At 41.0% G+C, this 72,089-nt stretch overlaps 1 protein-coding gene across 1 annotated transcript; it reads right to left on the bottom strand.

Moving 5' to 3' along the window:
* Nucleotides 1-45,063: 45,063 nt before the first annotated feature.
* Nucleotides 45,064-50,836, bottom strand: LOC132655964 (uncharacterized). The gene is given in 5 exon segments (XM_060390511.1): nucleotides 45,064-48,225; nucleotides 48,228-49,077; nucleotides 49,079-49,933; nucleotides 50,007-50,306; nucleotides 50,726-50,836. Coding segments are annotated over 5 exon segments (5,070 nt in total). The 3' UTR covers nucleotides 45,064-45,271.
* Between the last annotated feature and the right edge of the window lie 21,253 nt (nucleotides 50,837-72,089).

Below are 72,089 nucleotides of genomic sequence, written 5' to 3'. Positions count from 1 at the left end.
AACCCTCCTCCATTGCTGGTGGGAATGTAAACTTGCACAACCACTGTTGGTATAATTTTTTTTTTAATGTATACACCTTACCCTTGTTCATTCAAATACTGATTTCTCCCTCACCCCACCCCCAACTCTCTTGTTTCAATCCGGATATTGCATTGTGATACTCATTCTAAGCATCCTGTCTCAACTCTTGTGTAAACAGGACAAAATAAAGCAACTGGACACAATGTTGAGCAGGGAGGAGCCAAAGGACAGGAAAGAGGGGAGGAGAGAGAGGAGTGGGGGGAGAAGGAGGAGAAGGGGTGAGAGGGGAGCTAGGAGAGGAGAGCTGGAGGAGAGATCTTGGAGGACGTGGAGCATGAACCAGACCTAAGATTTCACAAAAAGCAAGTATTAAAAGATATAGTACCCAGTAGTTTTAACTAACTAATGTTCAATAGTGAACCTAACTGTCTGCTCTTTAGCTGCCAAATTACTGTTAACTAAGCCTAGCCTTTCAGCCTAGCTGTCAATGTGATCAGAGACCTGAGAAGGATAAATTATGAGCTAAGTAAATGTACCAATCAAAATGACAGAGATGACTAGTTAGTCCATCACCTAGGCAGTGTCCCTGGCTCCTGTGGTCTCCTGGCTTTCTGAGCAGAGGCAGTCCAGCCATCAGGCATAGAGGATGAGAAACTGCTGCTGTGGAAAGAGGAACAGGAGAGATTGACCTCACCTTGCCTCTCACAATGTGAGACAATGGCTCTTCAGGTATCCCCGGCTTTGTCCACAGTTTAGGCTGGGCCCTAGCAGTGGGCCAGTTGGGGCAGTATTGCCCAGTGGTTAGCATACCACAAACCAGAGTTGCAGTCATCTGTCGTTGTCCAAATCTTCTCGGAGACCTTGGGGAGCTACTGCCAGGATTTTGGGACTTTCTGCCACAATAAACTTACATATGTTAAAATGCCATATTCATCAGATCTCTGATAAGCTTGAGAGCCAGCATATCTGAGTTACTCTTTGTTTTTATCATCTTTTTAAACTGTGTCCTATAAAACAGAATACTATTTAATCTAGTTCCAGCATATTTTTGACAAGTATGTTTTAGAACTATATATTTTAAGACAAATAGGCAAACTTTATAGTTACCCATCCTAGGCTTAACCTTAAAAAAAAAAAACCTATACAAAGACACCAGGTAAAGCCCAACACCTTAACGAACTGCAGTCGTTAGCGTAGCTTTAAGTCTGCTCTTTCTGAACTAAAATCAAAGCAAATATTTTAATCAGATACAGTTTATAGAGGGGCTAGCAAATCTTGCTGATCCTACCACTTTGTATTAAAATTGAACAGTAAAAAGCTTTGCACTTAACACTAATCAGAGGACTGAACATAACTGAGAGACCTAAACGAAATGGTGGTAAACTCATGTCTCCACCCTCTTTATCTCCGAACCAGCGTGGCAGCTGGCCACGTGTAACTGAACTCAGCTGGAAGTCCTAAACAAATATGGCAGCAAAACTACAGCTTCATGTGCTCTCTATCCCTGAACCATCATGGCAGCTAGCCATATGTTAGCACAGGCTGTGACTGACAATACCAAACATAGCCATTAGGTGCTGTTGATGACACAGCAAACACTGTGGAGCATCCATAATCCCCCACAAACAAAAGTTTTAACATAGTGATCAAATAAGTTTTAGAACCAACTGCATAACAGAACAGTACAGAACACTTTTAAACTGTATGAATTATTTTAGCCATACCAAACCTATCAGCCAGAATTTTTTCCCCTTAAAAGAGCATAAAAAAACATTTTGCAATGAAGAATCACCAGCCTTTTAAATGAATTATAACATATTTAAATACAGTTTTTTTTTAATCATATTAACTCTCTGGCTTTTTATAATACATCCACTAACCTTCTGCAACATCCTATATACCTTCAGGTTTTTAGCTTTCTTTTTTTGGCTTAACCGACATTTTTACTTTAGACAAGCTATTTTTTTTTTAATATCTCTTGCTCACTCTGTCTTTTTTTTCAGACAACAGGAAAACTCTCATTAATTTTTTTTTCCCAAGGGTTGGGAAACTGTTTTAAGTTCGTTGTTAGACTGCCCAAGAGTTATTGCTTAAAAAATCTGATAAACTGTAAATGTTTTATCCTCTTAAACATCTAAACAATTTTTAAAACTCATCCCTGCAATATCAAAGCAAAGTATCTTCTTTAGGAGTGAATTTATAAAGCATAACCATAATTTTAAAAGTCGAAACCAGATTTTAAGACCAAAATTTATCAGTGAAAACAACCCAATCTTCAGAACCAATATCAACTTAGAATAAGACTTTCTTCTTATCCTAAAAGGAAATAAAATCATTTTGACTCAGAGATTTTGCAACCTTTGTTCTTTTCCTGAGCCACACCATGTGGCAATCTACATTGTTGTTATTTAAACATATGCATTTATAGACCCTACAAACACATAGTCACATATACGTGTTTTAAACAAGAATTTGAATTTAACCTTAAAACATACCCAATTATTTTTTATCATATCAACCATTTAAGACCAGTTGAAAACAATTGTATAATGGCCATATATTTAAACAGACAGACTCAGCTGCAATTCTAAACATTACAGCAAGTGCAGTTTTTTTTCCTAAATTACTGTTTGATCTGTAAGTTGCAAGCCCCCTAGGTGGGAGGAGGGAAGAGAGGAGCAAGAGGGCGTGGTGAGCTCCTGCTGCTCACTTCCCTGCTGAGCTGGCATGAAGACAAGGGAGAGGAGTTTTTCCTCACTCTCGGCAGCCAGAGCAGCTCCTGTCGTGGAGCAGCTACGGTGCCAATCCCCACCTAGCCATGTCTAAGGATTTCCACCCAGCAAGCCCATGAGCCTTGCCTGCTCCCTTGGCTCCCTTGTGAGCTTTACTCTAGCTTACCTCCCCCGCAGGTCCTGAACCTGCTTCCTGGCTGGGTCTCTCCCCTCCCCCGTGCTCTTTGGCTGTCCATTGCAACAAGGGGATGGCGCATCAAGCCCATGCCCTGCTGGGTGTGCATTGTTATTCCACAGACGCTCAAGTGCCTGAGCACCTCCTGCCCAAGCTCCAGCCCCAGCTCCACAAGTCTCCCCAGCCACCTGAAAGCATTCACTCCTTGGCTCCCTCGGGAGGGAGAGCACACTGCTTGGTGTCCTGCCATGCAGCCATGTACACTCCCGGGCCGAGAACTAATTCTAATTTTAACTATCCTCTGTCCAAATTTTCATCAGTCCAAGTCTACAAAGAAACAGACACAGAAAAATACATACATACATGAGAAACACAGGATTTAAATTGCTGGGGGAGCAGAATCTCTCTGCTCCTCCCTGTTCACAGAAAGGGGCAAGCTGAGTGACCTACAGGATGTCCCATGGACTTGGCATTAATGACATGTCTGCCTGCCTTAATGAAACCATTCCAGGCGAGTGGCCTCGAACCACTCAGGGGATTTGAACCCCTTCTACAGATGCTCTCGAGCTAGACCATCTCTCTGTCAAAAGAGTCAGAGAGGCAACAACAATAGAAACACAAAGAATCAGGCAAGTAATCAAACAAGGACGCCCTTGTGAGTGGTACCACAGTGCTCTGATAGAATGGCTGCCTGGTGGCGGTCGTTCTCTACGAAAATCAGACGGGAGGAGGACCGTCTCAGATCCAACCTCCCAAACGGAAACTTGGGGCATCCCCCAGTTCCCAGTCAAGCAATATTCTGACACGTCTGTCAATCTCAATGACTGATCAGATGACCAAAAAGGTCCAGATAGGCACCTAAACTGAAACAGATTGGTACCACAGAAATCTAATTGAGAGGCTGCCTCATGGCAGCCATCTCTGACAAGAAACAGATTGGTAAAACAGAAACAGACTAACCTGTTCCGAGCTCGACCTCCGAGTTCAGTCTGATGAGGGTTGGGGAAGGGGCATGCCCTTTCCCGGCCAAACGCACCAAAAATGTAAGACCTGGGGTCTCACAGCTCAGGAGTTCAATCGCGCCCTTCCCAGAAACTCCCCCAGACCAAGACTCGTTGCAAAAGCAAGAGGTTTATTAACCATTGTACAACGGGGTCACCCCTGCTGGTCAGCAAAGAGTGGCACCGGGAGACAAAGGCCTTTAGGTTTTTAAAAGAAAAATTGTGGGAGATTTGAAGTTCTAGTTTTGGCAATTTAGGATTGGATGAGGAAGCTATAAAGTAAGATAATTGGTTAGTCTTAGGTGCTCAAGCTTGGCCAGTCCTGCCAAGTGTGGATGCAGCTGCAATTTAAGTGGGGGTGGTTAGCTCATCCTTGAAGATTAGGGGCTACAGACTTTTGGCTGGAGGTCAAAAGCTACTCAGAAGAAGTCTAGGTTTGTTGCTAAGAAACGCTATCTCAAGGACAAGGGTCTGGTCCTTCTTTTGCTGAGTGAAGGTCATTGCTTGCTTGCCCTTTTTTTATATCTGTCCTCACAGATAGGGTCACATTCCTCTGTTCTCTGGAAAGGTACTAAGAGGCTTTAGCTTAACCTGGACCTAAAACTCAAAACTATAGGCTTTAGAAGACATATAGGTTACAAAGTTAGTCTAACCCTTTCAGTATAATGTGGGAAATCTAAATGTTAGGAAACTGAGGGCTTGGAGGTATAAGAGGGAGTAAATATTGCCCAGCATTGTGTTCTAGGTTAACTAAAAACCCAGTCTCTGTGTGGTGATTTGGTTATACATCTGCTGAGGATTAACTGCAGCATTACCAGAAGATAAACCCATAGTAAATATTAAAAACTCCTACAACAAACCACTTTGGAAATCAATCTGACACTTTCTCCAGCATTTAGGAATAGCGCTTCCTGAAGATCCAGCTGTACCACTCCTAAGCATATATTCAAAAATATACTCAGGTATACAACAAGGATATTTGTTCATAGCAGCTTTATTTGTAATAGCCAGAATCTGTTAACAGCTCAGATGTTCCTCAAATGAGAAATAGATACAGAAATTGTGGTACATTTACACAGTGGAATACTACTCAGCAATTAAAAACAAGGAAATCATGAAATTTGCAGGCAAATTGTGAGAACTGGAAAGGATCATCCTGAGTGAGGTATCCCAGAAACAGAAAGACACACATGGTATATACTCACTTAAAAGTAGATATTAGACATATAATATAGAATAATCATACTAAAATCTGTACACCTAAAGAAACTAAGCAAGAAGGAGGACCCTGGGCAGGATGATCAATCCTCATTCAGAAATGCAAATGGGATAGACATCAGAAGAGGAGAAAAAAGGGGACAGGACAGGAGCCTACCAGAGAGGGCCCCTGAAAGACTCCACCCAGCAGGGTATTGAGGCAGATGCTGAGACACATAGCCAAACTTTGGGCAGAGTACAGGGAATTTTTTGAAAGAAGGGGGAGATAGAAAGACCTGGAGGGGACAGGAGTTCCACAAAGTAGAGCAACAGAACCAAAAAATCTGGGTCCAGGGGTATTTTCTGAGACTTAATACTCCAACCAAAGACCATTCATGGATATAAACTAAAACCCTTGCACAATTGTGGCCCACGACAGCTCAGTATCCAAGTGGGTTTTCTAGTAAGAGGAACAGAAGCTGTTTCTGACATGAACTCAGTAGCTGGCTCTTTGATCACCTCCTCCTGAGTGGGGGCAGCTTTTACCAGGCCATAGAGGAAGACAGTGTAGCCAGTCCTGATGAGACCTGATAGGCTAGGGTCAGAGGGAAATGAAGGAAGAACTCCCTTATCAGTGGACTTGGGGAAGGACATGGGAGAAGAGGGATGGAGGTCAGGATTGGTGGGGAGTGAGGGAGGGGTCTACAGCTGGGATAAAAAATCAATAAATTTGAGTTTTTTATCTTGGCCATTCTCATGGGTGTAAGGTGAAATCTCAGGGTTGTTTTGATTTGCATTTCCCTAATGACTAATGAGGTTGAGCATTTCTTTAAGTGCTTCTCTGCCATTCGATGTTCCTCTACAGAGAATTCTCTGTTCCCCATTTTTTAAGTGAATTACTTGGTTTGCTGCTTTTGAGCTTCTTTAGTTCTTTATATATACTGGATATGAGTCCTCTAACAGATAAAGGGTTGGTGAAGATTCTTTCCCAATCTGTAGGCAGTCACTTTCTTTTGATGACGCTGTCCTTTGCTTTTCAGAAGCTTTTCAGTTTCATGAGGTCCCATTTATTGATTGTTGCTCCTAGAGCCTGTGCTGTTGGTGTTCTGTTCAGGAAGTTTTCTTCTGTACCAATGCTGGAGAGGTTGTGGAGAAAGGGAAACCCTTCTCCACTGCTGGTGGGAATGTAAATTTGTACAACCACTCTGAAAATCAATCTGGCGCTTTCTCAGATAACTAGAAATAGCACTTCCCCAAGATCCAGCCATACCACTCCTGGGCATATATCCAAAAGAGGCTCAAGTACACAAAAAGGACATTTGCTCAACCATGTTTGCAGCAGTTTTATTTGTAATAGCCAGAAGCTGGAAACAGCCCAGATCCCCCTCAACTGAAGAATGGATGCAGAAATTGTGGTACATCTATACAATGGAGTATTACTCAGCAATGAAAAATAAGGAAATCATGAAATTTTCAGGTAAATGGTAGGACCTGGAAAGGATCATCCTGAGTGAGTTGTCCCAGAAGCAAAAAGACACACATGGTATATACTCACTCATATAGACATACAACACAGGACAAACCCACTAAAATCGGTACATCTAAAGAAACTAAGCAAGAGAGAGGACCCTAACTAAAATGGTCAATCCCCATCCAGAAAGGCAAAGAGGATGGACATCAAAAGAAGAAGAAAACAGGAAACAACCTAGGAACCTACCACAGAGGGCCTCTGAAACCCTCTGCCCTACAGACTATCAAAGCAGATGCTGAGCCTGATGGGCAACTGTTGGGCAGAGTGAATGGAATTTTACGTAAGAACTGGGAAATAGTAAGAGCTGGAGAGGACAGGGTCTCCACAAAGAGAGCAACAGAACAAGAAAATTTGAACACAGGGAGCTTCCCAGAGACTCATACTCCAACCAACGACTATTCATGGAGATAACCTAGAACCCCTGCACAGATGTAGCCCATGGCAGTTCAGTGTCTAAGTGGGTTCCATAGTAATGTGAAGAGGGACTGCCTCTGACATAATCTGATTGGCCTGCTCTTTGATCACCTCCCCCTGAGGGGGGAGCAGTCTTACCAGGCCACAGTAGAGGACAATGCAGCCGCTTTTGATGTGAACTGATAGACTAAGATCAGAAAGGAGAGGAGAACCTCCCCTATTAGTGGACTTGGGGAGTGGCATGCATGCAGAAAGGGGAGGGAGGGTGGGATTGGGAGGGGAGGAGGGAGGGGCTTATGGGGGGATACAAAATGAATAAAGTGTAATTAATAAAATAAAAAAATCAATAAATTGTAATAAATTTTTACAAAATGAAAAAAAAATACTTCAAAACACAAGGTCAAAGGGCCAATTGCAGAATTTTCTAATATTGAGCAATACATAATTACTGGAATCAGTTGTGTTTTCCCTAAAGAACTGCCATGTAAGCCAATGCTTATTGAGCCAAAGTGAGTATGGTATGGAAACATCACTATTAAAAATAATTTTAACACTTATTTTCTGCTTAGTATAATTTTATAAATAAAATAGACTGCCTATAATTGGAGTGAATGACTTAAAACCATAACTTTATCACTATTTTCTTTTGAAAGTTTTTCCTCACACACTGATAATATTTGTGTGCCATTATAATAAACTAAAGAATGTGAACTCTTAGATTGAAAAGCTTAAGTTAGCATAGTAATCTAAAGTTTACTCTCCCTGTCATCTGAAGCAAGGTTCTTGGCTGTTTTAATAATTTGCACCATTACTAAATTGAAATATAAATGCCACCTAACACAAAATATTAAACGGTGATGAAATTATTTTTGAGATTTTTAAACTTACCCGTATAAGGATCCATCTTCTTATAGACTTGTTGTCCATGGTATCTTCCATTCAGAGAGTCATTGGTATGTGTCTTTAACTTTTGCCTTGTTTCTTCTTTACCTCAGGATTCTCAGTTCTTCCATGAATTTTATTCTCTTATAAGTTACTTGATAATTATGAAGATTTAAATGAAAGTTCTGTCATTTTCTGAAATTTGTTCTTAAATAAATATGTAAAGTATAACCTTTCATTTCCCTTTAGAAATAAACCAACATAAATAGAACATTCTAGCATCTAGCATTTAAGTTAGCTTGAGATCATTAAACTCATTTTCGTGGATGACCTCTACTTGAACTCATTTCTCTGGAAATAAAAGTTTAGTGAATTACTAATTCAACTTAGAAAGTAATTGGAAGACTTCACCAAATAAGGAAAAATTCTCATTTTATAGAAACTTGGGACTAATTCAAATGAAAAAAAAAAAAGCTTCATTGAGGACATGAGTTAATTGTGCAGTTAACATGAAATAACCTTACCTAGAATTGCAAAGACTCTTAAGCACCCTTTTTCAGATATTGATGATTAAAAGACTCTTTAACAGCAAGTCATCAGTTGCTTGTAGTTCTAGGTCTAAAGTCCATGACAATGTCTCTATTCCCAACAAGTATATCTGTTGATATTGTTATTGCTCAGATCTTGTTTATGCAACCATTTCTATGAAAGATTATTTCATGGCTGACTTCCTAGTATTCTGGCTTTTACAGTCTTCTCACCCACCCACACACACATCTTGATACAATGTTCCCTGAGAAATAAGTGCTAGAGACATTGCACATACATCCACGGGAGCTGGGCTCCCCATTATCAGTTAATTTCTACATTGTATCCAATTATAGTTTCCTGTGATGGTCTCCATTGGCTGTAAAGTGGAGCTTCTTTAATAAGCAGTGATGGCTATACTTACTTATGTGTATAAAAATAATATTTAAAATATAGTTAAGGGGTTATTTAGGTCTACTAAAGTAGCACTAGTATATTTTATTTTGATATCCATGAATTTACTAGCCCTGACTAGGTTTCTAGAACTAGGGGTATGATTTTCTCCTGTTGAATGGTTCTTGAGTACAATTAGGCAGCTGTCGGTTACCAGCTACATGTGAGCGCCAGTACTGCAAAGCTATGGCTAGCTTGCCATGCTGGTCATTGTGGTTCATGGGTGTAACAGATAGGTAGCACGATCTGTAGCTTCACTTTTTTGGTAGCTTGAAAATTATTTTCTGGTACTATAGAAGCTAGATGGTAAGAAAGAGGCTTTTAGGTTAGAACCAGCCGGAAAAAATTCTAGTCCAGTGTCCTTAAATAGATATATGTTTATAAATTATGTATTTATAATTTATATTTACATTGTAATAAATTTGTAATTTCTTATATGTGTACAATATATTTTATATATGCTTTATAAAGAGAGATAATAGGTGTGGGGGAGTTGGCTCAGTGTTGTAGAGCACTTATGACCTTGATTCCTGGAAAAATGAAGTTCTATTCAAAAAGACATGTCCAAAGCTTAAATCTCCATGATATGCTGGCATTAAAAAAGTTTTCCTTTAGGTTATCTCCATGCCTGATACTTGGTTGGAATATGAGTCTCTAGGAAGACCCTTGTGTTCAAATTTTCTGGTTCTGTTGCTCTCCTTGTGGGGTCCCTGTCCTCTCCAGATTTTACTATTTCCCACTTCTTACATAAGATTCCATGTACTCTGCCAAACAGTTGGCCATAAGTCTCAGCATCTGCTTTGATAGTCTGCAGGGCAGAACCTTTCAGAGGCCCTCTGTGGCAGGTTCCTAGGTTGTTTCCTGTTTTCTTCTTCTTTTGATGTCCATCCTCTTTGCCTTTCAGGATGGGGATTGAGCATTTTAATCAGAGTCCTTCCTCTTGATTAGTTTCTTTAGATGTACAGATCTTAGTAGGTTTATCCTATGTTATATGTCTATATGAGTGAGTATATACCGTGTGTGTCTTTCTGATTCTGGGACAACTCACTCAGGATGATCCTTTTCAGGTCCCACCATTTATCTGCAAATTTCATGATTTCCTTATTTTTCATTGCAGAGTAATGCTCCAACCAAGTACCAGGCATGGATATAACCTAGAACCCCTGCACAGATGTAGCCCATGGCAGTTTAAGGTCCAAGTGGGTTACATAGTAATGGGAAGAGGGACTGCCTCTGACATAATCTGATTGGCCTGCTCTTTGATCACCTCCCCCTGAGGGGGGAGCAGCCTTACCAGGCCACAGAAGATGACAATGCAGCCACTCCTGATGTGATCTGATAGACTAAGATCAGAAGGAAGGAGAGGAGGACCTTCCCTATCAGTGGACTTGGGGAGGGGCATTCGTGAAGAAGGGGGAAGGAGGGTGGGATCAGACAGGAGGAGGGAGGAGTTTGTGGGGGGATACAAACTGAATAAAGTGTAATTAATAAAATTAAAATTATAAAAAGCAGGAAAGGTCATTTTTATTGGTAGATTTATTTTTATAATAAATTAATTAAATAGATGTATCTTACCAAAAAATATTTAAAAATTTTAAAAAAAGAGTTTTCCTTTAATAGTTTTAGCATTTCATGTTTCAATCTGGGGTCTTTGATCAGCTTGGAGCTATTTCTGTTCAGGGTCAGAGATACAAGTTGAATTCATTCTTCTGCAGAGTGGTATCTTCTAGCTTTTCCAGCACCGTTTAGGACATTGATCTCAGTTTCACTTCAGCACTCTGGATGAATAAAAAACTTTAGAAACTCATTTTAGTTTTCCAGCTTAATCAAGTACAGGTTTTGAACAGTGGTACATTTACACAATAGAATACTACTCAGCAACTAAAAACAAGGAAATCATGAAATTTGCAGGCAAATGGTGAGATCTAGAAAAGATCATCCTGAGTGATGTATCCCAGAAGCAGAAACACACACATAGTATACACTCACTTATAAGTGGATACTAGACCTATAAGATAGGATAAACATATGAAAATCTGTACACCTAAAGAAGCTAAACAAGAAGGAGAATCTGGGATAAGATGCTCGATCCTCACTTAGAAAGATAAATGGGATGGACATTGGAAGTAGGAGAAAACAAGAAACAAGACAGGAGCCTACCATAGAGGGCCTCTGAAAGACTCTACCTAGCAGTGTATCAAAGCAGATGCTGAGACTCATAATAAAACCTTGGGCAGAGTGCAGGGAATCATATGAAAGAAGGGGGAGATAGTAAGACTTGGAAAGGACAGGAGCTCCATAAGGACCAAATATATTTGGGCACAGGGGTCTTCTCTGAGACTGATTCTCCAACCAAGGACCATGCATGGATATAACCTAGGACCCTGGTTCAGATGTAGGCCATGGCAGCTCAGTATCCAAGTGGGTACCCTAGTAAGGGGAACAGGGACTGACATGAATTCAGTGGCTGGATCTTTGACCTCCCTTCCTCCCCACCACCCGAGGGAGGAGCAGCCTTTCTAGGCCATAGAGGAAGACAATGCAGCCAGCCCTGATGAGACCTAATAAACTAGGGTCAGATGGAAGGGGAGGAAGTCCTCCGCTATCAGTGGGCTGAGAGAGGGGCAGGAAGGAGATGAGGGAGGGTAGGTGGGGATTGGGAGGAAATGAGGGAGGGGGCTACAGCTGGGATACAAAGTGTATATACTGTTATTCATATGAAAAATAAAAATTTGGAAAAGTACAGGTATTGAAAGTAAGTCTTGTAATACTTTGAATTTCTTTGGTGTTTGCTATAACATTCCCCTATTTGTTTCTGATTCTCTGTTTCTGATGTCTCTGTTTCTTTGGTTAGCTAGGCCAAAGGTCTGTCAATCTTGTCTTCTCTTAGAATCACTGTAATGTTCTCTTTGTTTCTATATCATTAATTTCTGTCTTAATATTTATTATTTCTTAAGTTTGGGTTTGGTTTGTTCTTGTTTTTCCGATTTCTTGAGTTGCATTACTAACTCATTAATTTGTGCTCTCTCTGTTCTTTTAATGTAGGCACTTATGGCTATAAATGTTCCTTTTCAAACTGCTTTTAAAATACCCCAAATGTGTGTGTGTGTGTGTGTGTGTGTGTGGTGTTGTGTTGGTATGTAGGGTACAGGTTCCCTTTTCTGAGGCGAAGGAGAGGGAGGAAAGGGGGAAATAAATGGGAGGGTGGCACCAGGAGGGGAGAAAAGAGGATGTTGTGATGAGGACATAAAGTCATTCTGTTAGGCCCAGCATGAGCCTAATTTCCAGAAGGGGTAAAAAGAACTCAGGAGACCAGATCTCATCGATGCAAAATCGCAAGAGGTTTATTTTAACCATTGTGCAATGGGGTCACCCCTGCTGGTCAGCAAAGAGTGGCCCTGGGAGACAAAGGCCTTGGATTTTTAAATGACAAGGCATGGGAATTTTTAGGGGTTGCAGTCTTGGCAATTCAGGATTGGGTGAGGAAGCTATAAAGTAAGATAATTGGTTAGTCTTAGGTGCTCAAGCTTGGCCAGTCCTGCTAAGTGTGGATAAGGATGCAATTAAATGTGGGGGTGGGGTGATTAGCTCATCTTTGAAGATCAGGGCTGCAGGCTTTTGGCCAGAGGTCAGGGGCTACTCAGAGGAAGGACTGAGGCCATCTGGGTTGGTTGCTAAGAAACATGATCTTGAAGACAAGGGTCTGGTCATTCTTTTTGCTGAGTGAAGGTCATTGCTTGCTCGCTTTTTTATATCTGTCCTCACAGATGGCCAGGGTCACATTCCTCTCTTCTCTGGAAAGGTACTACGAGGCTTTAACTTAACCTGGACCTAAAACTCAAAACTATAGGCTTTAGAAGACATATAGTTTACAAAGTTAGTCTGATCCTTTCAATTCCTTAGCATGAGGAGGTTTGCTTCTAAGATCCTATTAGTGACTTAGGATTTTTCTCCCCCTTCTACACTTATTACTTGAATACTTGGTCTTTTATCTTTTAATGTTATTGCATATTTCCATGGTTTTTGTTGCCTGTGCTTTTAATTTTTTTGTGTTTCATCCAGATCCTTTACTTTCCTTTCAAATTCCAACATACTAACTTCTGATTGATTCATTCTACTTTTTTGTTTTGTTCCAGTTTTCCTTTATTTTAATTTTATATTAGTTTATTTACTTTATATACTGAGAATTCCCCCCTCCTTTTCCTCCTCACAGTACCTCCACCTCCACTCCTTCTCCTTTCTTCCCTCCCTCCCCCCTAGAAAAGAAGAGCCCCTTCCCAGCATCAACCTTTCCCAGCACATCAAGTCACATCATTACTGAGCATATCTTCATCCCCTCAGGTCAGGCAAGGTATCCCTGCCAGGGCGAAGAGACACAAAAGCAGGCAATAGAGTCCATGTTAGAAACCCCCCCCCCAGCTCATTAGGTGCTCCATAGGAAGAACAGGCTACATGTGTGCAGGTTCAGATCACACATGTTTCTTATTTGATATCTCAATCTCTGAAAGCCCCCAATGGGACTAGTTTAGTTATCTCTGTTGATCTTCTTCTGGACTTCCTGTCCCCTCCAGGTCCTTCCATCTTTCTCCCAACACTTTCACAAGACCCCAGAGTTACACTCCATGCTTGGCTGCAAGTCCCAGCATCTGTCTCAATCAGCTGCTGACTGCAGCCTCTCAGATGAGAGTCAAATTAGGCTCCTGTCTGTAAGCGTAGCAGAGTATCATTATTAGTGTCAGGGGCTGGCTCTCTACCATGGGGTAGGTCTCATGTTAGACCAATTATTGTTTGAACTTTCCCTCAAACTTTTTTCCCTCGATATTCCTGCACTTCTTGAAGGCAGGGTAATTTTTGGACCACAGGTTTTGTCGGTGGGTTGTTGTTCCCCTCCTTCCACTAGTCCTGCCTGGCTAGGAGGTGGTCACTTCAGTCTTCATGTCCCTTTGTTAGGAGTCTCAGCTAGAGTCACACCCATATCCTCCAAGAAGCCTATCCTATTTCAGGCCTCCAACTTTACAAAGAGATACCCCTCCCATTCCCTTTTTGTTCCCAGCACTCTCACCTTCCACCCCTCTCACCTCACATACCTGTTCTCCCCACATCTGCTCTCCACTCTTGTTTCATTCCTCATTCCACCTTCTGCCCAGTTCCCTTTCTTCATCCACATCTGCTGTCTATTCTATTTCCCCGTCTGAGTGACATTTCTGCACCCTCCCTTTTGGCCCTCCATGTTACTTAGATTTTTGAGTCTGTGGATTGTAGCATAATTATCCTGTGCTATAGGTCTAATATACAGTGAGTATTGTGAGTACTATAAGTAAGTATATTTCATGTACATCTTTCTGGGTTTGGGTTATGTTACTTAGAATGATCTTCTCTAGTTCCATCCATTTACCTGCAAATTTCATGATGTGTTTTTAATATCTGAGTAGTATTCCATTGTGTAAATGTATCACAATTTCAGTATCCATTCTTCAGTTGAGGGATATCTAGGTTGTTCCCAGTTTCTGACTATTATGAATAAAGCCATTATGAACATAACGGAGCAATGTCCTTGTTGTATGTTGGAGCATCTTTTGGGCATATGCCCAGAAGTGGTATAACTGGGTCTTGAGAAGGAACTATTCCCAATTTTCTGAGAAAGAGGCAAATTGATTTCCAGAGAGGCTATACAAGTTTGCACTCCCACCTGCAATGGGAAAGTGTCCCCCTTTCTCCACATCCTTACCAGCATGTGTTATCACTTGAGTTTTTTTAGCCATTCTGATTAGTGTAAGATGAATCTTAATGTTGTTTTGATTAGCATTTCTGCTTTGACACACTGCTAGGTAGAGTCAGGGGCCCTCTGCGGTAGGCTCCTGCCCTGTTAACTTGTTGTCTTTCTTTTTTTTTTTTTTTTTTTTTTCAATGCAGTTTATTCAGGAACATTGAACAATCCTCGGACCCCGGGGAAAGCCAGCCCACAGCTTAAATAGCCTCTGGGTAGCCAACCCAGGCGTGCCACGGGGGCAATGCAGATAGGTCCACATACATGGAAGCAAGCCAGATCCTCGGCCTTAGCCAAATGTGGAGTTGTTTGTGACAGAGAGCACTCACCATCGGGAAGGTGGAAGGCAGAAACCAGCTCCATCTTTAAGGCATAGCATTCCGCAGCTCTCTACAGTTCCCCCTTTTTGTTTTAGACGCATCAGGCAAGAGTAGAGGTCTGATCTCTGATATTAGAAATAAATTGGGACTTTGTACAGATGTTCATTTAGGTGTCATCCACCCAAAGATCATCAGACCCGTCCAATACCTTTTTCTCAGAGGCGGGACCTGGGGCATCAACCCGCATGCAATCAGACATGCTCTTCTCTGGGCCCAAAGCGGCTGACCCTGAGTGCAGTGCTTAGCCTCGCATCCTGAGCGTATCATTTTAGCTTTTTATGGTATCCAACCATGCTTGGGGAGAATGTCCTGCTTCAATGGCTGTAAAGGCCTGAATGATCATGGCTGCATCACACTGTTGTGAGACTCTAATCTTGCATATATACCACAGGCAAACCAAGGAGACCAACACCAGAAGGCCTGCTAACACTCCCATGCCCGCCCATTCCTTCAGATGATTCATGGCTGCAGCAATCCATGTTGATAATCCTGTGGCTAGTCCTGCGTCCACTCCGGTAGAATTTACTGTGACAATGGCCACTCTCAGCTGCTCCATCGTAGTATCGAATTCTCCAGTCCAATTACCTAAAATATAGCTCGACAATTGTTTAGACAGATTTGCAGCACAGGAAAAATTCTCATGTTGTATGCTAGTGACACAAAGTCCAGCATACTTTCATTGACAGCCAGGTTGAGCGATTTGCCATAGGGTATCAATTTGCTCCTGCAAGAGGTCAATCCTCTGATTGAACACCATCAAGCTTCCTTTTAGTTGAGCATTAATTCCTTTATGTACAACTAAGGCATGAGCTACATTGGCTAAATGATTATTCAGGGTCTGAGCAGTCTGCCCAGTATGACTCATGGCTAATGCCGTGGTGGTAGCTCCAACAGCCGTCAATGAGATGGTAGTAACAATGGTGGCTGTAGTTCCAAGATCCCTTTTCTGTCTGAAGAGAGTCATAGCGTGAGGGGCATCAATGGGCATAGGCACCCAGTGAGGCATGCGAGTAACCAGGGCATACCTAACTTTACTAGCATTCCAGCATTGGGCAAAAAAGCAAGTATCATTACCACAATTACTTGGCTCTATCTGGCTAATAATGAATAAAAATGGGGGATATAGACAAACAGGTGTGGGCTTATAGGAAATATTATGAGAAGCCTTAACCCCTCGTTGGAACATCCTGCGTCGGTTCTAGAACTAGCAGTGGTGGTGTCCGAGGTCTGAGTAGCTTCAGGAGACCATTGCCCCCAGGGGCGAGACGTGCTCCATGCCAATTGACTAACTCCATGTTTTCCTCCAATTTTGAAAGTCATTTAAGGTTCTTAAATTATTTTTTTCCCTTTTTTCTTAAATTTTTCATCAATTACACTTTATTCATTCTGCATCCCCCCATAAGCCCCTCCCTCCTCCCATCCCAATCCCATCCTCCCTCCTCCCTCTGCTTGCATGCCACTCCCCAAGTCCACTAATAGGGGAGGTTCTCCTCTCCTTTCTGATCTTAGTCTGTCAGTTCACATCAAAAGTGGCTGTATTGTCCTCTACTGTGGCCTGGTAAGGCTGCTCCCCCCCCCCCCCCCCAGAGGGAGGTGATCAAAGAGCAGGCCAATCAGAGTATGTCAGAGGCAGTCCCTCTTCACATTACTATGTAACCCAATTGGACTCTGAACTGCCCTGGGCTACATCTGTGCAGGGGTTCTAGGTTATCTCCATGAATAGTCCTTGGTTGGAGTATGAGTCTCTGGGAAGTTCCCTATGTTCAAATTTTCTTGTTCTGTTGCTCTCCTTGTGGAGAACCTGTCCTCTCCAGCTCTTACTATTTCCCAGTTCTTACGTAAAATTCCGTTCACTCTGCCCAACAGTTGCCCATCAGGCTCAGCATCTGCTTTGATAGTCTGAAGGGCAGAGGCTTTCAGAGGCCCTCTGTGGTAGGTTCCTAGGTTGTTTCCTGTTTTCTTCTTCTTCTGATGTCCATCCTCTTTGCCTTTCTGGATGGGGATTGGACGTTTTAGTTAGGGTCCTCTCTCTTGCTTAGTTTCTTTAGATGCACAGGTTTTAGTGGGTTTGTCCTATGTTGTATGTCTATATGAGTGAGTATATACCATGTGTGTCTTTTTGCTTCTGAGACAACTCACTCAGGATGATCCTTTCCAGATCCCACCATTTACCTGCAAATTTCATGATTTCCTTATTTTTCATTGCTGAGTAATATTCCATTGTGTAGATGTACCACAATTTCTGCATCCATTCTTCAATTGAGGGGCATCTGGGTTGTTTCCAGCTTCTGGCTATTACAAATAAAGCTGCTACAAACATGGTTGAGCAAATGTCCTTGTTGTGTACTTGAGCCTCTTTTGGATATATGCCCAGTAGTGGTATGGCTGGATCTTGAGGAAGCGCTATTCCTAGTTGTCTGAGAAAGCGCCAGATTGATTTCCAGAGTGGTTGTACAAGTTTACATTCCCACCAGCAGTGGAGAAGGGTTCCCCTTTCTCCCCAACCTCTCCAGCATGTGTTGTCACTTGAGTTTTTGATCTTGGCCATTCTCATGGGTGTAAGGTGAAATCTCAGGGTTGTTTTGATTTGCATTTCCCTAATGGCTAATGAGGTTGAGCATTTCTTTAAGTGCTTCTCTGCCATTCGGTATTCCTCTACAGAGAATTCTCTGTTTAGCTCTGTTCCCCATTTTTTAAGTGGATTACTTGGTTTGCTGCTTTTCAGCTTCTTTAGTTCTTTATATATACTGGATATGAGTCCTCTGTCAGATAAAGGGTTGGTGAAGATTCTTTCCCAATCTGTAGGTGGTCGCTTTGTTTTGATGACGGTGTCCTTTGCTTTACAGAAGCTTTTCAGTTTCATGAGGTCCCATTTATTGGTTGTTGCTCTTAGAGCCTGTGCTGTTGGTGTTCTGTTCAGGAAGTTTCCCCCTGTACCAATGAGTTCTAGGGTATTTCCCACTTTTTTTTCAAGCCGATTTAATGTGTCTGGTTTTATGTTGAGGTCTTTGATCCACTTGGACTTCAGTTTTGTGCAGGGTGACAAGTATGGATCTATTTTCATTTTTCTACATGTAGACATCCAGTTAGACCAGCACCATTTGTTGAAGATGCTATCTTTTTTCCATTGTATGGTTTTGGCGTCTTTGTCAAAGATCAGGTGTCCATAAGTGTGTGGGTTTATTTCTGGGTCCTCTGTTCAGTTCCATTGATCCACCATTCTGTTTCTATGCCAGTACCATGCAGTTTTTAAAACTGTTGCTCTATAGTACAACTTAAGATCAGGGATGGAGATACCTCCAGAAGATCTTTTATTGTAGAGGATTGTTTTAGCAATTCTGGGTTTCTTGTTATTCCATATGAAGTTGAGAATTTTCCTTTCCAGGTCTGTAAAGAATTGTGTTGGTAATTTGATGGGCATTGCATTGAATCTGTAGATTGCTTTTGGTAAGATGGCCATTTTTACTATGTTAATCCTACCAAGCCATGAGCATGGGAGATCTTTCCATCTTCTCATATCTTCTTCTAATTCTTTCTTCAGAGATTTGAAATTTTTTTCATACAAGTCTTTGACTTCCTTGGTTAGGGTTACTCTGAGGTACCTTATGTCATTTGTGGCTATTGTGAAGGGTGTTGTTTCCTTAATTTCTTTCTCAGCCCTTTTGTCTTTTGTATACAGGAGGGCTACTGATTTTTTTGAGTTAATTTTGTATCCTGCCACTTTGCTGAAGGTGTTTATCAGCTGTAGGAGTTCCCTGGTAGAGTTTTTGGGGTCACTCACGTATACTATCGTATCATCTGCAAATAGTGATAATTTGACTTCTTCCTTTCCAATTTGTATCCCCTTGATCTCCTTCAACTGTCTTATTGCTCTAGCAAGGACTTCCAACACTATGTTGAAGAGATATGGAGAGAGTGGGCAGCCTTGTCTTGTCCCTGATTTCAGTGGGATTGCTTTAAGTTTCTCTCCATTCAGTTTGATGTTGGCTATAGGCTTGCTGTATATCGCCTTTACTATGTTTAGATATGTACCTTGTATCCCTGATCTCTCCAATACTTTGAACATGAATGGATGTTGGATTTTGTCAAAGGCTTTTTCAGCATCTAGGGAGATTATCATGTGGTTTTTTTCTTTCAGTTTGTTAATATGGTGGATCACATTGATGGATTTCCGTATATTGAACCACCCCTGCATACCTGGGATGAAGCCTACTTGGTCATAGTGGATAATATCTTTGATGTGTTCTTGGATTCGGTTTGCAAGTATTTTATTAAGTATTTTTGCATCAATGTTCATAAGGGAGATTGGCCGGAAATTCTCTTTCTTTGTTGAGTCTTTGTGAGGTTTAGGTACCAAGGTGACTGTGGCTTCATAGAATGAATTTGGTAATATTCCTTCTGTTTCTATTTTGTGGAATAGTTTGAAGAGAATTGGTGTTAGCTCTTCTTTGAAGGTCTGGTAGAATTCTGCGCTGAAGCCATCTGGTCCTGGGCTTTTTTTGGATGGGAGACTTTTGATGACCGCTTCTATTTCTTTGGGGGACATAGGTCTATTTAGTTGATTTACCTGGTCCTGGTTCAGCTTTGGTAAGTCAAATCGATCAAGAAAATTGTCCATTTCATTTAGATTTTCAAATTTTGTGGCATATAGACTTTTGAAGTAAGTCCTAATGATTGTTTGGATTTCCTCAGTGTCTGTAGTTATATCCCCCTTTTCATTTCTGATTTTGTTGATTTGGGTGGTGTTTCTCTGCCTTTTAGTTAGCCTGGCTAAGGGTTTGTCGATCTTGTTGATTTTCTCAAAGAACCAGCTCTTGGTTTCATTGATTCTTTGAATTGTTTTATTTGTTTCCAATTGATTGATTTCAGCCCTGAGTTTGATTATTTCCAGCCATCTACTCCTTCTTGGTGTGTCTGCTTCTTCTTTTTCTAGGGTTTTTAAGTGAGCCATTAGGGTGCTTGAATGAGCTGTCTCGAATTTCTTCTTGAAGGCACTTAGTGCTATGAACTTTCCTCTTAGCACTGCTTTCATTGTGTCCCACAAGTTCGGGTATGTTGTGTCTTCATTTTCATTGATTTCTAGAAAGACTTTAATTTCTTTCTTTATTTCTTCCCTGACCCAGCTGTCATTTAGTAACAAGTTGTTCAGTTTCCATGTGTGTGTAGGCTTTTTGTTATTTCTGTTATTGTTGAGGTCCAGCTTTATTCCATGGTGATCAGACAAGATACATGGGATTATTTCAATCTTCTTGTATCTGTTGAGGCTCGCTTTGTGACCCACTATGTGGTCTATTTTGGAGAAGGTTCCATGAGGTGCTGAGAAGAAGGTATATTCTTTTGTGTTTGGGTGTAAAGTTCTGTAAATGTCTGTTAGGTCCATTTGATTCATGACCTCTGTCAGAGACATTGTTTCTTTGTTTAATTTCTGTTTGGTTGACCTGTCCTTTGTTGAGAGTGGGGTGTTGAAGTCTCCCACTATTAATGTGTGTGGATCTATATGTGCTTTAAATTTTATCAATGTTTCTTTCACAAATGTGGGTGCCCTTGTATTTGGGGCATAGATGTTCAGGATTGTGATGTCTTCCTGGTGGAATTTTCCCTTGATGAGTATGAAGTGTCCTTCCCCATCTCTTTTGATTAATTTTGGTTGAAAGTCTATTTTATCAGATATTAGAATGGCTACTCCTGCTTGCTTCTTGGGTCCGTTTGCTTGGAAAGTCGTCTTCCAACCCTTTACCCTCAGGCAATGTCTATCTTTGTGTCTTAGGTGTGTTTCTTGTATGCAACAGATTGCTGGGTTTTGTTTACGTATCCATTCTGTTAATCTGTGTCTTTTTATTGGAGAGTTGAGTCCATTGATGTTGAGAGAGATTAATGACCAGTGGCTGTTAGATCTCTTGATTTTGATGTTGGCTGTGGTCATCAGGTTGTGTGCTTGGTTGCTTTTTGTTTTACTGAAGTGAGGTTATTTATTTCCTGTGTTTTCTTGAATGTAGCTAGCTTTCTTGGGTTGTATTTTCCCTTCCAGTGTCTTCTGTAATGCTGGATTTGTTTGTAGGTATTGTTGAAATTTGTTTTTGTCATTGAATATCTTGTTTTCTCCATCTATGAGGACTGAGAGTTTTGCTGGGTATAGTAGCCTGGGCTGACATCTGTGTTCTCTTAGGGTCTGCATGATATCTGTCCAGGCCCTTCTGGCTTTCATAGTCTCTGTTGAAAAGTCAGGTGTGATTCTAATGGGTTTGCCATTATATGTTACTTGGCCTTTTTCCCTTGCAGCTTTTAGTATTTTTTCTTTGTTCTGTATACTTACTGTTTTGATTATTATGTGGCAGGATGATTTTCTTTTCTGGTCAAATTTCCTGGGTGTTCTGTAGGCCTCATGTATTCTAATTGGCCTCTCCTTTAGCTTGGGGAAATTTTCTTCAATGATTTTGTTGAAAGTATTTTCTGGGCCTTGGAGAAGGGAGTCTTCTTTTTCCTCTATACCTATTATTCTTAGGTTTTGTCTTTTCATATTGTCTTGCATTTCTTGGACGGTCTGTGTCAGGAATTTTTCAGATTTAACATTTTCTTTGACAGATACATTGATTTCTTCCATTGTATCTTCTACACCTGAGATTCTTTCTTCCATCTCTTGTAGTCTGTTGGTTATGCTTACCTCTGTAGTTCCTGTTTTCTTCCCTAGATTCTTCCTTTCCATTATTTCTTCCATTTGTGTTTTCTTTAATTTTTCCAATTCTATCTTCAGGTCTTGAGTTGTTTTGTTTACTTCCTTCACCTGTCTGATTGTACTTTCCTGTTTTTCTTTTAGTTCCTTCAACTCTGTTTCTTTCATTTCATTCAGTGTTTTAAGCATTTCCTTTCTAAAGGCCATAAACTGTTTGGTTGCAGCTTCCTCTATTTCTTTACGGATGGCAATATTCTGTTTGAGTTTATCTTCCTCTATGTCTTTACGAATCTTATTTGTTTCCTCTGTTATCATCTTCATGAGCATACTTGTTAGGTCATCTTCTTGGATTTCAGTTATGGTGGGGTGTCCAGGGCTACTTGCCCCTGGGTAACTGGGTTCTGGAGATGCCATATTGCTCTGTCTTTTGTTGCTTGAGCTTTTACGCTGGCCTCTACCCATTGTGTTATCTTAGGAGTTTGGGGTTATTTTCTGGTGGTTCCTGGGGATCCTGTGGTGGAGAGAATCCCCTTTGCAGAAAGCTGGATTTTCCTGAAGGATGTCTTCTCAGCTTTTTGGGTATAGTCCCTGGATGGCTGGTGTTTTTTCAGGAGTTGCTCACCTCAGGGATATAGACCTGAGTGGTAACTGTGGTCTTTGTTAGTCGAGAGGGTTCTCCTCTCACCCAGGGAAGTCCTGAGGGCAGCTGCCCTGTTTCTGGGTTTCTTGTTGCAAATTTAATGATCAGCTGCTGTGACCCAGTTGGACATCAGGCGCGCCTCAACTGTTTGTGCTTGTGTCTGGAGCACAGCTGAGTGCTGGCGCCTCGGCCCCACTAGACTGCTAGACTTTTTCTAGGGAAGGATTGGGTGATTTAGATCAGTACAGTTTCCTTCCTTCCCCGTGGATTCTCTGGAGACACGGACTCCTAGTGTCTTTTTTTGCCCTGGTGCACACTGCTCAGTGTCCGCCAGCTGGCTGGCCACAGAAATTTGCCTGTGCCTGGAGCACAGCTATGTGATGGCGGCTCAGTCTCTGCCAGCTGTCTGGTGCGCAGAAACTGCCTGTGTCTGCCTTTGTGGCTTTTGGGAGTCTGAGTGGCTCCCTAAGCTGGGTAATTTTCCGGGGACCTTTTCAGGTTGGGGGTGAGCTGAGTGCTCTGAGATCAGACCCGCCGTTTCTATCTCTGGCGGCGAATCAGGCGCGCAGGCAGGCAGGGCTCTGTGCCGGAACCTGGGTCCCCGGCTCTGGCTCCGGGCTGGCTCCTGGGGTGCCCGTGGAACCCGCCCGAGTCTTTTCCAGGGGATGTCTGGGTGACCTAAGGCCGGTCCCAATCGTTTCCTGTACCCTGGGGTTATCTCTCGACTGAAAATTCCAGTCTCTGATAGTGTGGTGCCCAAGGTTCAGTCTGGGACCGTGACCAGAGACACTGGCTTGTGGCTCTGGGCTGGGGCTGGGGCTGGCGGCCGGCAGCCAAGTGTCTGGCGGAACCGGGATCTCTTCCGCGATTTAGCTGGGTGAGTTAAAAGCTGATTGAATCCCCCACCGTGGGGTATCCTCTCACCTGGGAAACACAATGACTGTGTTTTATGGCCGAGAGTTCACTGTGCTGATCCTGCTGTGCTGCTGCTCAGAATGAGAGTCCTCCCGGCGCCTCCATCTTGCCCCTCGGGACCCCCATTTGTCTTTCTAAGTGAGGATTGATCATCTTGCCCCGGGTCCTCTTTCTTGTTTATCTTCTTTAGGTGTACAGATTTCATTATGTTTATCATATCTTATAGGTCTATATAAGTGAATATATACCATGTGTGTCTTTCTCCTTCTGGGATACCTCACTCAGGATGATCTTTTCTAGATCCCACTATTTGCCTGCAAATTTCATGATTTCCTCCTTTTTGATTGCTGAGTAGTATTCCATTGTGTAAAAATACCACAATTTCTGTATCCATTACTCCGTTGAGGAATATCTGGGTTGTTTCCAGGTTCTGGCTATTACAAATAAAGCTGCTACAAACATGTTTGAGCAAATGTCCTTGTTGTGTACTTGAGCAAATTTTGGGTATATGCCTAGCAGTGGTATAGCTGGGTCTTGAGGAAGCACTATTCCTAATTGTCTGAGAAAGTGCCAGATTGACTTCCAAAGTGGTTGTACCAGTTTACACTCCCGCCAGCAATGGAGGAGGGTTCCCCTTTCTCCACAACCTCTCCAGCATGTGTTGTCATTTGAGTTTTTTATTTTAGCCATTCTCATGGGTGTAAGGTGAAATCTCAGGGTTGTTTTGATCTGACTTTTTTGAGTTAAGTGTCCAGATGCTTTGCTGAAGGTATTCATCAGCTGTAGGGATCTTGGGGGTCACTTACGTATGCTATCACATCATCTGAGAGTAGTGATACTTTTCTTCCAATTTCTATACCCTTCATCTCTTCTACTTGTCTTATTGCTCTAGCTAGAACTTCAAGTAGTATATTAGAGAGATAACAGTGAGAGTGAGCAGCCTTGTCCCTGACTTTAGTGGGAACACTTTAAGTTTCTCTCCTTTTAACTTGATGTTAACTACTGGCTTGCAGCATATTGCCTTTATTGTGTTTAGGTATGTGCCCTGAATCCATGATCACTCCAGGACTTTAAACATGAACTGGTGTTGGATTTTGTCAAAGGCTTTTTCAGAATCTAATGAGATTATGTGCCATTTTTTTTCTTTTTGTTTGTTTATATGATGGATTACCTTGATGGATTTTCATATATTGAACTGTAAGACCTGGGGTCTCACAGCTCAGGAGTTCAAGATTGTGCCCTTCCCAGGAACTCCCACAGACCACAACTTGATGCAAAAGCAAGAGGGTTTTTTTTTTAATTCCAATCAAGATAGGGTTGCCCCTCCAAAGGCAGGAGACGACCCCAAGCATGCAAAGCACAGGGTTTTTATACTTAAAAATCTGGCCACTTTTGCCCTATACATTGATTGGTCAGCAAGAATAGCATGAAGATAGTTTACAACTAGTTGTTTGCAGTTTTTGGCCGTTTGTGAGTTTTCTCAAATCAATTCACCCTGCCCTTTAAAAAAAAAAAAAAACTATCTCAGAGCAGTTCATCCTGCTCTTTGAGACCTATCTGCTTCTGACTTCAATTCAAGGCTATCTAGGAACAGTTCATCCTACCATTCGAGAGCTATGTGCCTCTGGCTTTATTTCAAGGATGGGAATAGTTAGTCATAGCTGTTTTTCTTTTACAGTTGTTTGCATTGTCGGGTGAGCTCTCAGAACCATCCTTACATTTCTGGAATGAAGCCAATTTGGTCGTAGTGGATGATATCTTTGATGTGTTCTTGTATTTGGTTTGCAAGTATTTTGTTGAGTATTTTTGCATCAATGTTCATAAGGGAGATTAGTCTGAAATTCTGTTTCTTTGTTGGGTCTTTGTGTGGTTTAGGTATCAGGGTAACTGTGGCCTCATAGAATGAGTTTGGCAATGTTCCTTATTTTTCTATTTTGTGGTATAGTTTGAGGAGTATTGGTATTAGTTCTTTGAAAGTATGGTAGAGAGAGGGTGGATCCAAGATGTCAGCACTGGGAGGGCACTCTTCTGATCATCAGCACAGCAGGATCTGCACAGTGACCATCAGACAGAACTCTGGGCCCTAAAACACCAGGGATTATGTTTCCCAAATGAAAGGAAACCCCACGGAGTAGGATTCAATCAGCTTCAGGTTACCCAGCTAAACCGAGGAACAGTTCCCTGTTCCACCAGGAGCTTAGTCACCAGCCCAGAGGCACACGCAGGCAGGGTCTGATCACTGTCCCAGTCTGAACTGTGGACTCCACAACACCAGAGACTGGGATTTCTTTCCAGTCTAGAGAAAACTCCACAGTCAGGAAACAGTTGGGACTGACCTTAGGTCACCCAGACAATCCCTGGAAAAGACCTGCGGTCCAGTGGGCACCTAGCAGCCAGCCCAAAGTGGGGCACACAAGTGCCAGCACAGAGTTCTACCTGCATACCTGACTCACTGCCCCAGATAGCACTATGGGCCCCAAGACACCAGAGACTGAGTTTCTCTGTCGGGTGGAAACCCACAGTGAGGATAACAACAGGTCTGACCTCAGAGCACTCAGCCAACACCCTCCCACCCCCAAAAAAGTTCTCAGGAAAAGTTCCTGGTTATCTACAGGCACCCAGATGCCCAATCACCAGCAAGGCAGAGTCATATGGGCCTGTGCCTGCATGTTTTACTCACCATCCCAGACAGAACTGCAGACCCCCAAACACCACAGTCTGGGTATTCCTGGTGGGAGGAACCCCCACAGTGGGGAAAATATCAGGTCCAATGCTCAGGACACCCAGTTCCAGAAGAGTTTCTAGGTTCATGCAGGCTCTAGGCTCTGGCCTTCTATTGCAGGCATGAGTGCCTTGCTCACCTGCCATTGATTATGGCTAGTTCATCTGCAACTTCAGACCTACAAAAGCCTGACTCATTGGAGCAGCCCTCAGATACTGCTCCAAGATATGACCAGTTATCCCTAAGTAAACTGATAAAACTGTGAGACCCCCTGGTTCTTCAAGAGGGCTGCACCCAACAAAAACAACTTAAGAGCAACAGCAGCAGCTCACTAAATTCTGAGCAAGAAACCCAGCAGCTGGGCAGCGGTCTCCAGGACTTCTCCTGATGAGAGGAGAGTCTTCCTGAACACCACAGTTAACACGCAGATCCATATGCCTGTGACAATTCCTGAAAAGCACCACCATTCAGTTGACCATACACAAAAAATTGAGGAAGTCCCCTTCAGAACCCTGCCAAGGGGATTCTCCAACTCCAGGACTCCTGCAGGCAACAGAAATTAACAGATAACATCTGAGATGGACAGATGGCTAGAGGTTAGCATAAAAGCACAAACAACAAAAGACAAAGCAATATGGCATCCCCAGAACCCAGGTCTCCAGGGGCAAGTAGCTCTGGACACCCTAATATAAGTGAAATTCAAGAAGATGACCTCACATCTATGCCTATGAAGAGATTAATGGAGGAAACAAACAAAATGCGTTAAGAATTAGAGGAAAATAAAATCAAACAGATTATGTCCATCCGAAAAGAAATACAGGGCTGGTTCTTTGAGAAAATCAAGAAGATAGACAAACCCTTAGCCAAGATAACTAAAAGTCAGTGAGACACCATCCAAATCAACAAAATCAGAAATGAAAAGGGGGACATAACTACAGACATTGAGGAAATCCAAACAATAATTAGGACTTACTTCAAAAGTCTCTATGCAACAAAATTTGCAAATATAAGTGAAATGGACAATTTTCTTGATCGATTCCTCTTACCAAAGCTAAATCAGGAACAGGTAAATCAATTAAATAGTCCTATATCCCCCAAGGAAATAGAAGCAGTCATCGATGGTCTCCCATAAAAAAAAGCCCAGGACCTGATGGTTTCAGCGCAGAATTCTACCAAACATTCAAAAAAGAGCTAACTCCAGTTCTCTTCAAACTATTCCACAAATTAGAAACAGAAGAAACATTACCAAACTCATTCTATGAAGCCACAGTCACCTTGGTACCTAAACCTCACAAAGACCCAACAAAAAAAGAGAACTTCAGGCCAATCTCCCTTATGAACATTGATGCAAAAATACTCAACAAAATACTCGCAAACTGAATACAAGAACACATCAAAGAAATCATCCACCATGACCAAGTAGGCTTCATCCCAGGTATGCAGGGGTGGTTCAATATACGGAAATCCATCAATGTGATCCACCATATTAACAAACTGAAAGAAAAAAAAAACCACATGATAATCTCCCTAGATGCTGAAAAAGCATTTGAAAATCCAACATCCATTCATGTTTAAAGTATGGGAGAGATCAGGGATAAAAGGCACATATCTAAACATAGTGAAGTCAATATACAGCAAACCTATAGCCAACATCAAACTGAATGGAGAGAAACTTAAAGCAATCCCACTGAAATCAGGGACAAGACAAGGCTACCCACTCTCTCCATATCTATTCAACATAGTTCTGGAAGTCCTTGCTAGAGCAATAAGACAACTAAAGGAAATCAAGGGGATACAAATTGGAAAGAAAGAAGTCAAATTATCACTATTTGCAGATGATATGATAGTATACGTGAGTGACCCCAAAAACTCCACCAGGGAACTCCTACAGCTGATAAACACCTTCAGCAAAGTGGCCAGATACAAAATTAACTCAAAAAAATCAGTAGCACTCCTGTATACAAAAGACAAAAGGGCTGAGAAAGAAATTAGGGAAACAACACCCTTCACAACAGCCACAAATGACATAAGGTACCTCGGAGTAACCCTAACCAAGGAAGTCAAAGACTTGTATGAAAAAAATTTCAAGTTTCTGAAGAAAGAATTAGAAGAAGATATGAGAAGATGGAAAGATCTCCCATGCTCATGGCTTGGCAGGATTATCATAGTAAAAATGGCCATTTTACCAAAAGCAATCTACAGATTCAATGCAATGCCCATCAAATTACCAACACAATTCTTTACAGACCTGGAAAGAAAAATTCTCAACTTCATATGGAATAACAAGAAACCCAGAATTGCTAAAACAATCCTCTACAATAAAAGATCTTCTGGAGGTATCTCCATTCCTGATCTCAAACTGTACTATAGAGCAACAGTAATAAAAACTGCATGTTACTGGCATAGAAACAGAATAGTGAATCAATGGAACTAAACAGAGGACCCAGAAATAAACCCACACACTTAGGGACACCTGATCTTTGACAAAGATGCCAAAACCATACAATGGAAAAAAGATAGCATCTTCAACAAATGGTGCTGGTCCAACTGGATGTCTACATGTAGAAAAATGAAAATAGATCCATTCTAATCACCCTGCACAAAACTGAAGTCCAAGTGGATCAAAGACCTCAACATAAAACCTGACACATTAAATCGGATAGAAAAAAAAGTGGGGAATACTCTAGAACTCATTGGTACAGGAGAAAACTTCCTGAACAGAACACCAACAGCACAGGCTCTAAGAGCAACAATCAATAAATGGGACCTCATGAAACTGAAAAGCTTCTGTAAAGCAAAGGACACCGTCATCAAAACAAAGCGACCACCTACAGATTGGGAAAGAATCTTCACCAACCCTTTATCTGACAGAGGACTCATATCCAGTATATATAAAGAACTAAAGAAGCTGAAAAGCAGCAAACCAAGTAACCCACTTAAAAAATGGGGAACAGAGCTAAACAGAGAATTCTCTGTAGAGGAATACCGAATGGCAGAGAAGCACTTAAAGCAATGCTCAACCTCATTAGCCATTAGGGAAATGCAAATCAAAACAACCTTGAGATTTCACCTTACACCCATGAGAATGGCCAAGATCAAAAACTCAAGTGACAACACATGCTGGAGAGGTTGTGGAGAAAGGGGAAGCCTTCTCCACTGCTAGTGGGAATGTAAACTTGTACAAACACTCTGGAAATCAATCTGGTGCATTTTCAGACAACTAGGAATAGTGCTTCCCCAAGATCCAGCCATACCACTCCTAGGCGTATATCCAAAAGAGGCTCAAGTACACAACAAGGACATTTGCTCAACCATGTTTGTAGCAGCTTTATTTGTAATAGCCAGAAGCTGGAAACAACCCAGATGCCCCTCAACTGAAGAATGGATGCAGAAATTGTGGTACATCTACACAATGGAGTATTACTCATCAATGAAAAATAAGGAAATCATGAAATTTGCAGGTAAATGGTGGGATCTGGAAAGGATCATCCTGAGTGAGTTGTCCCAGAAGCAAAGAGACACACATAGTATATACTCACTCATATAGACATACAACGTAGGACAAACCCACTAAAACCTGTGCATCTAAAGAAACTAAGCAAGAGAGAGGACCCTAACTAAAATGTCCAATCCCCATCCGGAAAGGCAAAGAGGATGGACATCAGAAGAAGAAGAAAACAGGAAACAACCTAGGAACCTACCACAGAGGGCCTCTGAAACCCTCTGCCCTACAGACTATCAAAGCAGATGCTGAGCCTGATGGCCAACTGTTGGGCAGAGTGAATGGAATTTTACGTAAGAACTGGGAAATAGTAAGAGCTGGAGAGGACAGGTTCTCCACAAAGAGAGCAACAGAACAAGAAAATTTGAACACAGGGAGCTTCCCAGAGACTCATACTCCAACCAACGACTATTCATGGAGATAACCTAGAACCCCTGCACAGATGTAGCCCATGGCAGTTCAGTGTCCAAGTGGGTTCCATAGTAATGTGAAGAGGGACTGCCTCTGACATAATCTGATTGGCCTGCTCTTTGATCACCTCCCCCTGCGAGGGAGCAGCCTTACCAGGCCATAGTAGAGGACAATGCAGCCACTTTTGATGTGAACTGATGGACTAAGATCAGAAAGGAGAGGAGAACCTCCCCTATCAGTGGACTTGGGGAGTGGCATGCATGCAGAGGGAGGAGGGAGGGTGGGATTGGGAGGGGAAGAAGGAGGGACTTATGGAGGGATGCAGAATGAATAAAGTGTAATTGATGAAAATTTTTTTAAAAAAGGGAAAAAATAATTTAAGAACCTTAAATGACTTTCAAAAGTGGAGGAAAACATGGAGTTAGTCAATTGGCATGGAGCACGTCTCGCCCCTGGGGGCAATCATCTCCTGAACCTACTCAGACCTCAGACACCACCACTGCTAGTTCTAGAACTGATGCAGGATGTTCTAATGAGGGGGTTAAGGCTTTCCATAATATTTCCTATAAGCCCACACCTGTTTGTTTATATCCCCCATTTTTATTCATTATTAGCCAGATAGAGCCAAGTAGTTGTGGTAATGATACTTGCTTTTTTGCCCAATGCTAGAATCCTAGTAAATTTAGGTATGCCCTGGTTACTTGCATGCCTCGCTGGGTGCCTGTGCCCGTTGATGCCCCTCACGCTATGACTCTCTTCAGACAGAAAAGGGATCTTGGAATTACAGCCGCCATTGTTACTGCCATCTCATTGGCGGCTGTTGGAGCTACCACCACGGCATTAGCCATGAGTCATACTGGGCAGACTGCTCAGACCCCGAATAATCTTTTAGCCAATGTAACTCATGCCTTAGATGTACAAAAAGAAATTAATGCTCAACTAAAAGGAGGCTTGATGGTGTTCAATCAGAGGATTGACCTTGTGCAGGAGCAAATTGATACCCTATGGCAAATCGCTCAACTTGGCTGTCAATGAAAGTATGCTGGACTTTGAGTCACTAGCATACAACATGAGAATTTTTCCTGTGCTGCAAATCTGTCTAAACAATTGTCTAGCTATATTTTAGGTAATTGGATTGGAGAATTCCCTACTACGATGGAGCAGCTGAGAGTGGCCATTGTCATGCTAAATTCTACCAGAGTGGACCCAGGACTAGCCACAGGATTATCATCATGGATTGCTGCAGCCATGAATCTTCTGAAGGAATGGGCAGGCATGGGAGCATTAGCAGGCCTTCTGGTGTTGGTCTCCTTGGTTTGCCTGTGGTGTATATGCAAGATTAGAGTCTCACAACAGCGTAATGCAGCCATGACCATTCAGGCCTTTACAGCCATTGAAGCAGGACAGTCTCCCCAAGCATGGTTGGCTACCATAAAAAGCCAAAATGTTACGCTCAGGATGCGAGGCTAAGCACTGCACTCAGAGTCAGCCACTTTGGAGCCAGAGAAGAGCCTGTCTGATTGCATGCGGGTTGAGGCCCCAGGTCCCGCCTCTGAGAATAAGGTATCAGAGGGGTCTGAGGCTCTTTGGGTGGATGACACCTAAATGAACATCAGTACAAAGTCCCAATTTATTTCTAATATCAGAGATCAGACCTCTACTCTTGCCTGATGCATCTAAAACAAAAAGGGGGAACTGCAGAGAGCTGTGTAATACTGTGCCTTAAAGATGGAGCTGGTTTCCACCTTCCACCTTCCCGATGGTGAGTGTTCTCTGTCATGAACAACTCCACATTTGGCTAAGGCCAAGGATCTGGCTTGCTTCCATGTATGTGGACCTATCTGCATAGCCCACATGGCACGCTGGGGTTGGCTACCCAGAGGCTATTTAAGCTGTGGGCTGGCTTTCCCCAGGGTCAGATGATTGTTCAAGGTTCCTGAATAAACTGCATTTAAAAAAAGAAAAAGGAAATAAAAGGCAAAGATGGAAAAAAATAAGAAATACAGGAAGATGCAGCCAAATAGTTTGTGGCTTTCAAAGAGGAAATGATTAAATCACTGAAAGAAACAAAAGAAAAGAGGCATGTTCTAACAAATAGGTGAGGGCATTGAAGGAAAAACAGGAAAATGCATCAGAGTGATGAAGGAAATCAACAAAATGGTTCAAGATCTGAAAACAAAATTGAAAAAATTAAAGAAAACACAAAAGGAGGAAATCATGGAGAGGGAGAACTTAAGAAAGAAAACAGAAACTACAGAGGTAAGCATAACCAACAAACTACAAGAGAGAGAAGAAATAATCTCTGGTGTGGAAGATACATTAGAAGAAATTGATGTATCTGTCAAAGAAGATGTTGAATCTAAATATTCCTGAAACAAATCATCGAAATCCAAGACAACATGAAAAGACAAAACCTATAAATAATAGGAATAGAGGAAAAAGAAGATTCCCTCCTCCAAGGCCCAGAAAATATTTTCAACAAAATAATAGAAGAAAATGTACCCAACTTAAAAGAGAAGCCTATAAGTACACAAGAGCTCCACAGAACACCTAATAAATTAGACTAGAAAAGAAAATCCTCCTGCTACATAATAATCAAAACAGTAAGTATACAGAACAAAAAAAAAAAACAAAAAAAAAACTAAAAGCTGCAAGGGAAAAAGGCCAAGTAACATATAATGGCAAACCCATCAGAATCACACCTGACTTCTCAACAGAGACTATGAAAGTCAGAAGGGCCTCGACAGATATCATGCAGTCCCTAAGAGAACAGAAATGTCAGCCCAGGCTATTATACCCAGCAAAATTCTCAGTGATCACAGATGGAGAAAACAAGATATTCAACAACAAAAACAAATTCAAACAATACCTACACACAAATCCAGCATTATAGAAGAAATGAGAAGGAAAAATACAACCCAAGAAAACTAACTACTTTCAAGAAAACACAAGAAATAAATAACCTCACTACAGCAAAACAAAAAATAGCCAACCACAGAAACACACTACTACAGCCAACATCAATATCAAAGGATCTATTAGCAACTGGTCGTTAATCTCCCTCAACATCAATGGACTCAATTCTCCAATAAAAAGACACAGACTAACAGAATGGATTAATAAACAGGACCCAAAAATCTATTACATACAAGAAACACACCTAAGTCACAAAGGTAGACATTACCTGAGAGTAAAGAAATGGAAGACGTTTTTCCAGGCAAATGGACCGAAGAAGCAAGCAGAAGTAGCCATTCTAATATCTAATAAAATAAACTTTCAACCAAAATTAATAAAAAGAGATGGGGAAGAATACTTCATATACATCAAGGGAAAATTCCACCAAGAAGACATAACAATCCCAATCATCTATGCCCCAACTAAAAGGGCACCCACATTTGTAAAAGAAACAATAATAAAACTAAAACCACACATTAATACTGGAAACTTCAACACCCACTCTCAGCAAAGGACAGATCATCAAAACAGAAATTAAACAAAGAAATAATGACTCTAACAGAGGTCATGAATCAAATGAACCTAACAGATATTTACAGAATCTTTCACCCAAACACAAAAGACTTTACCTTCTTCTCAGCACCTCATGGAACCTTCTCAAAAATAGAACATATAATTGGTCACAAAGCAAGCCTCAACAGATACAAGATTGAAATAGTCCCTTGTAATCTATCTGATCACCATGGAGTAAAACTGGATCTCAGTAACAATAGAAATAGCAAAAAGCCTACACACACATGGAAACTGAATAACTCGCTACTAAATGAAAGCTGGGTCAGGGAAGAAATACAGAAAGAAATTAAAGACTTCCTAGAATTCAATGAAAATGAAGACACAACATACCCAAACTTATGGGGCACAATGAAAGCAGTACTAAGAGGAAAGTTCATAGCACTAAGTGTCTTTAAGAAAAAATCTGAGACAGCTCATTCAAATAACTTAATGGCTCACCAAAAAGCCCTAGGGAAAAAAAAAGGAACAGACACATGAAAAAGGAGTAGATGGCTGGAAATAATCAAACTCAGGACTGAAATCAATAAATTAGAAACAAGTAAAACAATTCAAAGAATCAATGAAACCAAGAGCTGGTTCTTCGAGAAAATCAACAAGATAGACAAACCCTTAGCCAAACTAACTAAAAGGCAGACAGACACGATCCAAATCAACAAATCAGAAATGAAAAGGGGACATAATGACAGACACTGAGGAAATCCAAACAATCATTAGGACTTACTTCAAAAGCTTAAAGCCACAAAATGTGAAAATCTAAATGAAATGGACAAATTTTTTGATCGATTCCACTTACCAAAGCTGAATCAAGACCAGGTAAATCAATGAAACAGTCCTATATCCCCTTAAAAAAAAATAGAAGTTATCAAAAGTCTCCCTTGCAAAAAATTCCCAGGGCCAAATGGTTTCAGTGCAGAATTCTAACAGACCTTTAAAGAAGAGCTAACTCCAATACTCTTCAAACTAGTCCCCAAAATAGAAACAGAAAGAACACTATCAAACTTATTCTATGAAGCCACAGTAACCTTGGTACCTAAACCTCACAAAGACCCAACAAAGAAACAGAATTTCAGACCAATCTCCCTTATGAACATTGATGCAAAAATACTCAACAAAATACTTGCAAACCGAATACCAGAACACATCAAAGATATCATCCACTATGACCAAGTTGGCTTCATCCCAGGCATGAAGGGGTAGTTCAGTATATGGAAATCCATCAATGTGATACACCAAATAAACAAATTGTAGGAGAAAAACCACATGATCATTTCCTTAGATGCTGAAAAAACATTTGACAAAATCCAACATCCTTTCATGATTAAAGTCTTGGAGAGATCAGGGATAAAAGGCACATACCTAAACATAGTAAAGACAATAAACAGCAAGCCTATAGCCAACATCAAACTAAACAGAGAGAATTTTAAATCAATCCCACTGAAATCAAGGACAGGGCAAGGCTGCCCACTCTCTCCATATCTCTTCAACATAGTTCTCGAAGTCTTTGCTAGAGCAATAAGACAGTTGAAGGAGATCAAGGGGATACAAATTGGAAATGAAGAAGTCAAAATATCACTATTTGCTGATGATATGATAGTATACCTGAGCAACCCCAAAAATTCTACCGGGGAACTCCTACAGCAGATAAACACCTTCAACAAAGTGGCTGAATACAAAATTAACACAAAAAAAATCAGTAGCCCTCCTGTATATGAAAGACAAGAGAGCTGAGAAAGAAATTAGGGAAACAACACCCTTCACAGTAGCCACAAAGGACATAAAGTACCTTGATGTGACCCTAACCAAGCAAATCAAAGACTTGTATGAAAAAAATTTCAAGTCTCTGAAGAAAGAATTAGAAAAAGATATGAGAAGATGGAAAGATCTCCCATGCTCATAGCTTGGCAGGATTAACATAGTAAAACTGGCCATCTCACCAAAAGCAATCTACAGATTCAATGCAATTCTCATCAAATTACCAACACAATTCTTTACAGACCTGGAAAGAAAAATTCTCGACTTCATATGAAATAACAAGAAACCCAGAATTGCTAAAACAATCCTCTACAATAAAAGATCTTCTGGAGGTATCTCCATCCCTGATCTCAAACTGTACTATAGAGCAACAGTAATAAAAACTGCATGGTACTGTCATACAAAGAGACTGATGGATGAACAGAATTAAATAGAAGACCCAGAAATAAACCCACACATTTATGGACACCTGATTTTTTACAAAGATGCCAAAACCATTCAATGGGGAAAAAATAGCATCTTCAACAAATGGTGCTGGTCTAACTGGATGGTTACATGTAGAAAAATGCAAATAGATCCATACTTATCACCCTGCACAAAACAAAAATCCAAGTGGATCAAAGACCTCAACATAAAACCAGACACATTAAATCGGTTAGAAGAAAAAGTGGGGAAGACCCTAGAACTCATTGGTACAGGAGATGACTTCCTGAACAGAACACCAACAGCACAGACTCTAAGGTCAACAATCAATAAATGGGACCTCATGAAACTGAAAAGCTTCTGTAACGCAAAGGATACTTATCATCAAAATAAAATGACAGCCTACAGACTAGGAAAAGGTCTTCACCAACCCTATATCTGAAAGAGGTCTAATGTCCAGAATATATAAAGAACTCAAGAAGTTAAACAGCAACAAATCAGATAATCCAATTAAAAAATGGGGTAACAGAGCTAAACAGCGAATTCTTAATGGAGGAATATCAAATGGCAGAGTAGCACTTAAAGAAATGCTCAATGTCCTTACTCATCAGGGAAATGCAAATCAGAACGACCCTGAGATTTCATTGTATACCAGTCAGAATGGCTAAGATTAAAAATCTCAAGTGACAACACATGCTGGAGAGGTTGTGGAGAAAGGGGAACCTTACTCCACTGCTGGTGGGAATATAAACTTGTACAACCACTTTGGAAATCAATCTGGCTCTTTCTCAGACAATTAGGAATAGTGCTTCCTCAAGATCCAGCTATACCACTCCTAGGCATATATCCAAAAGATGTTCAAGTATACAACAAGGACATTTGCTCAACCATGTTTGTAGCAGCTTTATTTTTAATAGCCAGAACCTGGAAACAACACATATGCCCCTTTGTAATGGAATACATATTGAAATTGTGGTAAGTCTACACAATAGAATATTACTCAGCAATAAATTACAAGGTAATTATGAAATTTGCAGGCAAATGGCAGGAACTGTGAACGATCACACAGAGTGAGGTATCCCAGAAGCAGAAAGACACACAGGGTATATACTCATTCATAAGTGGATATTAGATATATAATATAGGATGAACATACTAAAATCTGTACACCTAAAGAAACTAATCAAGAAGGAAGACTGTGGCTAAAATGCTCAATCACCATTCAGAAAGGCAAAGAGGATGGACATCAGAAAAGGGAAAAAACAGGGAACAGGACAGGAGCCTACCACAGATGGCCTCTGAAAGGCTCTACCCTGCAGGGTATCAAGGCAGATGCTGAGACTTTTAGCCAAACTTTGGACAGAGTGCAGGGAATCTTATGAAAGAATGGCAGACAACAAAAGCAAAAAATCTGGGTCCAGGGTTTTTTTCTGAGACTGATACTGCAAACAAGGACCATCATGGAGATAACCTAGAACCCCTGCACAGATGTAGCCCATGGCAGTTCAGTGTCTAAGTGGGTCCCATAGTAATAGGAATAAGGCCTGTCTGTGACATGAACTTATTGGCTTGCTTTTTGATCACCTCCCCCTAATGGAGAAGCAGCCTTACCAGGCCACAGAGGAAGACAATTCAGCCACTCCTGATGAGACCTGATAGACTAGGATCAGAAGGAAGGAGCAGAAGACCTCCCTTATCATTGCCTTGGGGAGGGGCATGAGCAGAGAAGAAGGAGGGAGAGGAGGATTGGGAGGGGAGGAGGGAGGGAGCTACACGGGGATACAAAGTGAGTAAACTGTAATTAATAAAAAGAAAAAGAAAAAGAAAAAAAAAAGAAAGTCTGGTAGAATTCTGTGCTAAAACCATCTGATCCAGGGCTCTTTTTGGTTGGGAGGCTTTTGTTGACTGCTTCTATTTCCGTGGAGATTATAGATTTATTTAAATTGTTAATCTAATCTTGATTTAACTTTGATAAGTGGTATCTATCAAGAAAGTCATCCATTTCATTTAGATTTTTTCCAATTTTGTGGCATACAGGTTTTTAAAGTACAATTTAATAATTCTTTGGATTTCCTCAGTGCCTGTTGTTATATCCCCTTTTCATTTCTGATTTTATTAATTTGGATACTCTCCCTTTGTCTTTCAATTAGTTGGGCAAAGGGCTTGTCTATCTTGTTGATTTTCTCAAAAAAAAAAAACAGCTTTAGGGCTTTAGGTTTTGTTGGTTCTCTGTCTTATTCTCTTTTTTTCTAGGTTATTGATTTCAGACCTGTGTTTGATTATTTCATGCCATCGACTCCTCTTGGGTGTTTGCTTCCTTTTTCTCTAGAGCTTTCAGGTTAGCTATTAAGTTGCTAGTATAAGCTCCCTCAATTTCCTTTATGAAGGCACTTACCTCTATGAACTTTCCTCTTAGCAAGTCTTTCATGTGTCCCATAAGTTTGAGTATTTTGTGTCTTCATTTTCATTAAATTCGAGAAAGTCTTTAATTTCTTTCTTTACTTCCTTGCTGACCCAGTGGTCATTAAGTAGAGAGCTATTCAGTTTCCATGAGTTTGTAGGCATCCTGTTGTTTCTGATGTTGAAGTCTAGCTTTAATCCATGGTGGTCTGCTTGTATTTGTTGAGACTTGCTTTGTGTCTGACTATGTGGCCACTTTTGGAGAACATTCCATGAGGGGTGCTTAGAAGAAGGTATATTATTTTGTGTTTGGATAGACTGTTCTGAAGATACCTGTTAGGTCCAATTCATTCATAATATTAGTTAGTTTCATTATTTCTCTCTTTAGTTTCTATCTTAATGATCTATCCATTGGTAAGAAGGTTGTTGACGTCTCCTACTATTAATGTGTGGGGTTCAATGTGTGATTTAAGCTTTAGTAATATTGCTTTTACAAATAGGGTGCCTGGGAGTTTGGTGTGTATAGGTTCAGAATTGATATGTCATCTTGGTCGATTTTTCCTTTGATAAGTATGAACTGTCCTTCCCTGTCTCTTTTGACTAATTTTGGTTGAAAGTCTATTTTATTCAATATTAAAATGACTACTCCAGCTTGTTTCTTGTGACTGTTTGTTTGGAAAACCTTTTTCTAGATATTTATTCTGAGGTAACATCTATGATTATTACTGAAGAATGTTTCTTGTATGCAACAGAAATAACGGGTCATATTTACATATCCATTCTGTTAGCCTGTGTCTTTTTATTGGACAGCTGAGGCCATTGATATTAAGAGACATTAATGACCAGTTGTTGTTACTTCCTGTTACTTTGATATTGGTGGTGGTAGTGTGTGTGTGTGTGTGTGTGTGTGTGTGTGCGTATGTGTGTATGTGTGTTATTTCCTTTCTTTTGGTTTTGTGGCTGTAGGGTTATTTGTTTCCTGTGGTTTTGTGGGTGTAATGAGACTCTTTGGGTTGAAGTTTTCCTTTTAGTGTCTTCTATAGCACTGGGTTTGTGGTTAGGTACTGTTTAAACTTGGTTTTGTCCTGAAATATCTTGTTTTCTCTATCTATGGTGATTGAAATTTTTGCTAGGTATAATAGTCTGGGTTGACATCTGTGCTCTCTTAATGACTTCATGAAATCTGACCAGACCCTTATGGCTTTCATAGTCTCTGTTGAAAAGTCAGGTGTAATTCTGATAGGTTTGTCTTTCTGTGACTTGGCTTTTTTCCCTTGTGGCTACTAAGATACTTTCTTTGTTCTGTACATTTAGTGTTTTGATTATTATGTGACAGGAGGATTTTCTTTTCTGGTCCAATATATTTGGCATTCTGTAGGCTTCTTGTATGTTTATAAGCATTTCTTTCTTTAGGTTGGAAAAGTTTTTTCTATGATTTGGGTCCGTTTGATTTAAGACCTCTGTAGGTGTCATTATTTCTATGTTTAGCTTCTGGTTTAGTGCTGGTCTAACTGAATGTCTACATGTAAAAAAATACAAATAGACCCATATTTATCACCCTGCACTAAAGTAAAATCCAAGTGGATCAAATAACTCAACATAAAACCAGACACACTAAACCTATTAGAAGAAAAAGTGGTGAAGAGCCTAGTACTCATTGGTACAGGAGAAAATTTCCAGGACAGAACACCAACAGCACAGGCTCTAAGATCAACAATCAATAAATGAGACCTCATGAAATGGAAAGCTTCTGTAAAGCAAAGGAAACTATCAACAGAACCAAACAACAGCCTATAGCCCTGGAAAAGATCTTCATCAACATAGAGCTAATATCTAAAATATATAAAGAACTCAAGAAGTTAAACAACAAACCAAATAACACAATTTAAAAATGGGGTATAGAGCTAAACAAAGAATCTCAACAAAGGAATATCAAATGGCAGAGAAATACTTAAAGAAATGCTCAATTTCATCTGAGAAATGCAAATCAAAGCTACCCTGAGATTCCACCTCACATCCATCAGAATGGCTAAGATAAAAATGCACAGGATGACACATGCAGGAGAGATTGTGGAGAAAGGGGAACCCTCCTGTATTACTGGTGAGAATGTATACTTTTACAAACACTTTGGAAATCAATATGGCACTTTCCATGAAAATTGGGTATAGTGCTACCTTACAATCTATCTATACTAGGCATATATGTGAAAAATGTTAAACCTTGCAACAAGGACATTTGCTCAAATATGTTCATAGCCACTTTATTCATAATAGCCAGAATCTGAAAACAACTTAGATGACCCTCAAACTGAAGAATGGATAAAAAAGTTGTGGGTACATTACACAATTGAATACTACTCAGCAATTAAAAAACAAGGAAATCATGAAAATTGAAGGCAAATGGTAGGAACTAAAAAAGATCATCCTGAGTGAGGTAACCCAGAAGCAGAAAGACACACAGGGTATACACTCACTTATAAGAGTATATTACCCCATACAATATAGGATAAACACCTGTAGTCCTAAAGAAGCTAAACAACAGGAAGGCCCTAGAGAAGAGGCAGAAGCCTCACTTAGAAGGGCAAACAGGATAGACATCAGAAGTAGGAGAAGACAAGGAACAGGACAAAAGCCTTCCACAGAAGACCTCTGAAAAACTCTACAGGGTATTGAAGGAGTTACTGAGACTCGTTGCCAAACTTTGACATAGTACCAGAATCCTTATGGAAGAAAAGTGAAGTAGAAAGACCTTAAAGGGACAAAAGCTCCACAAGTAGACAAACAGAGCCAAAAAACATGGGCCCAGGGGGGGCTGCAGAAACTGATACTCCAACCAAGATTCTCTCTTCCATCTCTTGTATTCTGATATTGATGCTTGTGTCTGTAGTTCCAGTTCTCTTACCTACGTTTTCCATCTCCAGGATTGCTTCAGATTGTGTTTTCTTTATTGCTTCTATTTCTATTTTTAGGTCCTGGACAGTCTTATTCATTTTCTTCTACCATCTGGTTTTGTATTTTCCTGTATTTCTTTAAGGGATTTGCTCAGTTCTTTCATCTGTTTAGTTGTGTCTTCCTGTGTTTCTTTAAGGTATTTATTTTCTTCTTTTAAGGCCTCTATCATCTCCATAACATCTGATTTAAGATTCTTGTGGTTCTAGTATTGTAGGATCCTCAGGGCTTGTTGTTGGTAGCATAGCTGGGGTTTGGTGGTATCATATGGCCCTGGGCTTTGTTCCTGGTGTTCTTGCACTGACATTTAGGCATTTGGTTGATTCTGTTATTAGCAGGCTTTGTGGTCTCTGATAGTAAAGTTCTCTGTGGTTGTAGGTAGAACTCAGGGTCCCAGATGGCCTCAGTCCCCTGGTTTTTCTGCTGCTCCTTAATCCCTGCTGATCTCCATTGCCTCAGACTGACAAAGGTCTTTGGTAATTGCACAAGACTGGGAGCTGCTGCTTCCTGATCTGTGCTGGTCTTAGGGGCCACAGATCAGTATGGGTCCAGGGAAATATCAAGTAGGAGAACTGTGTTTGGGGCATGCAGGGGAAGTGGAACACAGATGCCCTGGGCTGACTTGGCCCAGGTTGTGGCTGGCAGGTTGTGGCAAGCCAGTAGATAGGGGTGGAAGGGAAGGGCCTATTACCTGTTGCTCCCTGATCCTTGCTGGTGTGAGGGGTAGGTTCCAGATCAGGAGTAAGTCCCAGGAAATGGCACAGGTCAGGGAATTGCTGCTCCCTAATCTGTGTTGGTCTCATGAGCTGCAGAGCAATGTGCAATTTATTCAACTTTTAAAGCTTTGCCTTAAGTTTTCTAATCTGAATATTAACTTTTTCAGTTCTATCTTCATTTTACTTGTGTTCTATTCTCATAAATGTTTCTATTTCTATCAAATTCAGTTTCAAATTTTAAATTACCTTTCTCTTTTCATTCAGTTGTGAATGTCTGGTGTTTTGGACCTCAGTCACTTGCTTATTATCCTCTTGAAGTTCAATAAAGTGTTTGTTCCTAATTTTTTTTTTAATTCCTTGCATCCTTTGACAGAGTTTAGTATCGTTCTCTTAAATTCTGTGTCCTGGGGTTAATCTAGGTAGTTCTACCTAGGCACCACTCCTGTAGTAATAGTGGGGTATGATAGGAGACATACTGTCTTGGCATTCATACATATTTTGTTTTGTTTTATTTTTTTATGATTTGGCTTGGGCATGTTAATTTCTTCCTTCATTTGGGTGTAGGATTTCTTAATCTGGCCTTTCTTAAAAAGAACAAGTACATGAGATATGTGACCTAAACCAATCCAGGCAAACTTGGTGGATCAGCTGTTTAACTGGATCAGACAAAGATGACTCCCAAAAAAGAAAGGCTTGGAGACAGGCCTGTGGTTGCATAGATGCCAATCAATTGTGACTCTTGAGGAAATCAGGTTTAAAAGCCACCACTATGGACACCGACCTGGAGGTGTAGGGATGGCACCAGGCAGGAGGATGGGAGAGATTGACAGGGGATGATAAAGGGAAGGTAAGGCTTCCAAAGGTGGCTTACAAATAAGAGATTCTTGGATACTTGGTTTGACACTAGGTTTGTGGACTTACAAATGGAGATGGGTTAAGGGAAAGGTAGGAAAATGAAAGGGTGAGATTCCTAACAAAGTTTGCTCTTAACCAAGTGGGCCACAGGTCTGGGACTAGGCTTATGGGTAATGAGATAGTTGGTGTAGGGATCAGTTTGAAAAAGGGAACAATTGACTTACCAGGCTAAGATGGTTCATAAAGGGAATTGATGGGCTGGATATTTGGAACTAAGCTTGTGGGTTTGCAGAATATGACAGGTTGGGGAGAGGTTTGAGGAAAAAACTGTTATGTCTTGTATAATTAAGTGCTTCTGCAAAACCTGCACTCCCGGTGCAGGGTCCATATCGCTCCCTCCCCCAAAGAGACTCACAGACCGTGGTTCAATGCAAAGCAAGAGGCAGTTTATTCCGATCGCAATGGGGGTCGTCCCTTCAAAGTAGGAGACGACCCCGGGCATACTAAGCACAGAGTTTTTATTCCTAAAAAAATCAGGCCTTTACATTGATTAGTCAGCAGAAAAGATAGCAGTAATGCGGGCTGGCAGCTGTAGCGGGGAGCTCACAGCTTCAAGGACAGTCCTCCCCTAAATTGCCTGACTTGTTCTTCTTTCTTCTTAGCTGGCCCCTATTCAAGGTCCAGTTGTTTTTCTTTCTAATTTGGGATGGTCCAGTTTCTCATTCCCCCCTTTTTCTTTGGCATAATTTTAACCCTAAAATTATAAGCTAGATTCAACCTGCATCTCTAATTGCTGATACTGCTGTCGAAGCATAAGGACCTGAACGGTACTGATCTGTTCTCTCACAAAATTGACTAGCTTATTAAGAATGCAGGGACCAGGAGTTACAATCAGGAGAAGAATTAGCAAAGGGCCTAGCAAGGTGGAGATTAAAGTGGTCATCCATGGAGAGGAATTAAACCATCCTTCAGACCATCCTAGGCTTTGGGCTCATTCTCGCTTTCTCTTTTCTAAGCCCTCTTTGACCTTATCTAGGGTCTCAGTGACAACTCCAGTATGGTTGACATAGAAACAGCATTTTTCTTTTAGAGCAGCGCATAAACCTCCTTGTTGCAAAAACAATAAATCTAAGCCCCTTCTGTTTTGTAACACCATCTCTGATAATGACTGTAAGGAATCTTTGAGCTCTCTAATTGTGCTTTCTAATCTTTCTATGTCCTCATCAACAGCTGCCCCAAGCTCATTTAACCCGCTATGTCGGAGGGCTATAGCCGACCCCCAGCTGCGTCCCTACTGCAACTAGCCCGACCCCAAGCATTATGGCTAGGGAAATTCCCAGGTCTCTTTTTGTTCGTATCAGCGGTTCCCCCACAGAGTCCCAGTATTGGAAGGGCTCTTCATACGGGTGATAGGTGACTCGGGGAATTACCTGGACCAGGACACAGTAGTCAGATGAATTGACAAGCACCTGAGTACTGACACAAGTAGTGATCCCTGTCGCACAGGCCCACCATCCATCGATTGGTGGTATGAGGTACCCAGACAGACCTGCAACATCATAGGTTTGGTTGCATAAAAACTGATGACTGGGGGGGACTTTACCTACACAGAGTCCTTGCCCTGAAACGGCAGACAGGGAAAGTCTAGCCTCCCTTTGCGTCCAACGGCAGGCTGTTGCCTCTTGGGAGTTACTTATCTCATCTGTAAAGGCAATTCCTTCATAATATGGGGGAGCAATTCCAAAGCATAACCAACAAGACTCAGTAACCTTGGGGTTGGTGTTATCTAGTGCCTGAAAGGCCCCCTGTGCTAGGGAAGTAATGTATGGTCCAGGAGGCTTAGGGGAAGAAGAATCTTTACCCATTTTTGAGTTAGGAGTCAGTGAGGGGGTTGCTGGATGTGGGGCTATAGTCTGGGGGTCCGCTTTCACTGGGGGAACCAGGTGAGGGCCAGCTTTATTTGGCCCTACTTCAGCAGATGGGGCTGTTATTTTTAATTTGATGGTGAAAAGTAACCCATCATCATATCTTTCCTTATATATTCATAGGCCCCAAGTGAACCCCGTCACCCAGTTAGTTGAAATCTGTTTTCCAGTGTCTGTGAACCAGATTAGCAGGGGGTGGCACCAGGTGGTACATATTGGCTGATTAGTCCACCTATTGTTTGGTCTCCAGTCTGGGGGCTGGGCATGACTGTAATTAGATTTAACAACAATGTAATCCCAACTGGAGGTAGGCTTCCAGTAAGTATCACCAGTGGTTTCACACCCCCAATTTTTGCAGTAGAAGTCATTTCTCCCCCCACATTTGTTTACCATTTTAGGTTGCTGGTGGGGTCCTGGACATACATAAAAGGTTAGGACTCGCAGCATACTGCGGTGGTTGGTGGTCCCGCAGCCCCCCCCCCCAGGGTTCTAAGCCCCTTCTCTCACTAAAAGACCCACGTCTATGGTCCCCAAGAACCACGTTGGGGTCTAGGTGGCTTTGCAAATTCCAGTTAGCAGGTGCTCCTAGAGCCATTTTACAAAGGTCAGGGTACAAGTCCGGCCACCATGTGAAGGGTGGGGCTATCTTTGAAACAGACCAAATTATAATATGTCTCTGATTAGTTACTTCCCAAGTCAAAAGTTTGGGCTGGTGAGGACTGGAGCCCAAGCAAGTATTGTAAGTGCTTAACAGAGCCAAAAGCACCAGCAGTTTGTGGATATCACCCACGGCTAACATTCTTAACAAGTTTAAGTTTTAAGGGATTGTCACTGGGCTGGATTTTCCAGTCAGAAGTGGAGTCCTCTGGAGCGGGTTTGACGTGTGATGCGTAGATCCAAGCAGCAATGCCTTCTACCTTCACAGCCGTTGGGGTGGTGAGCAGGATGCAGTAAGGACCTTTCCACCGGGGTTCCAAATTTTGACTACGGTGTCGCCGTACATAAACCAAGTCTCCAACTTGGAACTGATGTGGCACCTCTAAGGATCCTGGCACATATGCACTGCCAACCTTGTTCCAGATTTCTTTTTGAATAAGCTGCAGTCCCTTTAACCTGGACAACAAGTCAGAGTTACCACTAGTTATGTCAACAGGGTCTCCCAGGAGAGTCAAGGGAGCAGGAACTCCATACAATAGTTCAAAAGGCGTGAGATTCAACAAGGAAGGAGTATTCCTGACCCTAAAAAGAGCCAGAGGGAGGAGTACCACCCAGTCACTGCCAGTCTCCATGGTCAATTTAGTAAGGGTCTCTTTTAGAGTTCTATTCATTCTTTCTACCTGTCCTGAACTTTGGGGTCTATAAGCACAATGTAATTTCCAATTAGTCCCCAAAAATCTGGCCACCTCCTGACTTACCTGAGCAACGAAGGCCAGCCCATTGTCTGACCCGATTACCTTTGGAACTCCAAACCAGGGAAAAATGTCTTCTAAAATCTTCTTGGCTACAACCAGAGCAGTCTCTTTCTTGGTGGGAAAAGCTTCCACCCATCCTGAGAAGGTATCTACAAAGACTATAAGATATTTATGTCCATACCTGGCCGGCTTGATCTCGGTAAAGTCCACTTCCCAATGCATTCCAGGTCTAGTTCCCCTTAACCGTTTTCCCGAGCTTTGGAAATTCTTCCCTACGTTTACCTTTTGGCAAGGGATACATGTCTGAGTCACTTTTTCGGTTAGAGCAGTGAGGTTTAGTATTCGGTAAGGAGATTGGAGAACAATTTCAGTCAATTTCCTTGCCCCTAAATGAGTCCATTGATGCATTTGTGCTATTAGTCTCTTAGCATCCTCCTGTGGCAAAATGACCTTACATTTGGAGTCAATCCATGCTCCCACATTAGCATCGAATGTCCCTTGTTTTCTTTGTATTTGCTCCAGGTTGTCCTCTGAGTATTTTAGCTGTTCCTTCTCTGGCAATTCAGTAGTTAATATCACTGGAGCAGGACTTCTTCTAGCAGCTGCTTTAGCCTCCTGATCAGCCATGTTATTTCCCTTTGCTGCCTTGGAATTTCCCTTCTGATGTCCCAGGCAGTGAATTATGCTTACCTTGGTGGGCAGTAGTAAGGCATTGAGCAAGGCCAAGATTTCATTTTTATTTTTAATTTCTTTACCGGCTGACGTCAATAGGCCTCTCTGCTGGTAGATGGCCCCGTGCACATGGGCCGTAGCAAAGGCATACCTGCTGTCAGTGTAGATGTTTATCTTTTTGTCTTTCCCCAAAGTTAATGCTTGAGTTAAGGCAATTAGTTCTGCTCGTTGAGCAGAGGTGCCTTCAGGCAGTGCTTGGGCCCATATTACCTTGTGTCCATCCACCACCGCTGCTCCCACTTTTCTTTTTCCATTTTCCAAAAAGCTACTCCCATCTGTGTAATATGTCACCTCTGCATCCGGCAGAGGCTGGTCTTTTAAGTCCTTTTGCCATCCCTGTTCTTCGGCCAACACCTGCAAGCAATCATGCTCTGGGGGCTGAATCTCTGGATCTGGCAACAGGGTGGCAGGGTTTAGCCCCGTTGCTGGGGCAAAAGTAATCCTGTCATTATTCAAAAGCAAAGTTTGGTAATATGTCATGCGAGCATTCGTGAGCCAGAGATCAGGTGGCTGTCTGATAACACTCTCAAGGGCATGAGGGGCATAAACAGTAAGATCTTGTCCCAAGGTCAGCTTGTCAGCATCCTTTACCAATGCGGCGACTGCTGCTATTATCCGAAGGCAGGTCGGCCATCCTGCTGCTACTGGATCAAGCTTTTTAGATAGATAAGCTACCGGTCTCTTCCAGGATCCAATCTTTTGAGTTAACACCCCTTTAGCCATTCCCTGGTTCTCGGCCACATAGAGATGAAAAGGTTTAGTGACATCAGGAAGTCCCAAGGCTGGAGCTGACATTAAAGCCTGTTTAATATTATCAAATGCAGCCTGTTCATCTTTTCCCCAGGAAAAAGAGTCATTGCCCTTTGTAAGGGCATACAGAGGGGCTGCCATTTCAGCGAACCCAGGAATCCATAATCGGCAAAACCCCGCTGTACCAAGAAATTCCCTCAGTTGTTTTGTAGTTCGTGGAGGGGGAATATGAAACACAGTCTCTTTTCTAGCCTCTGATAACCATCTTTTTCCTTCCTTTAGTATATACCCCAGGTAACTGACCTGTTTCCGGCATATCTGGGCCTTCTTTGCTGATGCTCTATAGCCAAGTTTGCCCAATTCTTGTAACAGTTGGCCGGTGGCTTTGAGACAGGTTTTCTGACAATCTGCAGCTAGTAAGATGTCATCCACGTACTGGAGAAGAGTTACCTGAGTATTTGTGGCCCGGAAGTGTGCCAGGTCTCGGTGCAGGGCTTCATCAAATATGTTAGGAGAATTCTTAAATCCTTGGGGAAGTCGAGTCCATGTTAGTTGGCCCGAGACCCCGGAGTCAGGATCTTTCCATTCAAAAGCGAAAATGTCTTGGCTGGCAGGGCTAAGTTGAAGACAAAAGAATGTATCTTTAAGGTCTAGAACAGTATACCAGGCTCTGTCAGGGGGAAGGGAGCTCAGCAGGTTATACGGGTTGGGGACTGTTGGATGTAAGTCCATAACCTGTTTGTTAACTTCCCTCAGGTCTTGCACAGGCCGATAATCGTTGCTCCCAGGCTTCCGGAACGGCAGTAATGGAGTATTCCAAGAAGATTGACACCTTTTCAAAACCCCTCATGGGCTTCCTTAGACATTGGATACTGCCGCACTGCAACTGGGGCTGCCTGAGGTTTTAGCTCTATCTGGACTGGTGGTTGCTTTCTGGCTTTCCCTAAGCCAGCTGTTTCAGCCCAGGCCTCAGGGTATTTTTTTACCCACCAGTCAATGTCTTTTTCCCCCTCTTTTAAATTTTCAAATAGCCAGTATTCATCTTCCAAGTGAATTGTAAGCACGTGAATAGGATCCCCTCTTTTATCTGTAACCTGTGGGCCTTCTGGGTTAAAATAGATGTGGGCTCCTATTTTGGTCAGGATATCCCGTCCCAGCAATGGGTATGGGCAGTCAGGCATGACTAAGAACGAGTGGGATACCCGGCCCACTCCAAGGTCCACTGTTCTTCGGGTAGTCCATGTATATTGCTTACATCCAGTGGCCCCTTGAACCCATGATTTCTTTTCTTTCTTAGCCCCTGAGTCTTGCAACAGAACTGAATGCTGAGTGCCAGTATCCACTAGAAAATGGACTGGCCTCCCCTCCACCTTGAGGGTTACCCTGGGTTCAGGGAGGGGAACCGAACCCCGTCCTCCCTAATCGCTGTCATTGTTTAAGGTCAGAACCCTGGTCCCTGTGGCTCGAGAATTCAGCTGCTGCTTCTTCCTTTTGGGGCAATCCCTCCTCCAGTGTCCCGTCTCCTTGCAGTAGGCACACTGGTCCTTAGACAAAGGGCCCTTATGGTTGCCAGGAACTCTCTCCCTTTCAGTACGACTTTCCTGAACTACGGTGGCCAGAATCTTAGTCAATTTTTTATCCTGCCTCTTGTCTCTCTCTCTTATCTCCTGTTCTTTCTGTTTCCTTTCTTCTTTTTTCTTCTTCTGTTTCTCGACTATAGAAGACTTTCTCTGCTACTTGCACTAAATCCTTCAACGACTTATCCTGCAGACCTGCTAATTTCTGAAGTTTCCTACGAATATCCCTAGCTGACTGATCTATGAAAGATACAGCTACTGTTGCCCTGTGCTCATCTGAAGCAGGGTCATAGGGAGTAAACCGGTGGAATGCTTCCATCAGCCGTTCTAAGTAGGCTGCAGGAGATTCCTCCGGCCCCTGGACCACTTCTCTTACCTTAGTCAAATTGGTGGGTCTTCGAGCAGCCCCACGGAGACCCACCATTAGAGTCTGGCGGTAAACCTTCAAGTGCTGCCTACCCTCTGGTGTATTGTAATCCCAATCAGGACGAGAGAGAGGAAACCCATTATTAATCTCGTTGGGGAGAACTGTAGGCCTCCCATCCGCCCCCGGGACATTCTTCCTTGCTTTTAGAAGAACTCGTCCCCTCTCCTTGGTAGTCAGGAGTGTCTGTAAAAGCTGTTGGCAATCATCCCAAGTGGGCTGGTGAGAGAAAAGGACAGATTCAAACAAGTCAGTCAAGGCTTGGGGGTTCTCAGAAAAAGGGGGATTGTGAGCCTTCCAATTGTAGAGATCAGCTGTGGAAAAAGGCCAGTACTGAAGGGGGTATTGCCCATCCCCCTCTGGAAATCCATAGGCTCGCAACGGAAGAGCCACCGAGTCCAGCTGGGTTGCTCTGTGGCTTCGTGTTCCAGCTGCTGGGCCCCGTTCATTCTGAGCAGTGTCAGCTGGTGAGTGCAGCGGGACCTCTGGTGGTGTCTGCAGTGCTGACCGACAGTGTCTGCGGTGGCAGCGCTGAGGGACCAACAGCGCCTGCTGAGGGACTTGTGAGGGGACTAGGAAAGTTGCATGCTAGCCCCGCCCTAGGCCCCGAGGGAGAACTGACAGCCTCCGGGAAACTGACAGGGGAAACGGTCGGAGGTCTGGCAGGAGAACCGGCCAGGGAACTGGCAGGGGTAGGGGTAGGATAAGGGGGCAGAAGGTCAAAAAGGAGGAGGTCTGCTTCTGGAGAAGTGAGCACTTTCTTTTTCTCCTCCTCCTTAACGGCACAAACAGTTGTTGACGGAGTCTCTGTGGGGAGAACAAAGGAGCGCACCCAGGAGGGTGGATGGTAAACAATATCCTCCCAGGTTAGGACATAAGGTACCTGATCAGGATGGCCCCCCTGCGCTTGGAAGGCCTTAGTCTTAACAGCAAGAATCGTGTCAAGGTGAAAGAAGGGTGTAGTCACCGTCTATCCCATAATGAAATCTTCCGTCAGAAAAGTCAGAGAGGCAACAAGAACAGAGACAAAAAGAACCAAACAAGCAATCAGACAAGGACGCCCTTGCGGGTGATACCACAGTGCCCTAACGGAACGGCTCCCCGGCCGGTCTCTACAAAAATCAGACTCAGACGGGAGGAGGACCGTCTCTGATCCAACCTCCCAACAAACGGAACCTGGAGCATCCTCCAGCTTCCTGGCTTTTCGATTATCTGACGCATCAGTCAATCGAAATAGCCTAATCAGACAACCAAGACGGTTCAGACAGGCGCCTAACCAAAACAAAACAGAACAAAACAGAATCTGCAGAAACCTGAAGTCAAACAAACAAAATGACTAACCTGTTTCAACCTGACCTCCAAACCCAGTCTGGTGAGGGTCGGGGAAGGGGCGCGTTGGTTTCCCGGGCGACGCACCACATGCAAAACCTGCACTCCTGGTGCAGGGTCCATATCGCTCCCTCCCCCAAAGTGACTCACAGACCGCGGTTCAATGCAAAAGCAAGAGGCAGTTTATTCCGATCGCAATGGGGGTCGTCCCTTCAAAGCAGGAGACGACCCCGAGCATACTAAGCACAGAGTTTTTATTCCTAAAAAATCAGGCCTTTACATTGATTAGTCAGTAGAAAAGATAGCAGTTATGCGGTTGGCAGCTGTAGCGGGGAGCTCACAGCTCCAAGGACAGTCCTCCCCTCTTCTCCCATCTCTCGGTTCTGTAGCGGGCCGCTTACAGCTTCAAGGACAGTCCTCCCCTAAATTGCCTGACTTGTTCTTCTTTCTTCTTAGCTGGCCCTTATTCAAGGTCCAGATGTTTTTCTTTCTAATTTGGGATGGTCCCATTTCTCACTTCTAATAAGTGTCTCCGTGGCCATCGTTACTCCTCAGCAATATATTGTCCTCATGAAATCCAAATTACTTTTTTATATATAAATATAGTCATCTTCAAGTCATTTAATTGATTCCTATTGCCTTAATAATTAATTTAAAAGTAAAGACCAAGATCTAAAAAGTCCGGCAGAATCAGGTCTTTGTCCCCACATCAAATTTACTAGAAATCTCTCTTTCTCTGGAAAGTTGATCTTCTAAAGCAATTTTCATCAGTTTCCAAGAAACAGAAAGTGCTGCCTTCTAGGTCTCATTTATTCTACCAGATCTCTGTGTGCTCGGCTCTTCCTTATCACTCAGCTCTGCAGTTCAGTTCAAGGATGCTTGCTTAGAGAAATCTCTTCTCATTGATTTAGCTCATTCTTAGTTCTATTTACAATTGTAAGATTTTTTTCTCCCTGAAAAGCTACCAAATCAGCCAAATTTGATTCATAAAAGCAAAATATCAACTTTTTATTAGCCTAAATATCTCCAATCACTTTCTTCCACACTGAGTAATCCTATAGCTTCTCTAGTTGCTTTCAAGTACTTAAATCCTAATTCAGTAAACGCTCTTACATTTTTTTAAAGTTTCTTTTACTTACAGTCTTTGAAACATTTTAGCTGTCCAGTATGGTATTTCTTTTGGCAAAAAGAATACTTTTCACACTAAGGTCCTGATCTTTATAATTCCTTTGGCTTCAATTGCTCCCTTGGCCACATTCAAGTGCATAGGCTCACTGTGTCTTCTTTAGTTTGAGCAAGGGCAAAACTAGGTGACGATAAACAGGCAAGCTTGATAGGCTTACAAACAAAACTGCTTATTTTCTTTAAAGCTAGGAGATAGCCTATGTGTTGTTTTGCTCACATGGTGATGTACACTTGATGATTGTATGCTCTTGGATCCCTGGTATTTTGCAGTCTTCTCTCCCATAGTTGATTTTGGGGACCACATCATCAAAGTGCTAGTGAGTATTCCAGAAACTGCATAATATTAAGTCATATTTGAGATCAGAGACCTCTAAAGGAGCAGAAGGTATTGAAATGAAATTTTGTTAGTCCTCATAAGGAGGTTAGAAGCTAAATTGTAGTTCTGGAACTAAGCATAGGAGTAGCCTCTTTCCTAAAAATGCAAGTGGTACTTGGCAGGGCATCTTTAGAGAATGCATTCAGTGTGGAATTCTCACTGGTGAGGAAATTGGTCTTTCTCCTTATATGACTTATATGAGTGTTGGCCCAACTTAAGACATGCAAGACTGAGAGATAATGTGGTAACATGCATTTCTGCCTTTAACAAGTTAGCTCTATGAACTAATGCAATTATTTTACATCCCTTTGCAATTATAAAAGTGAAGCCAATCATTAAAAAAAGTGTGAATCTTTCAAATAGGAAACATTGAGTAAATGAATGCAATAATCATTACTGATAAAAAGATATAATTTATAAAGGAGCTTTCCCTGGGATACCCCGTGGGATAAGTTGGGTCTTAAGTTTTTTTTTAATTTTAAATTTTTTATTATTTAATTTTTTATTTTTTATTATTAAAATTTATTTACTTTATATCCCAGCTGTAGCCCATCTCTTATCCCCTCCCAACCCCACCCTCCCTTCCTCTTCTCTTTCCATGTCCCTCTCCAAGTCCACTGATAGGGGAAGTACTAGCCTATCAGGTCTCATCAGGACTGGCTGCATTGTCTTCCTCTGTGGGCTGGTGCAGCTGCACTCCCCCCAAGGGTAGGTTATCAAAGAGCCAGCCACTAAGTTCATGTCAGAGACAGCCCCTACTCCCCTTACTAGGAAACCCACTTGGAGGCTGGGCTGCCAAGGGATATATCTGAGCAAGGGTTCTAGGTTATCTCCATGAATGGTCCTTGGTCGGAGTATTAGGCTTTGTAAAGACCCATTTGCCCAGATTTTTTGGTTTTGTTGGTCCCCTTGGGGAGCTCCTGTCCCCTCCAGGTCTTTCTATCTTCCTCTTCTTTCATAAGATTCCCTGAACTCTGCCCAAAGCTTAGCTATGAGTCTTAGTATCTGCTTTGATACCCTGCTGGGTAGCCTCTCAGAGGCTCTCTGTGGTAGGCTCCTGTCCTGTTCCCTGTATTCTCCCGCCAAGTTAAACACCAACATGTCAAGTAATCCAATTAAAAAATGGAGTACAAAGCTAAACAGAATTCTCAATAGAGGAATATCGAGTGGCAGAGAAACACTTAAGGAAATGCTCAACATCCTTAGTCATCAGGGAGATGCAAATCAAAACTATGCTGAGATTTCACCGTACACACATCAGAATGGCTAAGAGCAAAGACTCAAGTGACAAAGCATGCTGAAGAGGATGTGGAAAAAGGGGAAACCTACTAGATTGTTGGTGGGAATGTAAACTTGTACAACCACTTTGGAAGTCAATGTGACAGTTTCTCATATGATTAGGAATAGTGCTACCTCAAGATCCAGCTATACTACTCAGGGGTATATATCCAAAATATGCACAAGTATACAACACAGACATTTGCTCAACCATGTTTATATCAGCTTTATTCGTAATAGCCATAATCTGGACACAACCCAGATGTCACTCAACTGAGGAATGGATACAGAAATTGTGGCACATCTACACAACTGAATACTACTCAGCAATTAACAACAGGGAAATCATGAAATTTGCAGGCAAATGGTGGGAATTAGAAACAATCATCCAGAGTGAGGTATCCCAGAAGCAGAAAAACACACATGGTATATACTCACTTATGGGTAGATATTAGTCATATAATATAGGATAAACATACTAAAATCTATATTCCCCTGAAAGAAGCTAAACAAGAAGGAAGACTCTAGGGTAGTTGCTTAATCCTCACTCAAAAAGCAAATGGGGTAGACATTGGGTCTTGCCTTTCTATCTAAGATTCATCTTTATTCCTCTACATTTTTTAAAAAAAAATATTTATTTATTCACTTTACATCCCTATCAAAACCCCTTTCTTTCTCTACTCCAGGTCCCACCCTCCTACTCTTTCCCTCCTTTCCTCCCTCCCCTTCTTCTCAGAAAAGGAGAGCCCTACCACCACCACCAATAACGCATATCAAGTTGCATTAGGACTAAGTGCATCCTCTTGCACTGAGGCCCAACAAGACAGGGCAGTCCAGCTATGGGAAAGTGATCCAAAAGCAGAGAAGAAAGTCCATGTTAGAGACAGCACCTGCTCTAATTGCTAGGGGACCCTCATGAAGACCAAGATAGCCATTAACTACATACATGTAGGGGACCTAGGTCCAGCATAGGTTGAGGGAAGGGCCAAACAATGACTGGCCCAACTTGAGACCCACCTCCTGACACTATTAATAACACTCTGTGATGCTTGTAGAAGAAGCCTAGCCTACCTCCACCCAGAAGGGGAGCAAAACAGATGAAGAGCCACAGCCAAAATTAGGTGAAGCTTGTGGAGTCTTGTAGAAGGATAGAGGGACTTGGAGGGAACAAGAACTCCACAAGAATGTCCTGTTTGTTTGTTTTGTTGTTTTGTTTTTTGAGATAGGGTTTCTCTGTGTAGCCTTGTTTTGTAAACCAGGCTGGCCTTGAACTCATAGAGATCCTCCTGCTTCTGCCTCCCATAGTGCTGGGATTACAGGCTTCCAAACTGAATCCTAGCAGCCAAGGCTACACAGAGAAACCCTGTCTCAAAAAACAAAAAACAAACAAACAAACAAAAAAGACCAGCTGTGTTTAGTGAAAACCATGAGGGCTCACAGAGACTGAACCACAGCATGCATGGATTGGACCTAGCTCCCCTGCACGTATGTAGCTGATGGGCATTTTGGTTTTCATGAGGGTCTCCTAGCAGTTAGAGTGGGAGCTGTCTCTGATATGGAAACCTGCCTGCTTTTAGATCACTCTCCTCTAGCTGGGCTGCCCTGTAGGGCCTCAGGGTAAGAAGATGCACTTAGTTCTAATGTCACTGGATGTTCCTGAGCATGTTGGTAAAAGGGGCTCCCCTTTCCTAAGGAGAAAGAGATGGAAGAATGGGGGAAGAAGGTGGGAGGATGGGACCAGGAGGAGGTGAAGGGGGCTGTAATAGGGATGTAAAGTGAGTAAGTAAATTTTTAAGCATCGTTTGCTGCTGTGAACTTTTCTCTGAGTATTGCATCAGTATGTTCCACACATTTTGATGCACTGTGTTGACATCTTTTCTTAATTCTTTCTCATTTCTATTTTTAATTTCCTTTGGCCATGTGCTTTTGAGCAGTATCATATATACAGATAGATGTAAATTTTCTAGATACCTTTCTGTTATTACTTTCTAATCTAATTTTATCTGTTAAAGGACATGCTTTGATCTGGATGTGCTGCTGTACACATGGAATTGAAGCGCTTGAGACGCTGAGGCTGGAAGATAATGGTTCAAAACCAACCTGGGCTACACAGAAAGGTTTAAGATTACCTGTGCTACACAGCAAGTATTAAGTGTAAAGACTTCTTGGGTAAGACAGAAGAGTTGCCTCTGTTTGTATCCAGAAATAGAAGTCAGGATAACAAAGATTCTATTCCAAAGACAGAATAGTGGAAGAGCATCAGAAGCCACAGAGAAGTGACAGGGAAGCTGGGAGGCCCAGGGAGACATAAGCAGTGATGATCCAAGAAGCGCTGCTGAGGAGAGACTGGCAGGCTTATCTGCAAGGCAACAGAGAATCCTTAAATTCAGTCTGATTGACATGTCAGCAGTGAACACAAAGTACATTCAAGACTATGTCTGAACATCATCTCAAGAGGAAACTTTTCTTGTCCTATTTCTATATTATATTCAGTTACCATTCCAACTTTAACATAAATGATTTCACCTCATAGTAATCTATATTATTTTTGTCATTTTCATTTACATTGTTGTTGGCTCTAATCAATTTGATACATATCTACTTTGGTTTGATAGTGTTATTTCAACAGCTCATTTTTTTTCCTCACTGAGTCATATTGGTGATTAGGCCTTCAAATAGAAGCTTGTCACTGATAGCACACCCAAATGAATATTGGCAAGATAACCATTCCAACAATGCACAAATCACCTCATAGCCAAGGAGGAGAACAAAAAAGCAAAGCAACATACCTCCTCCAAAATATTGTAACTTCTCAGTTACTGGAAAAAAAAAAAAAAAAAGCTAAGTGAATAAAAATCCAAATTAGAAGGTTCACATCTCAAGGTGACCAGTGATTGCCAAGAGGATAAAAATAAGCAAATGAATTAAGTAAGAAAATTCATTTAAAAAATCAGGAATAAAGTCAGCAATGTAAACATGAAAGTCAGCGACATGGCCAAGAAACTTAGCAAGGAAACTGGGTAGAAGAGTAATGGAGCACATGTTAATTTAAAGGAAAAGAAAGAGACCATTGGGAGTCTAAAGGGTGAGAAAATGTGGACCTAGCAGTGAGGGGAGCACAGTGGAGATAAGGAATGTCTAAAAACTTCAAACTACATGTATGTACACAAATATGATGAAATGCAATTATTTGTAGGATAATGTTAAGCAATTTTTAATGAAAGCATTATCAAAAACACACTTATGTTGTATTCTTACTAATATTCACATACAGCACAGTGCTACTAACTGTAATCATAAAGTTTTGTAGTAGGCTTTATTAATTTATCCTTCCTAAATGAGTCTTTTACCAGCACCCACATCTCTCAAATGCTTCCCCTCTGCCCCTGTACACTACTTTCTGCTTCCCCGAATTCAACTCTATTGGTATAATGTTCTTTTGGAATGTATACAATTTATCCCTGTTCATTCAAATACTGATTTCTCTACCACCATCTGATTTCAATCTGGACATTGCATTGTGATGCTTATTCTAAGCATCACCTGTCTCAAGTTTGTGTAAACATGCCACCATTTGTTCTCTATAATGGCAATTAAACAACCAACCAGCCAGTGCTGTGCAATGGTGAGTATAGGGTGGGACATCCTGATCCTGAGGGAGAGAGAGGAAGCAGGAGGGGAGAGAGAGGTCTGCCGGACAGGACTGGGAACCATGAGGAGGGTCTTGGATCCAGGAGGAGGGATGAACCGGACCTAAGATATGACTAAAAGCAAGTATAATGGGTGAAATCTGTATGATAGGAAACCATTCAGGCTTGGAGGTTTAGGATGGAGTAACTATTGCCCAGAATTGTGCTCTAGGTTAATTAAATAAATCCCAGTCTCTGTGTGGTGATTTGGGTGTACAGCTGGTTTAGGAATAACCGCTGCTTCACTAAAGGATAAATCAATAGTAAATATTAATACCCACAACACAATTCTTTAAGAAATGTGAACAGTATTTGTTGTTCTGCCCCTGGTTCAATTCACTTAGTGTAGTGTCCTTCAGTATCATCTATATAGTCACAGAATTTCCTTATTGGTTAAGGCAAAATAGTCTCCTGTGTGTGTATAATTGCCTTTACCTCTTTTGCCTGTGTATTAACACATAGGTTAACAACATATCTAGCTATTGGGAATAATCTTGCAGTACACTAGGAAGAACATATATTTCCTCAAAAAGAAATAAAGATGAAGACAAAGACGCAAAGAAGGAATTGTTTTATTCTCATCGAGGAAATAAAGTTTTCTCACCACTCAGACACCAAACAAGAGGTTTTGTGATGATTATGATGGGTGATGGAGATGCACACTTAAAAAATAAATACATGAAAGCAGCATCCTCAACACACTATTTAAATGGTGACAGTGTTCCTTTAGTAAAACAAAAAGAATGCCTTTATTGGTCATCACATAATTACGAGTGAATGCACCTATATACCTTGCTATTTTAATAATTTGGATAGATGATAAAATAAAATATCCTGTCAGAAACATATACACCAACACAGCCAAAAATCCTTTATTTAGAAAGATGAACTACTACCTGCAAGATAAGCTAGGGCAGTTGTGGCACAAAGCGTGTGGAAGCAATTAACCAATAACTGATTTGATGTAAAGCCCACTTCATGAGATGTAACTCATACATGACACTGCTTCAGTGACCAAGAATCTGAGACTAGGTAGCCCAGGGACCTAGGGAAAAACCAAATAATACTAGTATTTAAAAAAGAAAAAAAAATAGTGATAAAATGATATCTAATAATATTCTGCTATACTGCCTCACTCAGCCATCATCAGAGAAGCTTCCTTCAGCAGCAGATGGGAACAAATATAAATACCCACAATGAGACACTGTGCAAAAAGAAAAGACCTTGGAATAGTCAGCCATAAATAAGATGTCTTCATCAAATCCCTCCCCTCAGAGGTCAGAGAGCCCCACTGAAGAGGAGGCAGAAAGAATGTAAAAGCCAGAGGGCATGAGGACAACAAGACAGCAGGACCCTCTAAAAAAATTAAGATGAGTAAATCTCACATGAACTCACAGAAATTGAAGCAGCATGTACAGGGTCTGCAAGGGTCTGACCTGGTCCTCTGTGCTTACATTATGGCTTCCAGATTAGTGTTTTATGGGATTCAGAAGTGTGCAAATGAGTGTATCTCTAATTTTTGTGTCTTCTCTGGGGCTGTTTTTCCTTCTGTTGGTTTGTCCTGTCCAACTTTGATTTGATTTTTTATTATATTTATTTTGTTATATTCTTTGAATGAATGAATGAATGAATGAATGGCTAGACATGAGGGTGAAGATTGGCCACTGAACTGCCGCTTACACCCGCTGGGAGAGGAAAATTTAGTTTTCTCCAACAGAGTGATACTGAGTAGATCAACCACTCCAGGGCAGGCCTCAGGTTTAGGGAGAGCTGATCAACATATAATGGACTCTACAGTTTTTTAAAAGTTTTATTTGGTTGTAGTTTGATGGGTTTTTTGGAGGGTGGTATTTTTTTCTCAGTTTTGGGGGAGTTTTTTTATTGTATTGAGTTTTTGTTTTTTGAGAAAGTACTTAGAGTTGGGTGGACTGGGAAGAAAAGAAGATCTGGAAGGACTTGAAGAAGGAAAGAATATGATAAATATATAATATATATTAACACAAACAAAATATTTTCCTTTATTAAAGAAATACTAATTTTTATTTTAGGGCAGTTCACAAATTTTAAAATATGTATTACTCTGTGTAATATCTTTTTTAAACTTTTAATTTTTATTTTATTATTTTTTTACAATTTATTCACTTTGTATACCGATTGTAGCCCCCCTCATTTCCTGGTTCTACCTTCCCACCCTCTTCTTCCCTAACCCCTTCCCCTAATCCACTGTAAAAGGTGGAGTCCTCCTTCCCTACTAGCTGACCCTAACCTATCAAGTCTCACCAAGATTGGCTGCATGCTTTTCCTCTGTGGCCTGGTAATGCTACCCCACCACAGGGAAGTGATCAAGAAACAGGCAGCTCGGAGTTCATGTCAGCCCCTGTTCCCCTTATTAGGGAATTTACATGGAGACTAACTCAGCTCCCTATGGGCTATATCTGAGCAGGAGGTCTAGGTTTTCTCCATGCATGGTCCTTTGTTGACACATCAAGTCTCTGCAGGCCCCTCTGGGGCCAGATTTTTTGGCTTTGTTAGTCTTCTTGCAGAGCTCCTCTCTCCTCAGAGTCCTTCTATCCTCCCTTCTTTCATAAGATCCCTGTGCTCTGCGCCCAAAGTTTGGCTGTGAGTCTCTGCATCTGCTTTGATCTTCTGCTAGGTGAAGTCTTTCATGATGATAAAATATATTTAAATTCAAAAATGTTTTAAGTAATAAAAATATAATTTAAAATAATTAACTTCATTAATAATAACCATTCAAGTCAAGATTCTGCTACATCCAGGTCAAATCGATGCCTGATTCTCTATTTTATAACAATAAAGTTTTCTTTAATGTTAAAAAATAAATGTCCTGTGTTCAGGGTTAAGATTAGGGATAGGGTTCATCAAGTGTTGATATGGGAGCAAAGCATGGTGAACAAAGAAAAACAATATACAAAATAGATGCTATGCATGTAGTATTTACTTTTTAATTTGAAAAAAGTGTGTTTATTCGTAATAGCCAGAACCTGGAAACAACCGAGATGTCCATCAACTGAGGAAGGGATACAGAAATTGTGGTACATTTACACAATGGAATACTACTCAGCAACTAAAAACAAGGAAATCATGAAATCTGCAGGCAACTGGTGGGATCTGGAAAAGATCATCCTGAGTGAGGTGACCCGGAAGCAGACACACACGGTATATTCGCACTTATAAGTGGGTACTAGACCTATAAGACAGGATAAACATACTGAAATCTGTACCCAAAGAAGATAAACAAGAAAGAGGACCAGGGGTAAGATGATCAGTCCTCACTTAGAAAGACAAATGGGATGGACATTGAAGTAGGAGAAAACAAGTAACAGGACAGAAGCCTACCACAGAGGGCCTCTGAAAGATTCTGCCTAGCAGTGTATCAAAGCACATGCTGAGACTCATAACCAAACCTTGGGCAGAGTGCAGGGAATCATATGAAAGAAGGGGGAGTTAGTATGATCTGGAGAGGACAGACCCCTGTCATAAAAGACCCCAAGGACCAAATATATCTGGGCACAGGGGTCTTTTATGAGACTGTATCTCCAACCAAGGACCACATATGGATATAACCTAGAACCCCTGCTCGGATGTAGCCCATGGTAGCTCAGTATCCAAGTGGGTTCTCCTATTAAGGGGAACAGGGACTATTTCAACCTGGTTCTTTGACCTTCCCCCACCCCGAGAGAGGAGCAGCCTTTCTAGGCCACAGAAGAGGACGTTGCAGCCAGTTCTGAAGAAACCTGATAAGCTAGGGTCAGATGGAAGGGGAGGAGGACCTCCTCTATCTTGGAAAGGGGTAGGGAAGAGATGAGAGAGGGAGGGTGGGATTGGCAGGGAATGAGGGAGCAGGCTACAGCTGGAATTCAAAGTTAATAAACTATAACTAATATTTTAAAAAATAAAAATTTAATTAAAAAAGAAAGAAAAAAGTGTGTGTGTGCTTACGTGTGTGTAAGCACAAGAGTACAGGCACCTTGTCCAGGAGGGTGTCAGATGATCTGGAGTTGGAGTTATCTGCGGTTATAACCTGCATCACATAGGTGTTAAGGACCAACCTTGGATCCTATGCAAGAGTATTTCATGCTCTTTACCTCTGAGCTAGTTCTTCATCTCTGACATACATTTTGAAATGATGAAGTAATCTATATAGAAAAGTAATGCCAGGGGAAGAGTGGCTTGCATTTTAAAGAGGAAGGTTAAAGAAGGCCTCTCTTACAGGAACCACACAAGGAGAGCAACAGAACCAGAAAATTTGAACACAGGGAACTTCCCAGAGACTCATACTCCAACCAAGGACTATTCATGGAGATAACCTAGAACCCCTGGACAGATGTAGCACATGACAGTTCAGTGTACAAGTGGTTTATATAGTACATAGTTCAATGTACAAGTGGGTTACATACATGGGAAGAGGGACTGCCTCTGACATAATCTAATTGGCCTGCTCATTGATCACCTCCCCTTGAGGGGGGAGCAGCCTTACCAGGCCACAGAAGATGACAATGCAGCCACTCCTGATGTGATCTGATAGACTAAGATCAGAAGGAAGGAGAAGAGGACCTCCCCTATCAGTGGACTTGGGGAGGGGCATGAATGAAGAAGGGGGAGGGAGGATGGTATCGGGAAGGGAGGTGGGAGGGGCTTATGGGGGATACAAAGTGAATAAAGTATAATTAATAAAAATAAAGAAATAAAAAATAACAAAAAATATTTAAAGGAGTTAACTCATTCCCCTCGTATAACAGAGAATTAGACTTGGCACTGCTAAAACTTCATCATTTAATTAATTTAGATTTTGTAAATAGAACAAAACTATGCGGAGGACCTTCGATATAACAGATATAATATCAGTGTGGAAGGGTATTCACATGCACCGTGGAAACTGGTCTCTATTGGAATACAGTCCCGTCTGCGATCCTTACAACGGCTCTTTCACTCCCCTGTTCGCATTTGCTTTCATTTGAAGTATTCTGACTGCGCATCAGGTCATGAAGTTGTGTAGGGTTTGAGACTGGGAACACACTTGAGTGGATGCCTTAATCTAACTGTGTGCTGTTTTTATTTGTGAGTTTATTACAGTAACGAGATTTTTATTGCCTATCAATTTTTAATACATGGTGGATTGTATTACGTGGTGATTGTAATACATGGTGGACTCCTTTTACTTTGTGCCCCTTGATTTCTCTTCCTACTGCGTATTTAAAATATTTTCTTTCCGGAAAAAAAAAAGAAGAAGGACTCTCTTACAGTGGCATCTAATTAAAGTCCAGAAGAAGATGAAGGAAAGATCGATGGGTTTTCTTAGCAAATAGGATTAAAATGGAAGGACAGAAAGGGTGCTATACTGTGGTAGGTGTTACAGAGAAAACCTCAAGAAGAATTTCAGGTTTCTGGAAAAGATCACTTTATTACTCATTGAAATAGGTCAGAAGTGAAATGGAGATTTGTTTTGGGTTGAGGTTGGTGAGAGAAAGTAGAGGCTTAATATTCAGGAATAGTAAACATGATAAGCCTGGTAAATTCTCATTTAGATGACAGCTATCTATTCAATTGCTTCTATGACTCTGGAATTCATAGACAGAAGGAAATGGAGAGAAGAAAAGACAGAAAGTGGACAGAGAGAGAGAGATGGAGTTGTCAACAAATTAAGAACATTTAGTACTTAAATTCCCAAGGTAACAAGAATAAACATACACAGAGAAGTAAAGGCCAAGTGTTGGTCAGGTTTATATAAAATCATAGAAACATAGATAAGGAGAACATAGAAAAAAAAAGGAAATCAGTGATTGAGATTCCAACATATCAGAAAAACCATATTAGATTTTAAAGATATTGAAATCACCAAGAAATAGACATTCCAGAAAGAAAGAAAGAAACAAACAAAAATAAACAAAAAAACAACAAAGAAAGACCACTAGAAAGACCATAGACCACAAAGGAGAACTTACTGCCAGTTACCTAAACAAATACACTGTTTAACTCTTTGAAAATACCTAATTTGTATACCATGGGTAAGAGCAGCTCTCGGCCTTAATTAAAAAAATAAACCCACTTTTTTCAATAGATGAAGACTATTACAAAGATATATAACTGGTCAAAAATGTAGAGAATAAATGATTGTGGAATGTCAGACTAGATACATTTACAATACAAGGCTAAGGCTCAGGGGGAAAAAAACATACACGCAAAAAGGCAGGAATTTTATAAGATCCAGAGGCCTAGGATGCCTGTGCACTGTAGACATAACAAGAAAAATTAAATTATGAACTCTTGAAGATATGGTTGCCTGAATAAGACTGGCATAATGACAACATCAATTGACATTCTATGTGGGCAGGGAAAATTCTGCATATTTCCACCACCTGGGAAAGAGCTACAGGGGGCCAATGGCTGCTGGGAGAGAGACAATTCATTGCTTCTAGGAATGAACTCCTTCCTAGGCTGTCTGATCTCAAATGTTCACCCTGGACAGATGCACATACAACAGAAGCTGAATTGACTCAGTAGGTTATATATACATATGTTCATATACATATGTTCATACATATACATATGTATATACTTAATAATAATTAAAGAAGAGAAGGAATTTGGGGAAGGAAAAAGTTGGAGGGGAAGGAAAAGAAGGTGGGAGTAATGTAGTATTCATGAATGAATTTAAAAAAAACAAAACTACAAAAGAGTAGAAATTAAGTAATTAACATTTTTCAAAAATCAGCATGTTCTAAGTATAAGTTAGTGACTACTGCAAGATGTTTTGTTTTGTGGATGCTCTAATAACCAGAGATTCAAAGATAAGAGCTTTCATGGAAAAAGACAATACAAATGTATAGCAATGAGGACATAAAACAACACCCATCCCACCACATGAAAATGCAGCAGGCTAAGCAGGCATGCTCAATGGTCAGTTAGCTTTTAGGGGGGGAAAGTGACTGGAGTTATAGGCTCCTTTTAGCTATGAAAAACCAGCAGTTTTAAAAGTCAAGTGTCAACATTTTAATTAGAGTTGATCAGGAAAGTACCTCAAGGGTATACATTATAATGAGCATCCAGATCTTTAAGCATAACTTTACTTTGTTAAAGCTTTAAATTTCATTAACTATCAACTTGTAACATGATCCAATTCTAAAAAGATTGATTTATGGACCAAGGTACACATGACATTTGTGTACACATGTGTTGGGTTGTGTTCAAGAACTGAACTTTACTTACCAGTGACTATTCACATCTAAAAATTAATGTTCCAAAATTGATTGGAATACTCAGGATCATGAGATCTCTACTTATGTAGATAAGTTTGCATGATAATTCAAAGGAAGAGAAAGTTACTAGTTTTATATAGTTCAAGACCACCAGGGAAAGAACCCAATAGACAAAACTTGAATTTAAAAGTTAAAAAACAAGTTTACTGTATGTATAACAATGTTGTAGCAACAGCCTCCCTTGCCAGCTTTAGAACTGCTACATAAGGGGAAGACGTGCTGGATTTTTAAGGACACAAACCACAATGGTCCCAACTCAAGGGATTTTTCTGAATAAGCAGTGGTTAAGTAAGATTATAGATGCAGAATAAGCATCTGGTCAATATTTTTAGATTACTATTACACAGTAAGGGGAAAGTGTAATGAAAGTTTTGGTTTCCTTAAAAACTAGTTATGTAAACATGTTTTTGTTATAATCCCAAGTATGGGATTTTAGTTTGTCCACAGCTCATAATTGCCTAGTGTAGGAGTGTAGACTTTGCCAGCTGGAATTTGTTAAATTCTTAGGACTTTGAGAGGTGTAGATATGATAGCCTAGAAGAAAAAGGCATGATGGCTTGGAGGAAGCAGAGATCGACTGCTTGCTGCACTTATTGGCTTTCTGGTTTGCTGGCCTGTTGGTTTGGTAGCCTGCTGGTTTGATGGTTTGGTTTGATGGTTCGATGGTTACCTGGTCTTCTGGATATCCTGACGACTGAGAGTGACATTGTCCCCCTAAAAATCCTACAACCCTACCCAGCAGGAAGAAGTAAAGAGGCCTACATCCCCTTTCCCTTCCAAACTTCTTTTCCCCTACCTGGGTTGGGTGGTTGGAAGGGAGGTAAACGCTTTAAGGAAACCCCCCCCTTAAATAAAGTAGCAGTTGAAAAATTAGCACCTCCAAGAAAGAGAAACAATTTTGGAGAGATAAGCCAAGTAGCCTTGAAATCAGTGTACTCTGCAGATTGCTGTCAAGACTCAACTGCTCTCTTTCAAATTTATGGACTCGCCTTTCATTAATTGTTGTTATATGCAACATTAATATGTCTAATTTTTATCAGACACATTTTTTCCACTGTCACTCTAAAGATAAAGTGTCACACACTGGTTTTGGTGGTAAATATTTCAAGGTAAAAGAAGAAAAATACTGACATATAAACTTGGAATCTCTGCATAAGTGATAAATCCATATTTTCAAATCTTCAAACTATCATCATTATTATTTATTGTACAAATCATATGTTCTTTTTATTTCAATATCATACCACCTAAAGATGCAAAATATCACCCAGTCACTTTCAGGAAATTTTTGAAAAATAAGAGATTGTTCACTTATTTTAAATAAATTCTCATATTTAGAATGAATTTATCTCCCTATAGTCTCTGATATTAATCATATGATTTATGGTAAAAGGAGAAGCAGCTTTATTGCTCAGGAAAAGCTGCTTATGTTTAACCATCATATCAAAAGTGCCATGTAAAGCATTCTCTGTCAGATGTGCAAGGTAATCACTGACATACATTGTGCTCTTAGTGGCCTCTTGGTTCCTCCACAGCAGATGTCCACAGATGTGGACATCACATCAACTCACCATAAGCATCAGATGTGTGCTGAGGATCATATCACACTTCTGCTCTTGTAAAATGCTTCCATGGAGACAATGGCACAACGACAAGCAGACATCTTCACATGTCATGCTCCTGCTACTCCATCCCTGAAGACCTGGCCACACTGTTAGAAGGCACAATTTACTGTGGCCGTACCACAAAGAGTTCTCCACGGAGCCTTCTGTCTCTCTAGATCTCACCAGAATTCTGTGTGTGTGTGTGTGTGTGTGTGTGTGTGTGTGTGTGTTTCTTTCTTTTAACATTTCCACATTTGCAATAGAATTTTGTGCTGCCTTGAATATTTGATATGGAGTTTGCCAAATGCATTTATATTTCAGTCTTCAACTACAAGTATGAGCTGTCCTGTGTATATAACATTCTTGATTTTATAGTATTACTCTTTTATTCTTACTCTAAGTTTAAAACCATCTTTAACACATGAGAATACAGACATTTGTCCAGAATAGGGAAAGCAAGCTATAATTGACCAGCTATATGCTTTAATTCTAGGGTAAAGTATTTTAAGCCTTTGGTTCCCCATAAGGACAAATTTCTAAAATACCAAATGATAAGTTTTGTTGCTTGAACAATTTTTTGCTTAAAAGAATGCTAAGTTGATAGATGAAATGATATGTTTGTCAGTTGGCAAATACTTTGAAAATAAATCATGCTGGTTTGATATGCATAGAAATAAATGCTATAAATTGCTGAAAATGACCAACAGAGAATGGGCAGATGGATTAGCCTACTTTTATTTACTCTCAACTTGGTTCCAAATGGCCAGTTATTGCCTGGGAAAATATCTGATATAAAAATGACCCTATATATAATTAATATAATATAGTATGATTAATATATTATAATTAATATAAATATATTAATATTTCAGTACCCTGTGTGCAAGCTATTTGAAGATTATATATATTTTTTTTGAGAGGAGAAGCATTTATTTTGTTGGAGCATGAACGTGGAGTAAGAAGGAAACACAAGTAAGTGAAAGAACAGATACTAATTGCCAAGTGGCAAGAATGGTAGGAGGAGAAGAAAAAACTTCCAAGCTCATTGTAGTGTTTGAAATAAAGGTTGGAAATACTTCTAATCCAGCATATACAAACTTTATGTGCTTGTTTATTGCAGAACCCGAGTTATTCTCATGAAAAATGGATCTTAATCATTATTTTAAGTTACGCAAAGGCAGTCATATTTATTACTGTTCTCATTCTTATGAAGAAATACCTAAAATAAGAAGCTAAGGGAGAAAGGGTTATTTCAGATTACAGTTTAAGGGTATATTCCATCATGGCAGATAAGGCATAATAGTGAGACTGGCACAGGCTGTAGCAGCAGGAAAATCAGGTACCTTGTCATATTTTGTCCATAACTGCGAATGTTTTCTCCCTCTAATTCAGCCTGAAATCACAGATCAAATACTTTCTCACTCACATTCATAGTGAGTCTTCCCTTCTTAATTAACCCTTTCTGCAGGCACCATACACACATGCCTAGCATATGCCACCTAAACAATTCTAAATTCTGCCATGATTAACTGCTACATCAATAGAAAATATTTTTTATAAAGCAAGCCAAAAGGCATTATGAAAAATTGACATTGACCTTTTCTTAATTTTTACTTGTCACTGAACAGGATAACACTGTATTTTGGAGTAGCTTTTAAGGATAACATTAAAGTACAGTGATTTCTATCTAAAATTCATCAACAAGATTACTTGGACATACACATATGCCTTTAGATCCAATGACTTAGGAGCTGAAGCAGAAGAATCGGTTCAATCTAGCAGTTTGAAGGCGGCATGTGTAATATAGCATAACTTTGTCTCAAGAAAGAAATTACTTGGGGAGAGAAAGATGGTTCAGCAGCTGAGAAAATACCCTTGCAAAGGACCCAGTTCCAGCTCCCAGCACCCACATGATGGCTCACAACTACATGCAATTCCAATTCCAGGAGATCCTAAATCATCTGGCACCTAGAAAGACAAACACTGAATGTTCTCTGTCATCTGCAGTTGCTATCTTCAAATCTGCAGATGTGACTATAGTAACTCCAGGAACAAGAGAAAAAAAAAAGGTGAAGAAGCTCTTGAGAGATGAATGGCGGAGTACAGGTGATATGAAGGAGAAAATAGAAAAAAAATGGGAAAGGGAGCTTTAATTGGGGACAAAAAAAAAAGGAGGTCAATAAAGAAAGTAAGGGAGTAATGAGAGATAAATAACATTTATAATATTGTTTAAAGCCTCTCAGAATTCTATTATATTTACCTAAAATCACATATACATATAAATATGTGTGTTTGCATGTGGGGGAGGGGCAGTTATTCTATCTGGACTGACAATGCTTTCCTTAGGAATGGCAAACCAACTAATAACTCCAATACTAGGCATAAAAAGCTCTTTTGAGCTGTTGGTCAGGTGAGTCCAAGACACTTCCAAGACAATAAGCTATTATTCTTGCTCCAGGTTGATTTCAAGAGGTTGAAGATAAATCTTGATTGCTGAAGACACCATGTTTTCAAATACAGGACTTGGAATATTTGAGCTGGACTTAGCTTGGAAGCCTTTTCCCTAAGAACTAGCTATACAAGTTGTGCTGTGCAAGTTGCCAATGGAGAAAAGCAATCACTAATCCAATCTACTTGTGACACCTACAAACCACAACAATGACCAGCATGGCAAGACATTCTTAAATGTGCAATAGTGGCACTCAGTTCTTCCTGGTACCTAACAGCTCCCTACTTGTACTAAAGGTCCACTCAATTGGAGTGAAATCATGCTTGGTACTGGAAATAGAGGCAACTATGGGGCTAGCAGGCCATGGGTCTTAGAAGAGAATCTACTACTGCCATGTACTAACCCTGCATTTACTTAACTGCATTCTAAATATTTATTTTCCATATACCACTGATAAGTCTATCTCTCAGTTGTAGATTTTTCAACAAACCTATTTTATTTAGGGGTTCTTAAACATTTCTACTTCCCTTCCAACCCACTGACCAGAAGTAGGGGACAAAGAATATTATTAGGAAAAGGGGGTTGAAGACCTTTTTAGAAGTAGTTCCTTGGGGCGAGTCCACTTTTCATTGTTCAGATACCAGAAGTCCAGTCCAAATACTAACACCAAACAGCAACAGGAATCGGCAACAGCAACAGAAATCAGCACAATTCAGCAGATAGGAACAAGCGGTGAAAGCCGAAAGACACAGTTGGATTGCCCTGAACATTTTTCTCTGCGAAGTGAAGTGTTGATCCCAAAAGTGCTATCTCGCTGTCCATGGGCTTCTATATATCTCCTCAGATGTTTGCAGGTGGCCAAAGTCAAGCCCCTAGACAGCTTGCAGCAAAACATCACCTGCAATGCCCTCTCATAAAACAATTCCAGAAAAACATCACGACACAACCGAGTCTTCAAAGAAACCAGAAACCTCCACTTCACTCAGTTATCTTCAAATAATCTGATATTTCCAGCAGATAAAGACCATCACAAGAAAATTACAACTGGTCAATATATATAGAACAAATGACAATAGACTACTCAGCACTAATCCAAACATCTGCGAACCAACTTCTGAACCTAGAGCTTAGGAAACACTTCAGAAGAGGGATGAAAAGATGTAAAACCCAGAAGGCTGCTAAGCCCTTGCTTGATGAGACTGTGTCTGTATAAATGATAGTGAAGCTACAGTGTGATACTTTAATACTATGGCTGCCTAAACAATGATAACACCAGTACACATGCTAATATGGATGAGGCAACTCTCACAAGGCTCCACCCTGGACAAAGAACTACAGGAAACTCATGATGGCTGAGAAAGAACTGGTGAAGGGCATGGAACAATACATATTTTAAGATTAAAGCTATGCATTATCTTAGATAATAAAAGATTATACATTATAAAAGATTATAGAAATCCAAGGTAAATAAGGATGGTTGTTAGACTGTTCTCTTAAAGACAGGTTAAAAAAGCAGCTGAGTACACAGTAGGATTATCTGGCCAGGTCTTAAATGACCTCAAGGTTTATTAACTTGGCTGTGAGGTCCAGCAAAAGTTCCACTCTCTTTTAATTTAAGAAACATTTTCATAATAATGTACCACACACTTTAATCTTCTAGTCAGAATCAAATACTATGCATTTCCGAAAATAGTTTTCAGACCTATTTTGCATTCATGTCTAACAGTATGTTGTGGTATATTTACTTTTCTTAGACATGAATCTCCACTTGGTTTGATTGGTTGTCAACTAGATTCCACCTGGAATCAACAAAAAACCCAACTACCTTTGGAAACCTGAGATGAATTTTCTTATTTGGATCATTGAGTTGAGAAGATTCAACATAAATCTGGTCCATTTGAGGTCAAAAGAACATGGGCCATACCTTCTGGTAGCAGCCTACATGAAAGAATGTGGAGTAAGAAAGCTTTTACTTTTTGCCTGATTACCCACACTCTCATCAGCAAGTTTCTTTATACTGCAGCAGAGGAATTCCTTTGCTGCTATTAAAACCCACTTCTTTAAGATTGCCACACAGACTGAAGACCAGCTGAGGCATGCATCCTTATGGATTACACAACTACTGGATACTTAACCCCTCTGTCTACAACAGCCATTATTGGAATAGCCAGATCCTAGCCTCACACTTATAAAGTACCTAATTAAATACATGGAAGCTGTTGTCCCATTTGCTGGCAATTCTTCTGTAAGTATGCGGAATACTAAAAATTCATGATGTAAACTATTTCAGAACTTATTGAGATAAATGCATTAGGTTATCTGACTCATCTCTTATGAGAAGCAAGGAATTTCATGACATAAAACTTTTGACAATTTGTGGGAAAATATAGAAGATTACAGTGCTGGCTGGTTGCTTCTAGCATTTCTTGATAAATTAACAAAGAAAAACTGAGCTCTTTGATAAAATTAAGCAACTTTTAACACCTCAGGATACACTGCAACAGGAAAAGAATAACCTTGGTGATGTACTAAACTGGCTCCAGGTACACATAAACAGTCTAAATGTTTCTAAGGAAAATCAGCCCAAACCCTTGTTATAATTTTGGCTGAATTACAATTGTATATTCCATATACAATTACAATTGATGAAAAAATGCCATATATTTGAAGGAGAGTGGGGAATATTACATGAAACAGCTTTAAGCAAGGAAAGTAAAGAGAGAAATGTTGTAATTGAAACACAATCTCAAAAACAAACAAAAGCAAGGACACTGATTTACCAATCAGGAATTTACCAATTAGGGATGATACCATTATTTGGGTAGGAAATGTATGGGAGAACCCTACTAAAACCCCATGAGCCCTCAAACTCTGAATGGTTTGTCTCACCTACAGAAACAAAGCATTCAGTCTCTCCCCCTGTAGCAGAGGGTGCACACTCATCCTTACCTTGCAATACTGCCCTTTCTCTTTCTGCCTGTTTGTCATTCATTGTCTGACAAGCTGGCAGTGATTTTCCCTGAAGAAATGCCAGGCAAGATAATAATGATGTCCCTCAGGAACCACAAATTTCTGCCCCTAGACCTATAACCAGACTGAAACTAATGAAAAAGATTGCTAGAGAGAAGACAGAAAGTATAGGCCATGAAGAACACTATATCACTAAAGAGCTTAAGAAGTTCCCTAATTAATTCAAGCAGAACTCTGGGAGATAGTGTGAGAATGGATTTTCAGAGTGTAAGATAATGGTAGAAGGGACATAAAATTGAATCAGGTTGAGTTTATCTCTATGTGCCAACTGAGTGGACATCCCAAGTTTATATGGAAGCTTGCAAGGTTACAAATGATATCAAAAGTTTTATTGGTTGAATAAAGCATTTGTTAAAAGATGGCGTACCAAAAAGGAACTGGATGTGCCTGATATTACAGAAGGGATTTTAAAACTTTTGGAAATTGCAGTGCTGGGGTGAATGTGCTGAGTAAAACCTGAACTTCCATAATGGGAATGCTCAAAAGAT

Source organism: Meriones unguiculatus, chromosome 8 (genome assembly GCF_030254825.1).
Source record: "Meriones unguiculatus strain TT.TT164.6M chromosome 8, Bangor_MerUng_6.1, whole genome shotgun sequence".
Classification (NCBI taxonomy): Eukaryota; Metazoa; Chordata; class Mammalia; order Rodentia; family Muridae; genus Meriones; species Meriones unguiculatus.
The sequence above is the reverse complement of the archived record's forward strand: the minus strand, read 5'-3'. Positions and strand labels throughout refer to the sequence as shown.